Below are 68924 nucleotides of genomic sequence, written 5' to 3'. Positions count from 1 at the left end.
CGCCGTGAGATGCAGGGGAAGTCCGCCACCTGCAAGGAAGCCCCTCAGCCCATCTCACACGTGGGGGCAGCATCCTGTTCAGGGTCGTGCCTGGGAGCCACTGTGGGGGACCGGAGTGATCCCCAAGAGCCTCTGCATACACAGGCCGAGGCCCTGCAGGCAGTGTCTTCCCTCATCCGTGCTGTCAGCCCAGATGTGGTGGGCGTCGACTGTGTGACAGCCAGGAACAAGACAAAGACGCCCACCCTCCCGGGCTGGCGTTCTGGTGGGAGGTAGACCGCGCATCCAGAGACGCTGACAGGTAAGGGGTGGTGGGTATGACACTGAAACAAAGCGGGAGGGGGGTCCAGGTGAATGAGTGTGTATGTGAGACAGAGTGTTGCCGTTTCAACGCAGCGGTCAGGGAGGGCGTCTCTGGGGAGGCAATACCCGAAGGAGGTGAGGGAGCCAGAGAGACGGCTGGCTGGTGCAACAGCATCCCAGACAGAGGGAGAGTCCGCATGAAGGGGGGCAGGAGAATGCCTGGTGTGTTTGAGAAAAAACAAGGAGGAGGTAGGTGTGGCCAGAGGGGGTGGTGAGGAGGACAGGAGGAGGTGAGGTCAGGGCCGTTAGGAGGCTGATCTCTCAGGGGTTGTGGGCTTCAGAAAGAGTTAGATTTTGGCCTCAGTCTGCGTGAGTCCGGAGCCATGGAGGTTCTGAGCAGAGGGTCAGGATCAGACTTAGGTGTTCACAGGCTGCCTTTGGCTGCTAGTGGGGAATGGGGCTATGGGGTTGGGGGGTGGTGGGGGTGAGGGGAGAGCTGGAAACCCAGCGGGGATGTGACTGCAAGAGTGCTGGTGGCCCTGCTGGGGAACCACGGAGGCTCTAGAAAGAGCTGCCAGTTATGTACTTACAGGTCAAGAATAAAGATGTCAACTTACCCATGATCCATTTATCCTTTTTTTTTTTTTTTCATTTTTAGGTAAAATGCTGCATATACAGTGAAATGCATAATCTTAAGCGAACTCAGTGGTGAGTTTTGACATAAAATTTACCATCTTCACCATTTTCATCTTTATTTTTTATTTTTTTAATGTTTATTTTTGAGAGAGAGGGAGAGAGAGAGGGAGAGGGAGAGAGCATGAGCGGGAGAGGGGAAGAGAGAGAATCACAGAATCGGAAGCAGGCTCCAGGCTCCGAGCTGTCAGCACAGAGCCCGATGCAGGACTCGAACCCACGAACTTCGCGATCATGACCTGCACCGAAGTCGGACGCTTAACCGACTGAGCCACCCAGGCGCCCCCCACCTTCACCGTTTTTTAAGGGTGCAATTCAGTGCTGGCGAGTACGTTCACATTTCTGTGCACCTGTCATCACCACCATCCACTGAACTCTCTTCACCTTGTAAAATGAAAACTTCACAAACAATAACAGTGACCCCTTGTTGTCCCACCTCCAGCCCCAGCAGCCACCATTCTACTCTCTTTTCTTTCTCTTTTTTTTCTTTTCTTTTCTTCTTTCTTTCTTTCTTTCTTTCTTTCTTTCTTTCTTTGTCTTCCTTCCTTCCTTCCTTCCTTCCTCTTTTCTTTCTTTCTTTCTTTCTTTCTTTCTTTCTTTCTTTCCCTTCCTTCCTTCCTTCCTTCCTTCCTCCCTTCCTTCCTTCCTTCCTTCCTTCCTTCCTTCCTTCCTTTTTCTTTCTTTCTTTCTTTCTTTCTTTCTTTCTTTCTTTCTTTCTTTCTTTCTTTCTTGAGTTCTCTGCCCACCGTGGGGCTCGAACTCGTGACCCCCAGATCAAGAATCGCGTGTCCCAGCGCCATTCTCCTTTCAGTCTCTCCACTCTGACAAGCCTGGGTACTTCCTGTAAGTGGCATCACACAGTATTGGTCTCTTTGTGACTGGCTTGCTTCTTAGGATAACATCCTCAAGGTTCATCTCTGTTGTAGCCCGTGTCAGAATTCCCTTCTTTCTCACGGTTGAATAAGATGCATTGCGAGTATGCAGTGCATTTTTCATTCATCCCTTCATCCACTGATGGGCATTTGGGTGGCTTCCACCTTTGGGCTGTTGCAAACAGAGCTCCCAAGAACGTGGGCGTACAAATATGTCTTTGAGTCCCTGCTTTCCGTTCTTTGGGGTACGTGCCCAGATGTATCTGCTGGATCATATGGTCGTTCGACTTGTCATATTTTGAAGAAACGCCATGTTGGTTCTCATTGGGCTGCCTTGATTTTAAAATCCCAGCCCAAGCATGCCCTCTACAATGCAATTATAGAAGCAAGGGAGCTCAGCCACGTGGCAGAAACTTCTCCGGCCCATCTACCAACTGCTTCAGTTTCACTGCAGGGATTATGAGCGAACCTGGAACCAGTTTTACTGGCACGGTCTGCCATTACAGCTGACTCTGTGCCAGTTGTCAGTTGAGGTGTTCTCCCGATACCGCTTTGTGGGAAGGAATGGAAGCAGTTGTCCGGGTTAAAGATTCAACACTGAAAACAGAACAAAACAAAACTACCATTATTCCTCCAAGCCTCTGGATCGGGTTTAACTTGGGCATTTCCTGTATGTCCTGTGATTGCAGGACAAATGGCTTAACATTTTTACAGCTGGGGTAGTCAAGAAAATTCTAGAACAGACAAGGCAAGAGGATGGGCTTGTGGGTTATTAAAAGATATTATACACATGTGTTATGAATCCAGAGTCACAGATGAACCAGTAGCACAGGAGAGCAAATCCAGGAAGAAACACATAGATTTGGGGCATTTCATTGGGTGGTTTTGCAGATCAGAGGGAAAAGAGAGATAAAGAGTGGTGTTGTGCCAGCAGCGGGGAAAGGGGCTAGTTTCCCTAAAAAAAAAAATAAATTTGAGGGATACCTGGGTGGCTCAGTCGGTTAAGTGTCTGACTCTTAGGTCATGATCTCACGGCTTCATGGGTTAGAGCCCCGCATCGGGTTCTGTGCTGGCAGTGTGGAGCCTTCTTGGGAATCTCTCTCTCCCTCTCTCTGTGCCCCTCCCCGACTCACGCCATCTCCGTCTCTCTCAAAATAAAGAAAGAAACTTAAAAGAAAAAGAAACTGACACATGGAAGAATAAAATACTTAAAATGACATTACAAAAGTGGTAGAAGAAAATATAGGTGAGTTCATCCATCATTCTGGTGTGAGAAAGCCGTTTCTGAGCAGGATATAAAACCTCAGGGCCATGAAAGGAAGAAAATCAATTGTCAACATAAAAATTTTTAACCCACCTCACGGCAAACGTTACTATAAACAAAAAGACAAGTGGCTCACATGGAAAATATTTCCACTATATATCACAGCAAAGATCTACTTTTTAAACTTTATTGACAACTAATTCAAATTAATAAGCAAAAGACAGACAACCTAATAGAAAAACGGGCAAAGCGTCTGAACAGGCAATCCACTAATGACTGAGAAATTGCCTCACCGCACTCATGTTGCGATCAACACAATCAAAACAGGGTAGCATTTTGCCACCTGATGGGCAAAAGGTTTTACACTGTACGTATTCCCTGCTGCAAAAGTATCAGGGAGAAGTCTCATAGAGCATATTCGTTTGCTTAAGTTGAGGCCAAATTTCTGGAGTTTTTATTGATTTCTGACAATTACAACTAATACTTCCAAAGAACACTGGTAAACCTGTGTTGCTTTTACAAAATATCAATTTGATGGTGCTCCATCGGTTGATGGGATTATGAGTCACATATGTCTTATATTTCCTTTATATATATATATATATATATATATATATATATATATATATATATATTTCCCCATATGAAAAAAATACCACGTCACAGACATGTAAAAAGCACCCAAACGAATACATTATTTACTCCAAACGACATGAGCTAGTGTGGTCGGATTAACTCGTTCCCCCATAGATTACACAGTAATTCTATCTACCACTGCTTATCGATTTGCAGTTTTTGTGATGGAAGGGGTGCTAGGGAAGACCAGAGAGCCGTGCTGATCTGTGCTAAAGCTCACCACAGGCCATGTCGGGGCCTGTAATGTTGCCCCCCGGGAGTCCTGGCTCTACCCAGCGCATGTGTCCCGCTCAATGAAATGCCAGGTGCAGCTCTCACAGATCCGGTCCTGGCTCGTGTCCAGGCCCAGTGGCCACGTACTAGCAAGAGAATGTGGGGCACGTCTCTGCCAAGCAGCATGGTCTTAGGGATTATCTTAGTGCTTCGTGTGAGACGGGCATTTCTCCTGCGACTTTTGCAATTTCGAGGAAGATAAGGAGTCGTCGGAGGCTTAGTGCTTCCGTTATGATACCACGTTTCCTGGGATTTCCACTTTCAAGCTGCTGGCTCTGTTTAATCCCTGGGTTGACAACACGAGCTGTTGAAAGATTGTTCTCATATGAGAAGATACGGAAATTTCTGGGAAAGAATGTACTGGGGAGGAGCTACCCTATAATCCAAAAATACGTACAGAACACATAAACGTGCAAACTTATTTTACGTAGTGTAATTCATTTAGAAGTGTAGAGTCTGTGCTTTTGGTCGCTGGAAAGACAGTAGGGGAAAAGAAAAGAGATAAACCACAAACTGGGAAAAATGTTCACAGCACATGTAACAGACACAGGCTAATTTGTTTACCAAAAGCTAATCACGAAATAATTAGACAGCCTGGCAGAAAAATATGCAAAGGACATGAACAGAGAGTTTAGAGGAAAGAAATCAAGATGGCTAATAAGTGTGTGAAAACACAACGTTCAACACCATTCTTATTTAAGAATTAAAATCAAAAGCGATGAATTATATGGGGGTGCCTGGCCGGCCCAGTCAGTAGAGCATGGAACTCTTGATCTCAGGGTTGTAAGTTCGAGCTCCATGTTGGGTTTAGAGACTACTTAAAAGTAAAATCTTAAAAAAAGTGTTTTTTAAAGCAATGAATTACACAGTTGTTCACCAATCAGAAATTTAAAAGTTGGGTAAAAACCCACTGCTGGTGAAGCTGTGGAGAAATGGGCAGTCTCACCCACTCTTGGTGGGAAGGTGGATTTGTCCACGCTGGAGGTAGTCTAGATGCCTGTGATTTCAGGGCTGATGAAATCAATCATTGGGCATTCTTGGGATGAATTACCATGTGCTGAGGGGAAAAGCTTTCCAGGCCATCGTTTAAGGAGAAATTCACAAGAATGCATATTAAGACTGCGTTTGTTTAAAGGTGAAAGATTTGTATGTGAATGCTGATCTGTGGGTAATTTATTCTCCGGAAGTGATAAGTAAATAAGCAGTAATAAGAAACGGTCACTGTTACATTTTGGGGAGAGGGACCATGGGAGGAATAGCGATATGGAGAGTCTTACTTTTCACATTATGCTTTTAAATACTCTTTGAATATTACAATCACACACACACATACACAATAACTAATTAAACAATGAATGAATTAACTAATTAAAAGTAACAGAGAGGGGCGCCGGGTGGCTCAGTTGGTTAAGCATCTGACTTCGGCTCAGGTCATGGTCTCACAGCGCGTGAGTTCGAGCCCCATGTTAGGCTCAGTGCTGACAGCTCAGAGCCTGGAGCCTGTTTCAGATTCTGTGTCTCCCTCTCTCTCTGGCCCTCCCCCACCCACCTGTGTCTCTCTTTCTCTCTGTCAAAAATAAACATTAAAAAAATAAAATAGGGGCGCCTGGGTGGCTCAGTCGGTTAAGCGTCTGACTTCGACTCAGGTCATGATCTCATAGCTCATGAATTTGGGCCGCACGTCGGGCTCTGTGCTGACAGCTCAGAGCCTGGAGCTTGCTTCGGATTCTCTCTCTCTGCCCTTCCTCTGCTCATGCTCTCTCTCTCTCTCTCTCTCAAAAATAAATAAAACATTAAAATTTTTTTTAATAAAATAACAAGTAAAAATAAAATAAAAGATAAAATAAAAATAAAAACACTTTAAAAAAAAAAGTTAAATTACCCCCAAGCCACATTCACGGATATTGCTAAGTTAACCAGTTTTTTTCTACAGTTCTTAGACGTGTCTGCTGCCGTTTCTGAACAAATATTTGCACTCCTTATAAAGCGTCTTTGTCTTGGAAAGTGTATCCCTGTGGACACCGGGTTTTAGATTAGGTTTGGGGTCCGGCCATGCCGTGCCTGAAAAACTCCGGCAGCTATTTCTGCAAAACACATGCCTTGTCACGCTTAATTCAATGACAAGTAAACCGCGGGGACAGCTGCCGTGAGCGTGATTAGTCCATAAAAGCAAATGGATGTATAAGAACTGAGTGAGAGCTCATGTGCCACGGGGGCGGGGGGGGGGGGGGGGGGGGGGGGGGGGGGGGGGGGGGGGGGGCCCGGGCTAGGAGCCTCCCCCTGACTTTGACATTCAGGCTAAGCAATGCGAACGGCTGTCAGTGGTCTTGAGAACATAACCAAAACCCAAAAGGTCTCCACTACCTCTTCCAGCTCCTGGAAGCCAACGTAGGAGTGCGAGATGAAAACTTGTTGCCATATGAGAGTAACGGAGAATTTTTGGAAAGAAGTGTAATGGCGAGGGGAGGGGGGTTGGCTGGGGTGCAGAGTAAGCCCCATCGGACAGTAAGATGCATTATAAATGTATGGGATTCCTAACAGTTTGGTGCCCCCACATACGAGATTTTCGGGGTGGATGAAGGCAGTATTGCAAGTCAGCAGGCGAGATCAGAACCCAGGGGCCAAACCTTTGGGGAATAGAGAAATGAAAACCGGATTCCTGTGTTCCTTCCACGGAAACAAATTCCAAAGGGGTCAAAAACTTAAATGCAAACCATGGAGACTTCAAGGAGGCTCAAAACCAAAGCAAAACAAAACAGTGAATTGTGTTAACTATACTGGAAATAAAATAAAATAAAATAAAATAAAATAAAATAAAATAATAAAATAATAAAATAAAAGTAAAGCAAAATAAATATGAATTAATAGGCGCTCTTAGAAGTGGAGGAAATATTTTCCTAGGCAGAAAAACAAAACCCCGAAGGTATTAGAAGCAAGCTTGATACATTTATAGTCTAAAGCTTGTACATGACCAAAGAATTCTAAAGGAAGATTTATTTATTTATTTATTTATTTATTATTTATTTATTTAATTTTTTTTTTTTTTTTCATTTTTGAGAGAGAGTGCGAGTGGGGGGAGAGGCAGAGAGAGGGAGACAGAGGATCCAAAGCGGGCTCCACGCTGACAGCAGAAAGGCAGATGCGGGGCTCGCACCCACAAACCTTGAGATCATGACCCGAGCCAAACCCAAGAGTCCGGAAGCGTAACTGACTGAGCCACCCAGGCGCCCCTCATAAAGAACGTTTTAAAAACTGGGGGCGCCTGGGTGGCGCAGTCGGTTAAGCGTCCGACTTCAGCCAGGTCACGATCTCGCGGTCTGTGAGTTCGAGCCCCGCGTCAGGCTCTGGGCTGATGGCTCGGAGCCTGGAGCCTGTTTCCAATTCTGTGTGTCTCCCTCTCTCTCTGCCCCTCCCCGTTCATGCTCTGTCTCTCTCTGTCCCAAAAATAAATAAAAAACGTTGAAAAAAAAAAATTTTAAAAACTAACGAGCTGTGAATGCTGTATTTAAAATACTCCCGCTGATGTGTTTTTCCCCCTCTATTTTCAAAACTTTGTTTTTCTAATGTTTATTTATTTTTGAGAGAGAGAGAGAGGGGGACACACAATCAGAAGCAGGCTCCAGGCTCTGAGCTGTCAGCACAGAGCCCGACGCAGGGCTTGAACTCGTGAACCCCGAGATCGTGACCTGAGTCGATGTGGGACACTTAACTGACTGAGCCACCCAGGCGCTCCTCAAAACCTTTTTTTTTTTTTTTTCTAAAGAAGTATCTCTTTATTTTAACTAATTTCTGCACCCAATGTGGGGCTCGAACTCACAACCCCGAGATCAGGAGTCACTCGCTTTACTGACCCAGCCAGCCAGGCGCCCCCAAAACGTTCATTTATTGTATTTTTTTTATTGTCTTTTTCTTGAATGTTTAAACGGTTGTTAAACGAGCGGGTCCCATTTTCTTTTCAACAATGTCCTGTCTCGTGCCCCTGGTTTAAAAAAAATTTTTTTTTTAACGTTTATTTATTTTTGAGACAGAGACAGAGCATGAACCGGGAGGGTCAGAGAGAGGGAGACACAGAATCTGAAACAGGCTCCAGGCTCTGAGCTGTCAGCACAGAGCCCGACGCGGGGCTCGAACTCACGGACCGCGAGATCATGACCTGAGCCGAAGTCGGACGCTTAACTGACTGAGCCACCCAGGCGCCCCTCGTGCCCCTGGTTTTAAACAGCTGCCTCTTCTGATCTCAGTTGCACAGATCCAGAAGGATTCAAAGTGTGACAATGGGGGAATGTTTTGTTTGTTTGTTTATTTAATTTATTTAATTTCTGACCAGAATTGCAACACTCTTGTCATTTGTTATCACAGATGAAAAAGTCATGAGGGAGATACCCTGACTTTGCCAGGATGGGACCATTTAGGACCATTTGAACCTTGTGTTCAAGCTCTTTCCACAGCCACTTGTTGCTATAGAGTTCTTATGTCACCATGGCTGAATAAATCCTGGACAGATGCTCCTGTCATTTCTCGGAGCCTGAGGAATGTGAGCAGGGTGGCAGCTGCCGGCCGGGACAGTCTCACATGTGCGGACGTGTTCGGGCCGGGATATTCAGATAGGGCTCTGTGTCTTATTCGGGCAGCAGATTTGCAAGGAGGGATCACGCCTGCAGAAAAAGAAAAAAGGAACAAAAAAGAAAGAAAGAAAAAAAAAGAAAAAGAAAAGAAAGAAAGGAAGGAAGAAAGAAAGAGAAAGAAAGGAAGGAAGAGAAAAGAGAAAGAAAGAAGAAAGAAAGAAAGAAAAGAAAGAAAGAAAAAAAAGAAAAAGAAAAGAAAGAAAGGAAGAAAGAAAGAAAGAGAAAGAAAGAAAGGAAGGAAGAGAAAAGAAAAAGAGAAAGAAAGAAAGAGAAAAGAAAAAGAAAGAGAAAGAAAGTGAAAGAAAGAAAAAAAGAAACACTGTTGCTGAAGCCAGTAACGTGGTCTTGGCTTCTAGCACATTTTATTTTTAGCTTGTGGCCGTTTGGTTTTTATTTAATCCGTGTGCGTATAAAGAAGGAAACAAGAAGTGACCCGCAACCCCACTGCCAAAATAGCCCCCCGTGGACATTTGAAAACAAAATATGCACAGTGTTAGACATCCAAACTGTGCAGAATTGAAAAGAGGGGCCACTCCACCATCGCGCTCCTCTGCCGCCCCCCAAAACCAAGGCTCATAACACGTCCTCGCTTTCCCTTCCAAAGGGAAAAAATGCTTGTGTTTATACTAGCACGTCTCTGCGTCGGTGCATGCATTTGTGTGAATGTATGTGTATTTATATGTGCCTCTGTTTGTGTCTATACGTGTGTAAATGTTTGCATTTATGTGTGTGTGTGTATAAACATCTGTATATATATGTGAGTGTGTGCGCATGTATGTTTTCGTGTATATGATTGTGTGACAACAGCAAGGCGTCTCAGGACCTCGCCTTGGAACTTACAACCCCCTCACCTCTGCCCCCTGCTAGGGGTCAAAGCAGTCGCAAGACCCGCCCGGATCCAGGAGGCAGGAAGCGGACTAGCCCGGTCAATGGCAAAGGCACACAGCAAAGGGGTGTGGCCCAAGGAGGCGGGCTTCCTCCGGGGCCATTATTTTCACAATCCAGCACAGTTAATTATTGTACCGCATTTTCGGTGCTTTACCCGTTGAGTAGCGGATTCAAGAGTGTTTATCCTAAACGGAACAAACAGATGGGTGCATACATAAAGCAGAAACTAAAGAGTGCCAGCGAAAACAGAAAGGGGTTTAGGAGTAACTGAATTCTCCGCATGGAGGTCCAGAATTAAAAACAAAATTCTCTATTTCTCGTTCACACTTCATATATCCAGATCAAAGACGATTCATCATGGATGTTCCCGTGGATTTTGGAGCATCTCCTCCAACTTTTGAACAAGTTTTGTTAACGCTTATTTATTTTTTGAAAGAGACAAAGAGCGTGAGTGGGGGAAGGGCAGAGAGAGAGGGAGCCAGAGTCTGAAGTAGGCTCTAGGCTGTCAGCGCAGAGCCCTACGCGGGGCTCGAACCCACGAACTCTGAGATCACGACCTGGGCCCAAATCAGGAGTAAGACACTTAACGGCCACCCAGGTGCCCCTTAAATACAGTGGTTATTTTATCCAGTCTTTATCGTTTGTTCTTTCGTTACTTTAAAAATTAATTTCAGATTTGGTTGGCGGTCTGTCCTCGAATGTGTGCGACCCCATTCTCTAATATTTGCATTTACTACTCTTTTTAAATACGTGTAAGCCTTTCAAAGTTGGCTTTGTCACAAAATCAGCTGCTTTTATAATAATCATCTATCCTTTTAGCGTTTTACTCTTAAAAAAATTTTTTTTAATGTTTACTTATTTTTGACAGAGAGAGAGAGAGACAGAGCGTGAGTGGGGGAGGGGCAGAGCGAGAGGGAGACACAGAATCCGAAGCAGGTTCCAGGCTCCGAGCTGTCAGCCCAGAGCCCGACGAAGGGCTCGAACTCACGAACCGCGAGATCACGACCTGAGCCGAAGTCGGACCCTCAACCGACTGAGCCACCCAGGCGCCCCTAGCATTTGGCTCTTAAACCACAAATTATTCTTTTATATTTCAACTGAAAGAATGTCAACATATAAACAACATGAGGAGAGTTTTGTTCCTTGTTACACCAAGAGCTGAATTCTAAATGGGACACCGTGTGTTCAGATAACGACAGTCGATGGAAATGACGGTAGTGGCTGGGTCCCCACCACGGATGGGATTAGACGGATGGTCACCCAGGCAACCAGAGCATCGCTGATGCTGCTGGGCTCAGGGTGGGGCAGAGATGGTTGCTTGGCTCTCCAAACACTCAACCCGAAGGCTGGGGGGGAGGGCCAAAGTGTCACATCTTTCTGAAATAGGCCATGCTGATCCTGCCGTACATCTCATTGTTCCCTACCCTTTCCCATAGGTGTTTTGTCTCTGAGCTCTGTCCCTGTTGCTGTATGGAAACAACTATTAAATTCCTATTCTGGAAAGTATTGTAAATGAGAAGGAAGGGACTCTGTCTGGTCCTCTTTCTGAATGATTGGAATTCAGATGTGATGACTGGAGCTTGAGCAGCCATGTTGGGCCATGAGGTGGAAGCTACCTGACAGAGAATGGCAGAGCCACAAGTTAAAAGGAGCTTGGGTCTCTCACGATTGTGGAGCCACATAGCAGCCCTGAGCTGTCAGCCTTCAGATTTCTTCCCCTCTCTCTCTCTCACATTAAATATTCATATCTTTCACTTGAGTGGTGTACTAAATGCATTTTCTTACCGTGCTCAAGGACCATTAACATGTCCAAAGGAAACATCACAGGCATTACTAAACTGTAATTGGGAGAACTTCAGGGAAGTTGCATTGAATCTTTAGGTGAATTGAAGAGAGAGGCACCTGGGCGGCTCAGCGGGTTAAATGTCCGACTTCGGCTCAGGTCATGATCTCACAGATTGTGGATTCAAGCCCCATGTCAGGCTCTGTGCTGACAGCTCAGGGCCTGGAACCCGCTTCGGATTCTGTGTCTCCCTCTCTCTCTCTGTCCCTCCCCTGGCTTGTGCTCTCTCTCTCTCTGTGTGTGTCAAAAATAAATAAACATTAAAAAATTTTTAATAAAAAATTTAAAACCACGGCATCATACACCTTGCTTTATTATGTAAGCAATACCTCTTGAGGATTTCAGCATATCATTTCACAGAAAAGGAATCTTTCCATGTCAGCATAGAGAGACGCCCTTCCTGAGATATATATATATATATATATATATATATATATATATATATATATTTTTTTTTTTTTTTTTTTTTTTTTTTTTTTTTTTCTTAACACAGCAATTTGTTCCATACTATGGATGCTAAACTGTCCTCTATGAATGGATATTTGGTCTAACTGCAATCTTGGGCTAATGCTCTCTTTGCTTTTCAAACTCACACTCTTTGGGTTCTCCTGCCCCTCCTCTTGTACAATCCCTTTCCATGATTCCTCCTCTTCTGCCTGACATTGACCCCTAGTGGGGCCTGGGGGGTTGGGCCTCGACCATTTTCTCTCCCCTCTGAACACCCTCCGTCTAGATGATCTCATCCAGCTCCGTGGCTTAAAATTCCTCCCATGTCCCCATGGCTTCTAAATTTATACCCCACCCTATGTCTCCCCTGAACTCCTGGCTCGCGTGCCCAACTCTGCTTGGCTGTCTGCTGGGCATATCAAATTTAAGACCTCTAAAAATGGGACTCCTGATCTCCCACAGCTCGTTTCTCCCTACAGCTTCCCCATCGTGGTGAATGAACCCACCACCACGTAAGCCAAAAACGAAGTCAGTAAAAAAAATTTTTCTAACCGAGGTGAAAGTCACATACTAGAAAACGAACCCTTTGAAGTTGCACGTGAAGTGGCCTTTAGTGCATTCACAATCTTGTGCAACCGTCCCCTCCGTCTAGTTGCAAGAACTGTCGTCCCCCACAAAGAAATCTCGACACTGTGAAGCAGAGGGTCCCCCTTCTCCCCCTGCTCAGTCCCTGGCAGCCGCTGATCCACCTTCAAACTCCGGATCCATCTATGTTGGGTATCTAATCCAAGTGGAATCGTTTCGGCTCAGGTCACGATCTCGCGGTTCATGAGTTCGAGCCCCGCTTCGGGCTCTGTGCTGACAGCTCAGAGCCTGGAGCCTGTTTCCGATTCTGTGTCTCCCTCTCTCTCTCTCTGACCCTCCCCCGTTCATGCTCTGTCTCTCTCTGTCTCAAAAATAAATAAATGTTAAAAAAAAATAAAAATAAAATAAAAAATAAAAACTAATATATCTGTTGTGGTTATACGCATCCTTCAAGATCCCACCTCTACCAGGAAGCTTTCCTGGATGAGCCTAGGCAAGATTCGTGGCTCCAAGCCCCCGCGGAACTTTAAACTGTGGCAAAACATGCCCCGGTTAGCGAATTCTGTATTTTACGCCCCACACCGGGGATCAGAACACATCTTCACGATAATTACAGGGCTCCTCTGTCTGACCGTCAACAGGCTGACCCAGCCTGTCCCAACCACCAGACCAAGCTCCTAAAAGCAGAGCTTGTCTCACTCACTCAAGTATGCCCAGCACGTTGCCCAGAGCCTGGGACAGGGAAACTTCTCAGTCGATGTCGGGGGATCGAATCAATGGACCATTCTGCCTCCTGCTTCTCAATTTGGAATGTGCCTAAGCCCAGGGATGTGGTGATGGCAATGGCACCCCAAGGACTCACGAATCTACGGCAGATTTTCCTTGACATCCCTCACGACACATACTTAACGACAATTTTTTTTTCTTGTGATGAGAATTTTTCAGATCTCCTCTTAGCAACGTTCAGATATACGGTCCAGTGTTCTTAACGACAGTTACCATGCTGGACCTCGCATTCCCAGGACTCCTTTATGTTGTAAGAGGAAGGGTGTGTACCTTTTGACTACCTTAGCCAATCCCCATCCGTGGAAACCACTAGACTGTTCTCAGTTTTGGTGTTTCTTTTTTGTTTGTTTTGTGTTTTTAAGATTCCACATATAAGCGAGATCATAAGGTATTCCCTCTCTCTCTCTCTGCCTATTTCACTCAGCATAATGCCCTCCAGATCTATCCTTGCTGTGGCAAATGGCAGGATTTCCTTCTTTTTAAATTTTTTTTTTTAACATTTATTTATTTTTGAGACAGAGAGAGACAGAGCATGAAAAGGGGAGGGGCAGAGAGAGAGGGAGACACAGAATCTGAAACCGGCTCCAGGCTCTGAGCTGTCGGCACAGAGCCCAACGCGGGGCTCGAACTCACAGACCGCGAGATCATGATCCGAGCCCAAGTCGGACGCTTAACCGACTGAGCCACCCAGGCGCCCCAGGATTTCCTTCTTTTTAATGGCTGAGTTATAGTCCTATGTATAATATTCGTTTGTATATGAATATTCATTTGCATATGAATATTCATATATATTAACATACATATGAATGACTAGATGGACACTTAGGTTGTTTCCAGCCTGGCTATTGTGTATTTCACAATACACAATGAACTTGGGGGTACAGACACCTTTTCTAGTTGAGTGCTTGCATTTTCTTTGGATAAATACCCAGTAGTAGAATTGTTAGATCCTATGGTAGTTTTCCTTTCTTTCCTTTTCTCTCTTTTCTTTCTTTCTTTTCTTTCTTTCTTTCTTTTTTTTTCTTTCTTTTCTTTCTTTCTTTTCTTTCTTTCTTTTCTTTCTTTTCTTTCTTCCTTCCTTCCTTCCTTCCTTCCTTTCTCTCCCTCCCTCCCTCCCTCCTTCCTTCCTTTCCTGGAGAAGGGACAGAGGGAGAGGGAGAGAGAGAATCTTACACAAGCTGCACGTCCAGCACAGAGCCCCTTGCGGGGCTCGATCTTGCAACCAGGAGACCATGACCTGGGCGGAAATCAAGAGTCAGCAGGTTAACCAACGGAGCCACCCAGGCTCCCCACCCCCCCCCACCCCCCGCCCCGCCTTTTTTCTCCCCACGGTGGTTTGTTTTTTGAGGACCTTCCATAGCGGCTGCACCGTTTTCCATTCCCCGGGGGGGGGGGGGGGGGGGCAGATAGTTTTGGTTGCTGATTGTACTTCATACTTTGAGGGAAAACTCATCTTTGTGTTAAAATGAACCGTTGTGTTATGCAGCCAAACGTGAATTTTCGATGCCAAAATCCGAGACGCCGAAGAAAGGCCTATGGAACAGCTGGTTCCTTTCACCCCTAGATGAGTGGGCACATTTTCCTTCTTTCCTGGAAAACTTGAAAGGGCATGCATTCGTCCAAACGTGCCATTTCACAAAGGAAGAGTCCTGGTTGTTTATGATCAGTCAGTGCTCAGGCGAGGCAGGTGCACTGTGAGTGACCCAGGGTGAGGCCCTCGTTCTGGGGACCCGCGGGACTGGGGCAATCGTCCACGTGGAGGAAGCTGGGGGGAGGGCAGACCCAGAAAGGAGAGGTGGGAACATCACAAGTTACTAAATATGAGGGTGGGAGGGGGGAGCTGGGTGGTTCAGCCTGTTAAGCTTCTCACTTTGGCTTGGGTCATGATCTCAAGTTGGTGAGTTTGAGGCCCCCCCTTCCCCCCTCCCCCTTCCCTTTTCCCTCCCCCCTCTCCCTTCCCCCCTCCCCCGACAGTGCGGAGCCTGCTTGGGATTCTCTCTCACTCCCACTCTCTCTGCCCCTCCCTCACTGGCGCTTTCTCTCTCTCTCAAAATAAAGAAAAGAAACTTTTTTTAAAAAGTTACTAAATAGGGAGCTGGGGGGATGCTAAAAAAAATATCTATATGCGAGGTCTGTTCCTCTTTAGCTAGTATTGGGCTTGGGGGTTGTTGTTTTTAATGAGGTGGAAGCTTTTTTTTTTAATTTATATTTTTATTTTGAGAGACAGAGACAGCGCGAGTGGGGGAGGGGCAGAGAGAGAGAGAGAGAGAGAGAGAGAGAGGGAAAGAGAGAGAGAGAATCCCAAGCAGGCTCCGAGCCGCCGGCACCCAGAGCCTGCGCAGAGCCTGCCGGGGGGGCTCGAACTCACGGATTGTGAGATCACGACGTGCGCTGAAACCAAGAGGCAGAGGCTTAACCAACTGAGCCACCCAGGCGTCCCGGTATCGTAAGTGGGTTTTTAAGTGTCCGTGGGTCAGTCAGATGGATACAGCAGTCGCCCCTTAATTGCAGGCCCACCGTCTGCGGGTTTAGTTACCCACAATCAACCGCGATGGGGAAGCAGCCGGTCCTCCTTCGTGGTGCCCAAGCCTCACCACGCCCGTACCATTCCTCTCGCTTCAACCCCCCGCGGAAGGAAGAAAAAGGGCCAGCGCGGTATAATAATAAGACATTTTGAGAGAGAGACCACATCCACATAACTTTTATTACAGTGGATTGCTCTAATTGTCCTATGTTACTGTCCTTGTTGTAGACCTCGTCCCGTGCGAAACTGACAAGTTAAATTTTACCGTAGGCGCGTGTGGATAGGAAGACACATAGTATCCGAGGGTTCGGTCCCATCCACGGTTTCAGGCACCCACGGAGCGGATCCCCCGCCGAGAAGAGGGGACTCCGGGAGTTGGGAAACTGCAGCCCACAAGGACAACCTGGAACCCATGAGAATGAACGGAAAGCCCCACCGCCGGCTTCAATTCTCTGCATGATCTATGGGAAGAGCTGGTGCCCTGCCCCCCACGGAGCTGCGGGGGAGGGGGGCGGGGGGGGGGGGCTGGCGCCAAATTCACAGAAAGGAAAGGAAAAGCCAGCGGGAGTAGGTGGAGCTGAGGTCTGAGGGTGGCCCAGGCCAGCAAGGTGAGCCGGCAGGTCAGTGACAGCGTGCAGGAACCTCTGCGGGGCCTGGGGCTCGCGCAGACCTTCCCTCCGTAATGCCCATCTTGCCACCTAAATCCCATGCAAATCTCTCTTGCAGATAACTCTAAGCCAGAGGCACTTGGGGGAAAGGAATTCTGAGATGCGTAAACCCAGCTTGGCTAAATGAGAACAAAATCACATGGTCCAGAGAAGGAAAGCCGCCTGCCCAACATCACACAGCAACTGCCTGAAAAGAGCAGGAACGAAGCCAGGTGACACCCCCAGACCCCCTTTTCTCAGGGGACGGCGTGATGTTGTATGAGGTCGGATGTTTGGGCCCAGGAGTCAGGGCGCTGAAGAAGGAAGCCCTTGGCTTTGCCATTCATTAGCTGTGTGGCCTTAGGTAACTGAATTAACTTCTCTGGTCCCCAGTTTTCCTGACTATAAAATTGGGGACATTAATAGTATCCATGTCATCGGGCTGTTGCAAAATGAGATACATGTGCCAAGCTTAGCCTGGTGCCGGGCACATTATGAGAGTTTTGGGGGATGGGGGCGCATTCCTGTGTTACTGTTATTTCCAAGTGCCCTGCACTTCCGGGTCCATGGGTGATGGCACCTTCCCTCCCCCACCCGCCCTTGAAGTTTCCGTGTGGTCCTGTGATTTGCTTTGACCAATGAAAGGAGAGCAACAGTCACCTGTGTCCCCTCCCAGTGGAAACGTCCGGATGCTCCTTCGAGTGCGTCCCCCGTGCTCTCTCTTCCCTTGCTGTGGTGACCATGGGAACACACGTGACATGGAGATCAAAGCAGCCTGGGTCACTAAACCACGGCACGAAGGAGGTTGTCCCGAGAGGCACCTGGACCCACAGCCGACTTTGCACTTTGCCGGTGAGAAAAACATAAAGCTTTCTTATGTCAAACCACCGGGATGTGGGGGCTTAGCTGTTACTAGCCGCAGAACCTAATTTATCCTGACTGATACAGAAGTTAACCAGTGAATGTTAAAAGTACTAGAAACTGTTTTAGTAATTTAGTCATAGTATTTGTGATGGCATTTGTTTTTTTATTTTAGAGACAGAGAGAGTGCATGCGAGTAGGGAAGAGGGGCAGAGGGAGAGAGACTCTCTCTCTCTCTTTTTTTTAAAGTTTTATTTATTTACTTTGAGAGAGAGAGTGTGTGTGAGCCGGGGAGGGGCATAGAAAGGGGAGGAGAGAGAATCCCAAGCAGGCTTGTGCAGTCAGCACAGAGCCTGACACGGGGCTCGATCTCATGAACTGTGAGATCATGACCTGAGCTGAAATCAAGAGCCAGACACTTAACCGACGGAGCCACCCAGGCACCTCAAGAGAGAGAGAATCTTAAGCAGTTTCCACGGCCAGCATGGGGCCAAGCACGGCGTCTGGGGCTCCCCTGACCCCGGGATCATGACCTGAGCCGAAAGCGAGAGCCTGACGCCTAACCGACGGAGCCACCCAGGAACCCCCAGATTCTCTTATTTTGAAGGAAAGCCAGAAATCTGTCTTTTCGTCTGAATTGGGAATTGAAAAGTTAGCTATCGATTCAAATTTTTGAGAAGTAGACCGAGCCAAATTAAAACCGGCCTGAAGTCCCATTTCCCAGGCTGAGGCTTGCCGTCGGTGGCCTCGGACCTGAACGATTCCCTCCAACTAACAATGGACCTTTGCCAAGACGTTGTCCAAGGTCATCCTATCACCAGGTGCCACCCCGCGTTCTCGCTGACGTAACACTCCCATCATTCAGTGTGGACACTCACGGGTGGACGAGGGTGCCGTTGTGAGGTGCTGGGTCTAAAGTCTCACGGAGGGGCCACATTTGGAGTTCAGGTTGATTTCCAGTGAAAGGACTTTTCACATCCCGGGTCACCCCCGGGGTGCCCGCCAGTCCTGCCCTCAAGTTCACACATTCTACTTGTCCAGTCTGCTCCCAGGGTGACCAAGGGGGGGGAAATACTTTGAGAGCTGGAGAAGTGTCTTTGAAACTTAAGCGAGAGAGAGAGAAATCGCACAATACACGCCAGCCCAATATTGTGCCCACGTCATATATTACAATATAACCGTGGCCACGACAACTCCAAGGTGTGAAAAAGACAAAGCAAAAGGTTGTATGCAGTAAATACTCGTGACTCTTTCTGTGTTAATAAAGCTGCATTTTGGATGCGAGTTACAGAAGGTCCAGGTCCGGTCAGCTTCAAACAATCAAGACAATATGCAGATTACATAAAGAACTACAAATCGATAAGGAAAAGATGACAATCTAATTTAAAAAAACAAACAAACAAGGGGCGACTGGGTGGTTCAGTCCGTTGGGCGACCGACTCTTGACTTCGGCTCAGGTCATGATCTCACGGTTCATGAGTTCGAGCCCTGCACTGGGCTCTGTGCTGACAGTGTGGAGTCTCTCTCTCTCTCTCTCTCTCTCTCTCTCTCTCTCTCTCGCCCCTCTTCCACTCGCTCTCTATCTCTCTCTCAAATATCGTCAACGTCACTGGCCATCAGGAATATTCAAGTTAAAAACACAACGAGACTCCACTCCCCAGACCCAGGTTGCCCACGTGGAAAGTTCTGACAGTAGCTAGTGTTGGCGAGGACGTGAAAGAACCTGAGGGCCCCTGGCGGAGTGTATCTGGTCATAATCTCATAGTTCGTGGGTTCGAGCCCCCTCTCCTGGGCTCTATGCTCTAGGCTGACAGCTCGAAGCCTGGAACCTGCTTCAGATTCCATGTCTCCCTCTCTCTCTGCCCCTCCCCTGCTCACGCTCTGCCCCTCTCAAAAAACGGAATAAACATAAAAATAATTGTTTTAATCCTAAACTTCATTCTGATCGGACCGGGTTGAGGCATCCAGCCCCTAACCAATCTCTGTGAGCTGGGGGATGAAACACGCTGATTGGCTTAGGCCTGGGTTACCTGGGTGACCGTTTCTGAACCAATCACTGTGGCAGGGGGGTGGGATTATGATGATTAGTCCAAGCTTATTGGCCCAGTCTGGACCTGGGGGTTCGGAGGAAGTCAATCCAACTCAAACTTTATGGCTTTTATTACTGGGCTGGGGAGGGGGGCGAATGGACATTGTGAAGGTGATCGTATGTGCAAGCCATTTCTTTTTCTTTTTCTTTTTTTAAATTAATTTATTTATTTTGAGAGAGAGAGAGAGAGAGAGCAAGTGGAGGAGGGGGAGAGAGAGAGAGAGAGGGAGAGAGAAGGAATCCCAAGCAGGCTCACTGTCAGCGCAGAGCCTGATGCAGGGGCTCAAACTCAGGAACGGGGTGGGGTGGGAGGGAGATCCTGACCTGAGCCCAAGTCGGACACTTAATGGACTGAGCCACTCAGGGGCCCCTCTTGTTTTCTTTTTTAAAAATACAGTTGAGGGGCTCCTGGGTGGCTCGGTCTGTTAAGCATCCAGCTTTGGCTCAGGTCATGATCTCACGGTTGGTGGGTTCGAGCCCCGCCTCAGGCTCTGCGCTGACAGCTCGGAGCCTGGAGCCTGTTTCAAAGAATGTATATATTTTGAAACAATCACAGACTTACAGGAAAGTTGCAAGTGGGGCACAAAGCATTCTGTTTCCCTCCTGAACCATTTTGAGAGAAAATGGCCAGTGCGGTGCCCTGAATGTTGCAGTGGGTGTGTCCTTCAAAGACATTCCGAGGTAAAGAGACTTATGTTCTTTTTGGTCCCTAAGTTTAAAAAAAAAAAAAAAAAAAAATTAACGTTTATTTATTTTTGAGACAGAGAGACAGAGCATGAACGGGGGAGGGGCAGAGAGAGAGGGAGACACAGAATCCGAAACAGAATCCCCCCCTGGTCCCTAAGTTTTATATGAGCCAACGTACAGCCCACGGTCCTCCACCACACTTCCCATTTACTCACGTGTTTGTGTCTACACAGACTCCTGGATTCTGATTTTATCAGGGGGTTATGGTCTCATTTGTCACCTCGGTGCTCAAATTGTCCCAGATGGGGCCAGCGGGAGCCCTCCGAGCTGGCTCTCGGTCCTTCCACCTGTTCTCCTCATTCTTTGGCCATTTCCTGACTTTCTCGACACCCCCCCCCCAAAAGATGCTCTGGGATAACCTTGTATCTCCTCTGTCCCCTCTCCCTGGAATCAGCCATTCTCTCCAAGGAGAAGGGAGGGTGCTGTTGAAGGCAGGGGGCTGACCCCTCACCCCTGAATGACCCCCTCCGACTCCGATTTCAATGCGGCTGGCCCCGGCCAATGGCAGAGGCGATGCTCTAGCGGTTGCCATGGAGACTTCTGGGGCGCCCGAGCCGGTGACGTCACTGCGGGAACAAGTGCCGCGGCCACAGCCACATCCTTGTCTTCTCCGGGCCACGGGGCACTGAGGGCGGCCTCTGGGCCAGCCAGCCTACCTTCTGGGCCCCCCACCCACGACACCCCGGTGGCAGCAACCCCAGGGAGATCCGGCCTCCCAGATCTGCTGAGACCGCCAGGGCCGGGGAGACCTTTGGAGACCGTCCGCAAGAAAGGACAGCGCATCTCCGGGCCCTCCTCGGTGCGGCCTTGCCCAGGCGGGGGGGGGGGGGAGCCCCCAGCCGGCTGGCAGGCGGCACCTCCGTTTCACTCGGCCTCAGTCCCCGGGATCTCCCGAGAGCCCCCTCAGGGGGAGGTTTACAAGAAACCTGGACGCCGGGGCCCTGTGGGCAGGGCCAGGGGCCTCGTCGACTAGAGGGACCGACCGGGCCCCTTGCGGCCTGTCTCCGGCTCAGCCTTTGCGAGGGGATCGTGGCATCCTGGATCGCCTTCCGGATCCCCGAGGCAGCTCGGGGGTGCCCCAGCGGGCATACTGCTGCCTCCGCGAGCTGGGCAGGATGCTGTTCGGGGTGAAGGACATCGCCCTGTTGGAGCACGGGTGCAAGGCTCTGGAGGTGGACAGTTACAAGTCCCTGATGATCCTGGATATCCCGGAAGACTGCGACCACGAGGAATTCGAAGACATCATACGGGCCCCCCTGAGACCTCTGGGCAAGTTCGAAGTGGCTGGGAAGGCCTTTCTGGAAGAAGAGAGGTCCAAGGCAGCCATCATCAGGCTGGCGGAGGACCTCAATTATGCCGTCATCCCCAGGGAGATCAAGGGCAAGGGCGGCCTGTGGAGGGTGGTCTACATGCCCCGGAAGCAGGACATTGAATTCCTGACCAAGCTGAACCTCTTCCTGCAGAGCGAGGGCAGGACGGTGGAGGACGTGGCCCGGGTCCTGAGGCAGGAATTGTGCCCCGCAGTGACGGGCCCCAGAGAGCCACCTGCCAGAAAGTGCCGCGCGCCCCCCGGGGCCGGGGAGAAGCAGCCCGGGGCTGGGGCCACCGCCGGGGCGGATGCGGCGCCGCCTCTGGACTCCACGGAGAAGCCGAGCAAGCCTGGAGATGACAAGAGAGGCAAGAGGAAGCATAAGAAAAACCGGCGAAGGCACCATGCATCTGACAAGCTGTGAGGTGACATGGGGAGGGCGCGGGCCCGGGGAGGGGGGAGGGCGCGGCAGAGCGGGGGGTGGGTGTCATCTGAGGGGGTGCGGGTGCCGTTTGAGCGGATGTAGGTAATATTTGCTTGCGCAAACTCACTCACTCAACCAATGTTTTCTGGGCACCCACGGGGTCCGAGGCACAGCTTCGGGCACTGGCCATGCAGCCGGGAACAAACGGACCCACGCCTTGCCCTGGCGACACTCCCAATTCAGTATCCGAGTAGGTGCGGGGAACACCTGAGTCGCTTGACCATACGAGTGATGGGTGGGTGGCATCTGAGTATGAACGGGATGTGGGCGTAGCGGGGGGGCAACATGTAAGTGTGGGGGGAACACCTGGGGATGTGCGGGGGTATCATTTGAGGGGGCGAGGGTAACTTCTGGGTGAAGAAGGGTCTCAGAGACCCTCCAACAACGTCTGACAACCTGGAGACCCCAAGGGAGCGGCCGCGAGGTCGCAGGCCGAGCCCAGAAGCGCCTCTCTCCCTGGAGACGGAGGGCCGTCCTCCCCCTCCCCCACCTCGCGTGAGCAGGTGTTTACAGGAAACGGAAGAGGAGAAACAGGGCCCGGGAGTCCAAGGTTGTGCAAGAGGTCTCGCGCCAGAATTGAGGAAAAGCCAAGAAGGAGGAACGTGTCAGGGAGCTCCCTGCTCTGGGGAAAGGCCACTGTCCCCTTCAGCACCGCCGTCCCCTCTCTGTGGGCTGAGGTTGGGGGACAGCGAAGCATGTGTTGCCAGGAAGACACCCAGAACCTTCTGGCTTTCAGCCCTGCTGGAAATCCCACCATTGCAAAGTCTAGACCCATTTTGGTTTTTCAGCAGTTTCGTTTGGTCTTTGGTTGGTTTGCTGGGGGGGTTGTTTTTGGTTTTGTTGTTGTTGTTGTTGTTGTTGTTGTTGTTGTTTTGTCTTTTAAAAGGATGTACCTTGAATGTGCCTCTGGCAGAAAGTCGTCCAGGGTGGACCACCCCTGTTTTACACATGGCAAGCAGAAACCATGCCTGACAAAGTGAGATGCCTGCTCGCCACACCTGAGGAGCTCCGTGCTCTGGCGCTTGACTCTCAAAAGCTGTCGCTGTTCTGTACTCGCTCGGTGTCCCTTACAGGGATGGTCAGACGGGGGACTCTTCTGCTCTGATTGGCGCCTGGGCTTGGGACGTGGGTCTCCCCAGATCCACCTCCAGAAGCTCTGACTTGCGCAGAGGGGGGGCTCGGCTCTCCAGAGCAAAAGGCAAGACTCCCAGGAAAGAGTCCAAAAGGAGGTAAATAATTAAAGAGGTCACCTTCAAGGGTTATCGATTAACAACATGAACCTTGAGTCCCCCCGTGACGGTGAAGAACAACAACAAAATTAGTCAGGTGACATCCAAATGTCCATGGGGAGACAGAGCTCTCATTCGGGGACGTCTGACCTTTGAGTCTGTAAACTTCCATTGGTTCAGGGATTTGCAAGGGTTGAGCAGAATTTCTTTTTTTTTTTTTTTAAATGCAATCTACACACACACACACACACACACACACACACACACACGCAGAGGCTCAGATTCTTACCTACCGAATTGTAATAGTGGAGCCAGCCCCCCAATGTATTACTATGGTGGGCATCAGTCATGTCCTTGAATTCCAGCATCCAGCCTCTGTTCTCATTTCTATGGGGCTGCCCCCGTGGCCCCCTTAGCAGAGCCCAGAGGTGGAGATTCTCTCTCTACCCACCCCTTCACCTTGGCAGCCAAGGTGCAGGGTGCAGGACCCACCCTCAGGCGGTCAGAAATTCCTCTCAGGTCCTTGCATTCCCAGCAAGTGTCAAGACCGAAGGAGTTTCTGGAGTTCGCTTGCAGTGACAACCCAAAACCCGAAAGACTCTGATTTCTGTAAACTCCCCAAGCTGACTCTGCACCAGCAGCCTCCACATCCCTTTTTGGTGTAAAGATTTCCCTGCCCTCCCCACGTGTGTATTTGATCTTCTTGCCAAGTGCATCTAGGGTCTAGAAGTTTGTAGTTTTCTATTGATCTTTTCCGCCCTTGTAAGTTTCCAGCCTGGGCAAAGCCACTCACAGTGTATCCTTCTACTGTGTTCACCATTTCCTTTTCCTCTGAGTCCCAACTGGAACAAATGCTACACAGACCTCAGGCACCTTTGTTTGTTGCATGCTGGTCTCCCGTCAAGGCACAATCATTGCATCGTAACAAGGGACAGTGTGACATTTCTTACCGTCTTATCGCAGTGTCAGGGCTCTTCTTTGTGCTGATTGTGAGTTTCACGTGTTTCCTCTCCACCGTTCATATTTGTGATCCACGACGTTGAGTGGTCGTTCAACGTTGCCCCTGAAACCGAATCTACCGCTTCTCAAGGTTTTCTGGAAGAATTTCCGGACAGAGCGAAGCAAGCGGTTGTGCAGAACTGTTACGGTTTGAAGCCAGTTATCTGTGACTCGAGGCATGGCTGGCACACAGCAAATCCTGAGCGAAAATTCCCCAGGGGATGGGACACGCTGGCTGAGAGAAGCCTGCGGCTGGCCTCTGTAAACCCCCATTTTCGAAAGCGGGTTCAGTTAAAACGCTTCATCGTTCTTTGCGGCTCAGGCCCTATTGTACAAATATGAACGTGTAAAATAAACGTATTCGGATGCACACACAGTATGCTCTTTGATATGTGGGGGGAATCCATGGGAGATCTCATTTGGAAAAACAATCTAGCTGCCAAAACAACATTTGGGGCTTTTTTTTTTTAAAGTTTATTTATTTTGAGAGAGAGCGCGCACGTGGAGAGAGGCTGAGAGAGAGAAAACCAACCCCAAGCAGGCTGTGGGCGCAGAGCCTGATGCAGGGCTCGATCTCACCACCGAGAGATCGTGACCTGAGCTAAAATCAAGAGTCAGACGCTTAACCGACTGAGCCAGCCACATGCCCCTAAAAAAAGCATTTTGAAAACTGCGTCCATGAGTTGCCTGAAGTTTTCCAGGGCTGGATGATTTTTTGTAAGGGGCGTCATCCTATCTCATGGCCAACGGAACACAAAACACGCAACGCTCTTCTCTCCCAGTGGCTCCCAGGGGCTGAGGGAAAAGGTGAAATGGTTTATCTGGGATAAAAACAAGATCCAGGCTGTGTTCCAGGGACTGTGCCCAGTTTTCAGTACTCATTAATTCACTGTATCTTCCCAACCCCCAAGGTATGGCACTATGGATCCACAATCCCTTATCCAAAACCCTTGGGCCAGAGGTACTTCAGGATTCAGAGAGTTGCAATTCAGGAATTTCAGAAAAGTGAGACAGTGTCCACGTTTTATGCTGTGTAATTCACCCCATGGACAGGTTTGGGCACCTCCCATAATCAAGCCTATTATATTAGTGTTCTGCAGGGAAATGTAGGATTTTGACATTAACAGAAATAAATTAAGACTATAACTAGCCCCCTGTCCTCCTAGATCTTGTCTCTAAATGTTTTCCTCCTTCTTGGGGGGTGGGGGGAGGGGTGATGCAAAGCTCTCGGAATTTTTTGGACCTCAGAAGGTTAGGGATGATGAGTTGTACTACTCACACTACGGATAAGGAAAACGAAGCTCAGGTTAGGTGACCTGCCAGAACCACACAGGAAAGCTCAAGAAGGACCAAAGCCCGGGTCTTTCTGTGGACAGTCTGTGCTCCTGACGCAGGGCTGGGTCTCTCTGCGGCTCCTCCAACAGTGCTCCCTGAGGACCACGGATCCTGAAGGAGGGCTCTGAACCTTGGAGAGGCCAAGCTGTATCCGATTCCCATGGGACTGGCGCTGGTGATTCCCCATGGGTTCCCCAGATTGCCTCTCTGTGCTCCTGCACCCTGCTCTGCGCCCTGGGAGACCGACCACCCTGCACTACATTACCCAAGCTCCTTTGCCTGGACTTCCGGGCTCCTTTCATGACTTCCGGATGGGATCAGCCAATGGGAGGCAGCAGCGGAGGCAGGGGGGCCGGGAGGAGAGAGAGAGGTCGGGGTGTTTCTTCCCCGCTCTCTCGCTGCTGGGCTCCCTCTGTTTTCTGGAAATTGTCATATCCTTCTAAGGTGATACATCTGTCTGTGTGGTCACTCCTCTGCCCACACTCCTCCTTGACTTCCATCCCCCTTCAGAAAGAAGCTCGACATCTTCATAACCCGCCCACCTCAGCACACCATCTGACGACACTAGCCATCCCCAGACACGCTCCTAGCCACCTCAGAACTTTTGCCCCGTGTTATTGCCTCTGCCTGGGACACTCTTGTATGACTCCCACTGACTCTTACCCCTTAGGTCCCTTTTTCCAGGAAGCCTTCCAGGCCACCCCCAGGATGGATTGTTCCCCTTAGTGTATCTCCTTATAGCTCCCCTGTATTTTTCTGGCTTGGTATGTCTCCCGATGGTGATTAATTTATTTGTATAGATCTGTTGAATGCCAGTCTTCCTTGTAAGACTATGAGCTCCCAGAAGGCAGAGCTGGGTCTATCTCGTTGCCCACTATATCCTCTGGGCCCAGCACTGTATCTGGCACATAGTAGGTACTCAAGAAATGCATATACAGGTGTGACTGTTTTCCTATAGGTTGTATTTTCATTCAGAAACGGTAAAGCCATGAGATAAGGAGATGGCTGTCATTGAAAAGATAGTTAGGGGCACCTGGGTGGCTCAGTCGGTTGAGCGTCCAACTTCGGCTCGGGTGATGATCTCCTGGTTTGTGAGTTCGAGCCCCACGTCGGGCTCTGTGCTGACTGCTCAGAGCCCGGAACCTGCTTTGGATTCTCTGTCTCTCTTTCTCTCTGCCCCACCCCCGCTTGTACTCTGTCTCTCAAAAATGAAAAGCATTAAAAATTTTTTTTGAAAGAAAGAAAGAAAAGATAGTTTGTTACATTCCATATTCTATCAAGAGGATGGGACATGTCACACCATGGGGTGCCATATGATGAAACACCAGCATTGGTCAGGAGGCAGAGGGAAGAGCAGGGGAAACCGTGGGCAAGAGCTTTTATTGTGGTTTCTGCGGGAAGGAATGGGTGAGGCAGGGTAAGCAGTTTTATGATTGGTTAGGTTGAATAATTTCAGCAGATTCTGGGGTGTGGGGGCTGTCCCTTCTTGTCCGGGACCTGGCCCTGGGGTGAACAGAGCAGGTGGGTGGTGCCAGAGTGTGAGGGCCTGATAAAGGACATAGGTGGGGGTGTGGGCTCTGGTCTGGTCGGTTTGCATTTAAGGAACATGCTCCAAGGCCGGCACTGCTTACTTTCTCTAGAAATTTCCTAACCCCGGCGGGGCAGCCCCTCAAGAGTCAGCAAGGCCCCAGACATCAGAGCGGCAGAATACGGAAAACAGGGGCACCTCAGTGGCGCAGTCGGTTAGGCATCTGCCTCTTGATTTCAGCTCAGGTCATGGTCTCACGGTAGTGGGATCGAGCCCCACGTCGGGCTCGGCACCTACAGCGAAGAGCCTGCTTGGGGTTCTCTCTCTCTCTCTCTCTCTCTCTCTCTCTGCCCCTTCTCCATCTCTTGAAATAAATAAACATTAAAAAAGAATACGGAAAATAAAAGACAGTTGTTACGATAACACACATAGAACACAGACAAATATCTATGCACGTCAATAGTGGAACTGAATCTGAAATTCCTCGCATTGGCTCACTAGGCAACCTGCCAGTTCAGGAAGCAGATGCATCTGTCCCATGTACGGTGAAGAACAGAGTTGGACTTATGGCCTGGGTTCAAGTCCCGATTCCTCCGCTTCCCAGAGCATGGGCCTGGGCAAGTCACTGACCTCCTGTGTCTCAGGTTGCTTACTTATAAAATGGGGGTAGTGGTAACTTAGTTCCCCAAGGGTGGGGAGGAGTGTACCCATGCAGACCTGTAAACGACTTAGCACAGCGGCTAAGAGGGAGAAAGCTGTTGAGCGTTGGCCACTGGGATCCTGGGTCTGGTGACTGTTGTGTTCCGCACGGACAAAGAACGCATTAGCCTGGTTTTACATCTCAGACTCCTGAACTAAATGTGTCCCCAGCTTCCTCAGAAGACAATCTGGTCTCTGGGTAATGACAAGCGGCTGCTTTGGAAGCCGAACAGAGTAGCGAATACACCGAGGTGATACCCCTCGGGAGACAGTACCTGACTCGCGCCCCCAGCATCAACGGGACACATGACAGAGAGAGTGTCCAAGGCTTCAGAGCTGCGCAGACAGACCTGGGTTCAAATCCTGACTCTGCCACCGACTAGCTGTGTGCCTTCAGGGAGGTGACTTCACCTCTCTGGGCCTCGGTCTCCTCATTGGTAAAGTGGGGCTAATATGACCCATGCCACAGTTTCTTTGCAGCAGAGAGAATACAGACCCACAGGCTCTGGGGGCGCCTGGGTGGCTCAGTCGGTTAAGCGTCCGACTTCAGCTCAGGTCACGATCTCGCGGTCTGTGAGTTCGAGCCCCGTGTCAGGCTCTGGGCTGATGGCTCAGAGCCTGGAGCCTGCTTCGGATTCTGTGTCTCCCTCTCTCTCTCTGCCCCTCCCCCGTTCATGCTCTGTCTGTCTCTGTCTCAAAAATAAATAAATGTTTAAAAAAATTAAAAAAAAAAACAACACAGGCTCTGGGGGTGCCTGGCGGCGGGGTGGCGGGGGGGGGGGGGGGGGCTCAGTCGGTTAAATGTCCGACTTCAGCTCAGGTCACGATCTCATGGTTCGTCCGTTTGAGCCCTGTGTGGGGCTCTGTGCTGACAGCTCAGAGCCTGGAGCCTGCTTTGGATTCTGTGTCTCCCTCTCTCTCTCCTCTCTCTCTGCCCCTCCCCACCCCCTCTCTCTCTCTCTCAAAAAAAAAAAAAAAAAAAGAATAAAGTTTTTTAATTAAAAAAAAAGAAAAAGAAAAAAGAAAACTCCTGAAAAAGGAACCCTCTAGGGACGGAAATCAGATCCGTGGTTGGGAGTAGGCAGAAGGGGGATGCCACGGAAGACACTAAGGAACTTTCTGGGGGGTGATTGAGTCTTCCATATCTTTTCTTTTTTTTTTTTTTTAATGTTTCTTTATTCTTGAGAGAGTCGCAGAAGCAGGTAACACCCGTACCTGATTCTGGGGGTCAGGAGACTACAACGGTAACACCTTCACTTCGGGGATGATGGTTCTTGAAAGACAAGGTCACAGAAGAAAACGTGGATGTTTTCATTTGGAATTTGCCTCATCCGAGGCTGGGGAATTACCCGCCACACCGCCGGGGTCTAGATTTGTTCCTTGCGCCTGTGGTAACAAATTACCACAAACCGGACAGCTCAGAAGAGCAGCAGTTTATTCCCTCGTGGTCCTGGGGACCAGAAGTGCAACACCAAGGTGTCGGCGAGGCTGAGCTCCCTGTGAAGCCTCTAGGAGAGGATCCTTCCTTCCTTCTTCCAGCTTCTGGTGGCTCCTGGCGTTTTCTGGGGCGCCTGGGTGGCTCAGCTGGTTAAGCGACGGACTCTCGGTTTCGGCTCATGTCATGAGCTCACTGTTCATGAGTTCGAGCCCTGCATTGGGCTCTGTAGGGAGCGCGGAGCCTGCTGGGGATTCTCTCTCCCTCTCTCCCTCTCTCTCTGTCCCTCCCCTGCTCACATTCTCTCTCTCAAAATAAATAAACTTAAAAAAAAAAAGAAAAAGGATACTCCTGATGCCCCACCCAGATAATCTAGGGTAATCTCATCTCAAAATCCTTCATTACATCTGCAAAGATCCTTTTCCAAATAAAGTAACAATTTCAAATTCCAGGGATTTGGACTGGAAATCTGTCGGTAGCCACTATTCAAACTATTACAAGATCTCTGCAACTCCCACCCCTCTTTTAAGGGTCCCTCTATGTTGCTCAAATGGGAGAAACCCTAATGTCCAACGTGGCTCTTTGCAGGTGCTGTGTGGTATTTCCAAGTTCCTCTCCTGTTTCTGCCCAGCCCCACCAACCATCACCTCTGTCAGAGTCACTTGGAGAGATTTTTTTAAATGTTTATTCATTTATTTTTGAGAGAGAGAGAGGGAGATTGTGAGTGGGGGAGGGGCAGAGAGGGAAGGAGAGCATCCGAAGCAGGCTCCACGCTGACAGCAGAGAGCCTGATGAGGGGCTCAAACTCACGAACCCTGAGATCATGACCTGAACTGAAGTTGGACGCTTACGCGATTAAGCCAGCCAGGCGCCCCAGGGAGATTATTTTTTTTAACACAGTACCCCGCTCCCCACCCTAAGATATTCTGATCCAAAAGGGTGAGCTCGGGAAATTGAGTGATTTCTAAAACTCTCCCCAGTGATTCTAATGTGCAAACCAGATTTGCGAATCACTGCCTTAGAGAAACGTGCTGGGTGAATGGATGAATGAATGAATGAATGAATGAATGATTTTTCAAAAGTACAGCTATTCTAACTGCTGGCTTTGCTTCTACACTTGCCAAACAAGCTCCAGATTCTGGGTTGAAGAGGGGAGAGCCAGGGGTGGCCCGATATGTGGCTGGTTCTGGTGGTCAGAACGGGGATCACAAGGCTGCTTCCTGCTTTGTTTGTTGAGCACCTACTACGTCTTGTCAATTAACCCATTGATTAAAAACTGTAGGTAACTAACATCCTGTTCACCCCAGACAGGGATCTGATTTCTGGGCATTTGAGACGCAGGACAAGTCTAGTGACTGTGCCAAGGTTACAAATGTCACCTGGGGCGGCCGGGGCGGTGGGGGAGGAAGTCTTCACGGATTGCCCACCAACCTTGTTCCCCATCCCCAACCTACCACAGGCAACTGAGAAAATAAAGGAGCCGTTAAAGGTACAGGGGGTGGAACGTAAGGAACCTGAGTGTTTCAAGGCTCTGTCACTTACTAGCTGTGTGGCTTTCTTTGGCCTCATCTTTTCTCATCAGAAAAATGGGAATAAATACTTTAAGAGGGGTTCTAAGGAGGAAAAGAAAAAAAATGCATAGGGACAGAGACAACGTAGGTGTCCAAAGTGAGTAATTATCCGTATTATCATGTTCCCTGTTTTCGGGCATACCGACGAAGGGGGGAGTTGTCACAAAAAAAGAAAATCAAGATTGATCTGCATACACAGATACGGAAAGGCTTCAAGACAGGCTATGAAGTGAAAAAAGCAAAATTTAGAGTTAATAGATCTGGTGCAATCCTCTCGTTCATTCACTCAACAAACATTTTGAGCGCCTGGGGTGCCTGGGAGGCTCAGTCGGTTGAGTGTCCGACTTCGGCTCAGGTCATGATCTCATGGACCATGAGTTGGAGCCCCGCCCCCCCCCCCCCCCCCCCGTTGGGCTCTGTGCTGACGGCTCAGAGCCTGGAGCCTGCTTCGGATTCTGTGTCTCCCTCTCTCTTATTCCCTGCCCACCTCCTCGCTGTGCTCTGTCTCTCTCTCTCTCTGTCTCTCTCTGACTCAAAAATAAATAAACGTTTAAAAAAATTTTTTTAAATATTTTGAGCACCTGTCAGTACTGTCCCAGGTTCTGAGAATTTAACAGCGAACAAACTAGAAAAATAGCCCACCCCTCACGGGGCATGTATTCTAATAGTGTGAGGCAACAAATAAATAAGAAAATACTAGGAAGTGGTAAGTACTATGACAAAAATAATTCAGAATGATGTGGAAAATCCACTCTCCCCCGGGGGAAATTCTAAAATTACACATGTAAGCTTTATTTATTTATTTATTTATTTATTATATTTTATATTTTATATATTATATTTTATTATATTTTATTTATTATTATTTATTTATAATAATTATATTTTTTTTGAAAAGTACAGAGGTATTTCACTGTGGTTACTTTGGGGCAGGGGGAGGCCGGAGGCTGGCAGAGGGAGACTTGTTTTTCATTTTATACCTTTCTCTAACTTCATTTTCTCTCTTCTTCTTCTTTTTTTTTTTTTTTTTTTAGTTTGTTTTAGAGAGACAGAGAGAGGGAGAACAATCGGGGGAGGAACGAGAGAGAGGGAGAGAGAGAGAGAGAGAGAGAGAGAATCCCAAGCAGTCTCTGCACTGGGCTCGAACCCAGATCACGACCTGAGCCAAAATCAAGAGTCAGACACTCAACCGAGCCACCCAGGTGCCCCAGGGTTGGCAATTTTTGCAAGAGCCTTGACCGCTTGCGGTTTTCATTTCTAAGATAACGTTCGCCTCCCTCCTCTTCCCTCCCCCCCCACCCCCGCCCTCAAGCTTTTTACCAATTACAGAAACCAAATGTCTCATCTGCGAGAGGTCATTCCGCTCGCAAGTCTTGACTTTTCCGACTTGGATTCTTAAACCAGTATTTCTCAAACGGGGGGGCCTCGGGATTCTTAGTTTCGGGTGGCTTTTCAGGGAGGCTGATTGGGGAATCGGGCCTAGAGAAAGGAGATGAAGCCTAGAAAAGGCTCCGCCCCGCCCCCGCCGCCCCAGCCCTCCCCTCCCCCCCGTGGGCACACTCGCGCTGCGGAGCGCGTCTCCTCGTTGCCGGGGAGACCGCTCGCGAGGCTCCAAACCTCGCACCAGGGAGGGGCGGGGCGGTGGGAGGCTGGGCGGGGCCTGAGCGCGCCCGCCGGGAAGGAGCTGGTGTGAGCGAGAAAATCCGGCAAAGCCCAACGGCCTGGCTCTGCAAAGGCGAAAACAACCCGAACGAGCCAATGCTTGTGCACAGGCCTCGCGGAGATCTTCACCAACCCCCGCCCGCCGAGCATCTCCCTTCCCTTCCCTCTCTCTCTACACATCTGCCTGGTTCCTTCAAGAATTAAATAAAATCCCACGTCGTGAGTTAAATACAATCACACGTATTCATGGGGCGCTTGGGTGGCTCAGATCGGTTAGGCAGCCGACGCTTGATTTCGGCTCTGATCGTGATCTCACGGTTTGTGGGTTCCAGCCCCACATTGGGTTCTGTGCTCACAGCTCCCAGCCTTCTTCGGATCCTGTGTCTCCTGCTCTCTCCCCTTCCCCACTTGTTCCGCCCCCCTTCGCTCTCTCTCAAAAAAAAAAATGTTAAAAAAAATTTTTTTAATTACATGTGTTCATTTTTACACTTTGTATTTATGTCATTATTTCACAGGTTTTTTTTTTAACTATTGCTGAAATTTTTCATTTTAAACAGATTGTATATTTCATTATAATTGGTTTCCTTTGTAATCCAGTGAATGTAATTCCTTTTTTTTTTTTTTAATGTTTATTTATTTTGGGGAGAGAGACAGAATGCGAGCGGGGGAGGGGTAGAGAGAGAGGGAGACACAGAATCGGAAGCAGGCTCCAGGCTCTGAGCTGTCAGGACGGAGCCGGATGCGGGGCTCAGTGTCACCAACCGCAAGATCATGACCTGAGCGGAAGTGGAACCTTAACCGAGTCACCCAGGAGTCCCAGTGGACGCAATTCTATGCACTGAAAAACTTTATCTTGAAATGCGACCCGTAGCACTTAGGAAGGGTTGGGCGCCTGGGTGTCTCAGTCGGTTGAGCTACTACTGACCAGCTCAGGTCATGATCTCTCAGTCTGTGAGTTCAAGCCCTGAGTCGGGCCCTGTGCTGACAGCTCAGAGCCTGGAGCCTGCTTTGGGTTCTGTGCCTCCCTCTCTCTCTGCCCCTCTCCCGCTCATGCTGTGTCTCAGAAATAAACATTAAAAAACATTTCTTTTCAAAGAAAGGGTTAAGGATTCCTGAGATGAAGGACCTTGGAGAGGGTAGAGGCCACCCTATATTTGGCAGGTGTAGGGGAGTGTAGAATGACCTTGAGCAGAGGGAAATTGCCAAGAGAAGGTGGGCCCATAACATTCTGGGCATTGGGAGCAGCAAGTGCAAAGGCCCTGAGGCTGGTGTCTCTGATGAACAGCGAAGAGGCAGGTGTGTCTGGAGGTGATGGAGCCGGCGAGGAGGAGAGAAGGAAAGCGGAGGAGGTGTGCTAGGGCTTTGTGGACGGTGGTGAGGACTTCGATTTTACTGAGTAAACTGGAGGATTTTTGAAAGAATAGAGACGGCGCTGACTTAAGTTGTTAAAAGATCCCTCCAGCTGCCGGGTTGGGGAGGATTGCAGGCGGTGAGAGGGAAGCAAGGAGCTGTTTGCAAGGGTCCGGTGACCTTGTAGCTCTGAGAATTCATTCTGGGCCCATTCAGCAGGGTGCCTGCTTCCAAGGAAACTCTCCACGCAAGTTAAATGTTACTATTACCAATGCCACCGTGATGCGTACTCGTGCTCGGCTACCTGCCTCAGAGTTCCCTGAGTGGGGCCCCCTGTGTGGGGCACATCCTGGGCCCCACATTCCAGGGATCCCGACCTACTATGTCCGTCTGAGTCTGAGGACCTTTGGGTTAATTTAACTTAGTGAACATTTTTTTTTTTTGAACATTTCTGACAGCTAAAAATCCAAGCAATAATTCAAGCAAGAAGATAGAGTAAAAAATGCAGGTCTCTGCCACCTCTGGGGATCCCCGGTCTCCCTTCCCAGAAACAGTCACTGTTGGTAGTGTTTGTTTTTTTTTTAATGTTTATTTTTGAGAGAGAGAGAGAGAGAGAGACAGAGTGAGCAGGGGCAGGGGAGGGGCAGAGAGAGAGAGGGAGACACCGAACTGGAAGCAGGCTCCCGGCTCTGCACACTGCCAGCACAGAGCCCGACGCAGGGCTTGAACTCACCAACTGTGAGATCATGACCTGAGCCAAAGTTGGACTCCCAACCGACTGGGCCACCCAGGAGCCCCTGTCAGTGTTTGTCCCTGTGAGGAGTACATGCACACACCTAGGTCCTTCCCCCCCCCCCCCGCCCCCACACACACATCATACTGTTTCCGATTCAAAGCCAGGTCCCATCGTTTCCAGTAGTGGGACCTTGAGGCAGGGATCTTACATTCTCAGCTATAAAATCAGAGTCATCACCACTCTACCTGCATCATAGTGTTACAGCGAGGATGTCATGAGTTGATTCGTAGAAAACACCTACAACCGTACCTAGGACATAGGAAACCTGACCACCCTTCTTTCCACTAGGTACTTCTTTTTACGTGGCTGCATAGTATTTCACTGGGAGAACCAGTCAACCGGGCCAGTCCCTCCTGATGAACACTGAGGTCCATTCATTCACCCGAACATCTTTACTGAGCCCCTACTGTGTGCGGAGTCCCACGCTGGAGGCTGGCACAAGAAGGCCCTGGTACCAATTTCTGCGCCAAGACGCATGGCAGGTACCCAAAGTCCCATGGTGCAAAAGGGTAACGGACACCGCCAGTGGCCTTCAAAAGGACTGCCCCGTTAGCGCACCCACCTTCCAGGGCTTGGCTGGAACCCGCACGTTTAGAATGGCAGGTTGGGGAACTGCCGCCTTTCTGGGGAAAGGTGCTGACGTGGGCCTCGGCGGGCGATCGGCTGGGAAGCGACGGCCCCAGCGAGGCCCGCAGCGCGGCCACACCCCTGTGCGGGAGGGGAGCGAGGGCGCCCCGAAGGGAGTGGACAGCCCCCCTGTCAGTCTTCCCGAGTCGGGGAGTGTAAGATGAGAAGGGGGAAGGTGGGCCTCACCCTCGGGGAGAGAGCGAGGAGGAACTTCCTGCCCGCGCGCGCGCTCCTCGGTGCCGAGCGCACGGGCTGGGAGGCTGTAGGCGCGTCAAGGTCAGCCTGGACGGGGGTGGCTGCCTGCCTGGGGGCGGGAGACCCTCCCGGGGGGCTGGGCTGCGGCCTCCGAGCGCCTCGGCCATATTGAACAGCCACGGCTGAGTCGTCTTTGTCTGCGAAGTCCTCTCCCAAGCTGCACGCGAGTCCCCGAGGCAGGAAAAGCCACGGGGCAGCCCGTGCGCCCCAACTCGGAGCCCGGACCCCGCGTTCGCAGCTGGCCGGTGGGCTTCGAGCCTCAGGACCCATCTCACCCCCGGCCCACGTAAGCATCCCCGGGGTTGATTCCCGCCAGTCCTTGGTGGGGAGCCGGCCTTGACCAAGACTGGACTCGGTCCTGGGCAGAGAAGTTAGGAGGGGCTGGCTCCTCCTTGGCTGGAGAGGTGAGACCCTCCGGGCAGTTCGGCCGGGACCCCCCACCCCCAAGACCCAGGCCTACTTGTAGTTTGGGGTCGTTGCCCCCACCCCAGCTTTCACCCTGGAGATCTTAAAGACCCTCGAGAAAAGCCACGTGGGGGGCTGGTTCCCCTGGGGCTTCCTCCCATCCCCCGACTGCCTGATCCTGTGGAGCGTCCCAGATGTCTGCAAAGACGTGGACCTGGATGTCCTCGTGGAAGCCTTGAAACCCGTGGGGACCTTTAAGAAGATTGGCAAGGTGTTCCGCAGGGAGGAGGACTCCACGGTGGGGATGCTGCAGATCGGCGAGGACGTGGACTATTTGCTCATCCCCCGGGAGGTCAGGCTGGCCGGGGGCGTGTGGAGGGTCATCTCCAAGCCGGCCACCAAGGAGGCCGAATTTCGGGAGCGGCTGACCCAATTTCTGGAGGAAGAAGGCCGCACGCTGGAGGACGTGGCCCGCATCATCGAGAAGAGCACCCCACACCCGCCCCAGCCCCCCAAAAAGCCCAAAGAGCCCCGAGTGAGGAGGAGAGTCCCGCAAATGGTGACCCCTCCCCCGCGGCTGGTCGTGGGCACCTATGACAGCAGCAACGCCAGCGACAGCGAGTTCAGTGACTTCGAGACCTCCAGACGCAAGGGCGACAAGGGTCACAACGGCCCGGGGCGCGGCAGGAGGGTGCGCAAGATGCCTGTCAGTTACCTGGGCAGCAAATTTCTGGGGAGCGACCTGGAAAGCGGGGATGACGAGGAACTGGTGGAGGCCTTCCTGCAGCGAGGGGAGAAGAAGCCCAGCGCGCCACCTGCCCGCCGCCGCGTGAACCTGCCGGTGCCCATGTTTGAGGACAACCCCAGGCCGCAGCTGTCCAAGGCGGACAGGTGGCGAGAGTATGTCAGCCAGGTGTCCTGGGGGAAGCTGAAGCGGAGGGTGAAGGGCTGGGCACCGAGGTCCAGCCCCGAGGTGGGCGAGGCCCGGCAGGCCTCTCCCAGGGTGGAGAGGGACGGGGCATGGGCGCCAGGCAGGGCCAGCCTGGGGGATAATGTGGGCAACGCAGGAGGCGGCCAGGCGCCCGAGACTGCCCCAAGACGATGGAGGCCCAGAATCAACTGGGCCTCTTTCCGCCGTCGTAGGAGGGAGGAGGCAGCAGCATCCACAGTTCAGGTGGCAGAGGCTGCAGATGATCAGAGGGCAGAGGCTGCAGACGATCAGGGGGCAGAGGCTGCAGACGATCAGGGGGCAGAGGCTGCAGACGATCAGGGGGCAGAGGCTGCAGACGATCAGAGGGTGGAGGCTATAGCTAATCAGAGGGCAGAAGCCATACCCGTCCAGGGGGCAGAGGCTGAGGATAATCCCGGGGCAGAAGCCATAGCTGTCCAGAGGGCAGAGGTTGCAAATAATCAGAGGGAAGGGGCTGCAGATAATCAGAGGGCAGAGGCCCCAGTTGTCCAGGAAGCTGAAGCCTCAGCTGCCCGGGTGGCCACAGGGGCAACCCAGGGAGCTAGGGCCCGGAAACAGGTCAAGACAGTGAGGTTCCAGACTCCTGGACGTTTCTCATGGTTTCGCAAGCGGCGGAGAGCCTTCTGGCACACTCCTCGGTTGCCAACCCTGCCGGAGAGAGTCCCCAGGGCAGGCGAGGCCAGGAGCCTTAGGGTGTTGAGGGCAGAGGCCAGAGCAGAAGCGGAGCAGGGAGAACGAGAAGACCAGCTGTGAGGTGAGGGCAGGGGTGCCCCGGACCACACCGCCACCGGCCACGCTCTCGGCCACGCAAGGCACGGTCCTCCTCTCCCGCACTTGGATGGAGACGCTCTTCCTGCCTCCGTACTTGAAAATGGAGGTTGGGGCGCCTGGGTGGCTCAGTCGGTGGGGCATCTGACTTCGGCTCAGGTCATGATCTCGCGGTTTGTGAGTTCGAGCCCCGCGTCGGGCTCTGTGCTGACAGCTCGGAGCCTGCTTCGGATTCTGTGTCTCCCTCTCTCTCTGCCCCTCCCCTGCTTGCGCTCTGTCTCTCAATAATAAATAAACGTTAAAAAAAATTAAAAAAAAAAGAAAGAAAGAAAATGGAGGTGAAGCAAGGGCCAGGCCATGGACCTCCCCCCTCTACCCCACATCCCTCTTTCTTGCTAAAATTCGTTCATGCATTGAGCGTTTTTAAATACAGACTCTTTCTGGACACCCAAAGAATGTAAAGAAAGAGACCCATGGGGAAGAGTTGCATCACCTATGATCTGAACTTGCTCATATGCAGCTTTAGGTGCTTGGCTTGAAAAAAAAAAGGGAGGGGGGGAAAGGCTGGGGAGAAATTCCCTCCCCTCCCCCTTCCCCCTCTCCTTTCTGCCTGCGCACTTAGCATTGACGGCCTCCTTGAACTTAAAAAATGGGCGCAAGCCAACATGCAAATAAAAATGTTTACAAAGCGATCTTTTCCTGGCTTTGGACCTGGCCACTGAGGAATGCGCCAGGGTGATCTTGTCACTCCCTTGTGTCCCCTCCAGTCCCACCCTCTAAGATGGTGACCTGTGTTTATGTCGCTTTGTGGGCCATTCCCTCCCTTCCCCGCCCCCCCCCCCCCCCGCCCCCGGCTGTGCCCCCTGGGTTCGGGCCCAGGGCCTGCAATTTACACATTTCACCTGACCCTGGTTACAAGGTAGAGAAGAAGGGGACCCTGTCCACAATTCAGATTCCGGGGCCCTTCACACCAGAGCTGCGGATTCGCTGAAGGTGGCTGTGCGGCCCAGGAATCTGTTTCCATTAAGCCCCACCAACATCCCCACGGGCAGACTGGCCACAGGCCACATCGGAAACGCTTTGCAGGGCGCCTGCGTGGCTCAGTCCGTCGAGCGTCCTTGACTTCAGCTCCGGTCATGATCACTATGGTTCGCGGGTTCGAACCTCACGTCGGGCTCTGTGCTGACAGCTCGGAGCCCGGAGCCTGCTTCGGATTCTGTGTCTCCCTCGCTCTCCGCCCCTCCCCCGCTCGCGCTCTGTCTCTCAAAATGAATAAACGTTAAAAAAAAACTCTTTGCAATAGAAACAGTCCAAAAAGCAGGATTGCGGCGTAGCATGTAGTGGGCTGTGACTGGCGCTTATAATCAGGGAGAGATTGGGTTGCTAAGGCCCCGTGGGCACTGGCGGGCATCTCTCTGTGTCCCCCAACCCCAGCTCCACCAGGGAAAACCAGCAAACGGCCACACCCCAGCCTAGCTGAAGGCCGGAGGAAAGGGAGGTCGTGGAGAAGGGAGGCCTGAAGGCCAGCCCTGTCCTGTGCCTGCACTCCTGGCCTGAGCTTCTCAGTTTTGTTTTGGAACTAAAGAATGACATGCTGTCACCTGCTCCCTCCCCGGAAGTAGTCGCTGCTAAGAGGCCCTTTGCACCTGTGGGGTTTGGAAGAAAGACAGGGTGTGGACCCCACCGGGAGGGATGGACTTGGCTGCGGGCGAGGGAATAACCAGGCTGGACCCAGCCATTCCTGGAGTGCCCAGCCTTCCGGCATCCAGGTGGTGGTGGCCTGGGGTCTGTGACTGCTGCCCGTCTGGGAGAACAGCAGCCATGTGACCACGGGGGCCTAGCCGGCTCGGGTTGCCGGGAGGTGACAGAAGGTGGGAGCAGAGATTGCCAGAGACACCAGGAGAGGCTCAGGGGTCTGGGGCAGAGCCAAACACCCGCCGATTCTCGGTTTGTCGCTCGCACCCCAGCGTTACAGGCACGAGCATACATCAAGGCCCGGAAAGCAGAGGTCCCTGGGGTTACCTGAAATTCTACCAGGGTTTTTATACTATTTTTTTTAAGCTTGTTTATTTTGAGAGAGAGAGCACGCACAAAGGGGAGGGGCAGAGGGAGGGAGGCAGAGAATCCCAAGCAGGCTCCACGACATCAGGGCTAAGCCCAACACGAGGCCCAAACTCACAAACCGTGAGATCACGACCTGAGCCGGAATCAAGATTCCCACGCTTGACCCTCGGAGCCACCCAGGTGCCCCAATACTATTTATAATCCAAGGGGATTTCATTTACGGCTTGAAGGGCCCAGTCCCCAAATGCAACCCACCTGATGCCTCCAGGGCTGTGGTTTCACACGTACCAGGATTTTCCTGGAGAGAAGCCCCAGAAAACTAGAATGTCGTCTCCAGACCAGGCTTTGTCTGGATGTGCCCAGCCACCCCTAGACGTCCCCAGAGGGAAAAATAATGGAACACCTCCACCCTGCAACACGGTGGTGTGATATGACAGGAGAAACCTGTCATGGGGGGACATTCGGGGGGACAGAGTAAGGAGGGATTTGGAGCCTGGGTCACCCCTAGCACCAACCTTTACAAGCTGTGCAAACTCGGCTGGTTACTTAACCTCTTTGTGCCCCTACTTACTCATCTGAAAGGCGGATCTTTATAGATACGAAGCTTTCCTCCCAGGGCTGGTGAAGGACTGAAGGAGATATAATGTGTTGGAATTCAAATCCGCCCCCAACGGACATCATCTGTCCTATTCCCGTTTTACATCAGAGGCGGTCAGTTCCTCACGAGACATCTCAGCCCTGATTGGGGCCCCGGGGACGGTGCTTTCCCCATCCTGGCTGGTGTGGAATGACCCGGGAGCTTTCAAACACCCCCCGCCCGGCCCGCACGCTCAGAGACGCTCACCGAACTGGCGCAGGTGTGGCTGGGGCATCCAGAGCCCTAAGGCTTCCAGATGATTCCACTGTGCACCCGGGACTGCGAACGGATCCCCCCAGGGCTCCGGGAGATAATCAGACCCCACAGCAGACCCGTCTCAAGCTGGGCGTGCATCAGAATCATCTGGAAGGCCTTCTAAGACACAGACTGCAGGATCCCAACCCCAAGTCATTCCTTCCGTCTGGGGTGGGCTCAAGGATATGCATCTCCAGCTCCAGCGGAGGCTGATGCTGCTGATCTCGGGACCTCCCTTGACGGGCCGCTGCCTGACGTTCAAAGGCCACGTGGAGCTTTGGCCCTTTAAGGTCCTGGGCCAGTGGCCGCAGCCTCCGGCGCCCTCCGGGGGAGCCCGCGCCGCGCGCCTTTCACCAGCGGTCCTGGGGCGCCCCCTGGCGGGAGGCGCGGGAGCCGCAGGTCGTGCGGGCGCTCTCCCCTCTCGCGAGCGGTGGGACGTGGGCAGGGGGCGGCGCCGGCCGGCCCTGGAGCCCTCGACCTCCCCTCCGGAAGATGTGGGAGCCCACCCCGTTCCCAGCAGTGCCGGGACCCGAGCTGGCCGACGGGGCGGACGGGTCCGGCCCGAGCGTGCGGGCCGAGGTGGGGTCGGGGACGGGGTAAAGGGACACCGCGGCCACGTGGGCTGGAACGGTTCCGCGGTTCCGCGAGGGAGCCCCGGAGGAGGACGAATCCGGCTTCGAGCTCACTTGCCTCGTCTGGGAAATGGCAGTGAAAACCTGCCTTCCTCCAGTTCCCCCGCGCCTAGTCTGTGCGCAGAATCCAATAAGGACGCACACGACGGCCCGAATCTGTCCCCCACCAACTGACCCCGCGGGGACACAAACAGCGCGGGAGGCCGGCCCCGGTGGGGTCCGTGATCCCACGTGAGCGCCCCCAGGGCTCGCGCCTCCCGAGGGAGCCTCCCTCGGGCGCCCGCCCGCCCCACCCCTCACCTCTTCGGCTCTTCGCTCAAAGGTCGCCTTGTCAGCGAGGGCTGCCTGGCCCCCCGGCCCCCGAACTAGGCGCCGATCGCAAACCCTGCGCCGCGCAGGCTCGCCCCGCGGCCTCCCGGTGTCGTGCATCCGCGTGCACTTCTCCGGCAGCGTCTTTTGTCCGTCCCCGGGCCCACGACGCTCCGCAAGGGTCTGCACTTGGCGTGCGTCCTGCCGCCGCGCCAGCGCCGAGCACCGGGCCTGGCTCCGGGTCCCGCGCGGCCCGCCCCGTCCCTCCCGCCTCCTCCCGGCCGCCACCGAGAGGTGTCCTCGGTGTCCTCGGGGCCGCGGGCCCTCGGGCGCGGGGAACAGCGGGAAGGCGGGGGCAGGGGACGCTCTCCGGGAGCCGCTCGCGCTGCGGCGTGGACGGCAGGAACGCGGGCCCGGGGCTCCCGGGTCCCTCCTCGGGGAAGTCTGCTTGGTGGAACCCTTCAGCGCGGCGACCTGGGTTCCGGGCTGCGGCGGTACCTCCCCCGGGGGCCCCTGGGCCACCTGCCCTGTCCTTCTGCACTTTGGCCCGCGATGGCCGCGTCACCCATTCCCTCCACGACCCCCCCCCCCGACAGATACAGTCAGTGGGTCATCTGGAAACGCGTGGGTGTGGCAGGTGGCTGTCAGAGCTCTGAAAAAGGGGGCATGTGAGGGGAGGGTTACATTTTTCGCGGGGTGGTCGGGGAAGCCCTCCCTGGGACTGGGACAGTTGGACAAAGGCTGGAATGAAGTGAAGGATAGAGCCGTGCAAACATCCTGGGGAGAAGCACTCCAGGCCGCGGAAGGGGTGGGGGTGGGGGTGGGCAGCAGGTGCAAAGGCCCTGAGGCAGGAATAGACCCCAAATGTTAATCTGTGGGGACAAAGAAAACTCTAAAGGGTTTGGGGAAGGGAGACACCGAATCACACATCAGACTGATCTAAAAGGGCCCCTCTGTGGCCCGTAGCCATGTATGGATGAGGACTCCGAAGGGAGGCAGGACCCCCAGGGAGGAGTGGAGATAGTTCCCCTCAGTCTGGGTCCATGGCAGATCTATGGCACAAGGGCCAGGGGACAGGCCTTGAGCTGAAGCGTGGGAGTTGGGTGCTGGGCATAGACAGCAACAGGCCACAGAGCAGGGTGAAGCATCCACCCTGAGGTGGGAGGTGGAGAAGGAGGCCAGGAGTGGGGGCAGAGAAAAGTCGAAGCATGGCAGGATTTATACGGCTGCAGTCAGGCCAGGGGCCTGGGTGGGGGTACGGCCACGGAAGGACACTGGGGGCAAAGCAGTGACAGGGCAGTCCCAGGGTGGTGGCCCAACCTCAGACGCTCCCCTCCCCCATCGTCCAGAGCACATTGAGGCCAGACCAGAAGGCTCCATTCGCTTTCCTGAGGGGCCCCAGGGGACAGGGGCTCCAGGAGAGGAGCCCAGAGATGCTCCGCCCTCCTGCCCCGCCCCCAGGCGGCTGCAGAGGCCACTCAGACCAGGGCCATCGCCCCCAGGGAGGACGGGCTTCCTCCCCAGCCCCAGGGCATCCTGACTGCTGCCAGGTGATCTCAGTCCTGTCCCTTGGAGGTCCCTGCAGCCCTAAGGGAGACTCCTTCTGGCGCAACTGAAGCATTCTGGTGTCCCGAGGTGGGGGTAGGACAGTGCAGTCCGGCCGTGGGGACACCCCCAGGCCCCTGTGCCTTCCTGGAGGCATGGAGGGAGGGCCCTCCTGGCACGATGGGCCCGTCACTGCCTGGGGACGGGAACTCTGGCCCAGGCACACACGCAGCCCCAGGACGAGGGGACAAGAAACAGCAGCCAGCCCAGAACCAGGGTCCACTTCCCCACCCAGACACCGCCGGGCACCGAAGCAGCTACGCGGGGACAGCAGGTGCTGACCGGACAGCGCGGAGCCAAGAGCCTGGGGGATCAGGGCTGGGCTGCAGCTCCCTCCTGGGGACATTCCATCCTCTCAACACAAGACCCTGGGCGGCTCCTGCACTGGCTGGACTGGCCCTGCCCCCTCAGGCGCCGCCTCAGGGTCCTTCCCGTGTTTAATTCACTCAGAGAGAGAAACGGGGACCCTTCATCCTCTTAAGCCGGGGCTGCAAAGCCAGCGCCTAGGGGTCGGTCAGCCCACGGGACCCGAGGAAGGGGACAGCTGTAGGGACAACGGGGATGGGGGGTGAGGGGACCCCAGGCCTGTTGGAAGTGCGCTGCCCTCACTGCCACGGACAGAAGCCAGAAATCTGGATTTTATGTGATCTACCCAGAGGTGCAAATTTTGGCCAATAATTGAGATGTCTGGGGATCCCTGGGCGGCCTGAGTGGCAGATTCAGCCCGGGACGGTGGCAGGTGGCCGGCCTTGGCCTTGAGGAGCTGGGTCCCTTGTCTCAGCTGTGGCTGAGGGGGGCAGGGCTGGCGCTCTTTCCCTTTCTTCCTCCTCCTCCTCCCCTGCCCCCACCCTTCCCACGTCTCCTCTCTTCTCTTCTCTCATGGGACCTCTCCTCTCCCCAAGGGACTGCCCCCTCTGCCCCTCACATTCCTCTCTCTGGAATCATCTCCTCCCCCAAGCAGGGAGGATCAGCCTTCAGGCCTCGGCTACATGTGGGGAGAGTGGGTGTCAACCCTGCCCAGCTGGGTGGCGGGGGCTCCATCCCAGTTCCCAGGCCCCGTGAGACTGGCTGGAGTGGGGGGACAGTGGCCCACAGACGCTGGCCAGAAGCAGGTCTCCGGAACCATGAGGGCCTCACGGAGAGCCAGAAGGAACTGTCTGGCATGGCTGGCCTCTCCACTGCCCCATGTCCTCCCACATTCACCTCCCCCCCATGCTAACCGGGTGCCACCTGGGTGGCCCCAGACACCGGCCCATCACCTGGGGCTGCTGCCTTCCGGAGGGGCTGAATCTCTTCCCTTCTTCCCTGGGGATCGTCCCGCCACCTGCAAAGGAGGGACAGAGAGGGACCCGGGAGGCCGGCGGCGGGTGGCTCAGCAGAGCGCGGGTCCCAGGGTGAAGCCGGGAGGCCGCCTCTGTGGCAGGGTGTCGGGGGAGGGGGTTGCCGGGATGGGGGGGTGAGGCCGCGCGTCTCCGGGTTCCCCTAGCGGCACTGGGGGGCAACCTCTGGCCGCCACGACCCTTCTCACTACCGGCCGACTTGGAGGCGGGGGTGGGGGAGGGTGAGCAGCTGACCCCTGGCCTCGCCGGCCTCCGCAAGGGCCCCGGCGCCCCTTCTTTTCCCGGTTCACCGCCTTCCCCCCGCGAGCGACGCCAGCCCCACCCCACCCCCACCCTGCCGCGGCCTCCGCCTCCGCCTCCCCTGCCCCCACCCCGGCTCCTGCCCGAGCCCGACGGGGCGGCGCCCGCTTGGCCCGCGGCCTCCTGGACGCCCCGGCCTCGGGCCCCGACTCCCCGCTCCCCGCGGCCTCCGGCGCCGCCTCCGAGCCCGCGCCCCGCTCGCCTCCCGCGCGCCCGCACCTCCCGCCTTCGCAGGCGCCTTCCTTGGCGTCGCTCGTCAGCCCCGCCGGGTCCCCGCGCCCGTGGAGGGGGGCTCGGGCTCGGCCAGGCTGGAAATGCGCTCCCGGCGGCTCCCGCGGCCCGCGGCCTTCCGCAGGACCACGGCGTCCACCCGGCGGCCCGCCTCGTCCACCTTCTCGCGGGCTCCGCGAGTGTCCCGGCGCGGGACGGGCAAGACCGCGGGGAGGGCCTCTGTCTGGCCTCGCTTGTCGCTCCAGCCCAGTGACTCCATCACCCAAGCGACTTTCAGCATCTCCCCTCCCCGCCACGGGCCCACGGGGCCCACGGGTCCGCACAGGCCGCGATGGCCACAAACTCGGGACTGTCCACCCTCTCGTCTCCTGGCTCCCCGCGTCGCTGTCCCTGGGCTCCTGCTGCCACGTGTCTCTCACCGCCAGCAGGGCCACTAAAGCCGGGCCGCGCCCCCCTGGGCCCCGGGCTTCTCCCCTGTGGAGGCTGAGGGCCTCGCCCCCCCCCCCCCCGGGGCTCTGCCTCCGCCCGCTCCTGCTTGGCTTTGTCCGCCCCGTCACCAGGGCCAAGAACTCGCGGGGACCCGCTCCTCCGCCCGTGTCGCTCTGCAGGGTCCACTCCTTCTTCCTGAGCTCCTTGGCGGCCTCCTGGGGCGGGCGTGGAGTCCTGGATCACCAGCCCCAGAGAGTCGTCGGACTCCCGCCTGGCTCTCTCTCCTGGCCCTGCTGGGCCCACCTGTTGCCTCTGGCTGTGTTTCTGCGAGGCCGGCGGCCCTTCCCTGGGGGGGAGCCGGCCTGCCTGGGGGCGGGCCCTGAGCCCTGGGCCTGGGTCTCCGAAGCGAAGCGGGAGAGGGGGGGTGGCTACGTGTCACGTTCAGGGATGCCGCCAGCCCGCTGCGATGCCCTTTTTCCCTGACAGCGGCCTGAGTGACGCGGCTCCTGCTCAGGTGCCCCGGAGGGCGGCGCCGTGGCCACCTTAGCGGCGAGGGGAGGGGAGCGGGCCCGGCCGAGTCTGGGCGCTCACCTGCTCTCCAATCCAATCCGAGCAGTGGCGAGGCGACCTGACTTCTAGGTCCTACGCCTGCGCGGATGGGCGCGCCCCTCCCCCAGCTGGGCCGGGTCTCCGTGGTAACGCTGCGGGCTGGAGCGGGAGTCAGCGTGGCTGGGGTCCCAAGTGCTGCTCCAAAGGACAGGAGGAAAGGACGTGGAGACGGGCGGTCCCACCTGCACTGATGAGCCCAAAAAGGCCAAATCCCCAGGGGACAGCGAGACGTCAGGGCCGGACCTCCATGGTCCCCTTCGGGACAGTCCAGGTTTCAGCCGGATGTAATCCCGTCCCCTGTGTACAGGTGGAAGTCAGGATGTGACGCCGAAGTCTAGGAGGCCTTGGCCTCACACAGTGGTACCAGGACTCATGCTCGGGGAAGGAGCCTTGTTCAGCGTGACGGGTGTCACCCAGGCATCAGTAAGGGTCCGCGGGCTTCACATGTGAGGTGTATATATCACTGAGGGTATACAGACCTCATTCCCGGAGACCACGCTTCATTCTTGCTCGTATTCCTGGGTCAGAAATGGCACCTACAATCAGTCGTGTGTGTGTGTGTGTGTGTGTGTGTGTGTGTGTATATATGTATATATATATATATATATATATATATATATATATATATATATAATTTTGTATGTGTATATATATATATATATATAATTTTGTATGTGTATGATCTTCAGTGAGATCAGACCTGAATTCCGGTTCCCAGAGAAAGCATTTGCCCCTGGCCGGGGGCCATTCACGGGTGTGAATATCACAGGTACTCTAAACACGTTTCTTTCACGTCGTTTATCTGCCCACTCTATGTAAATCAGGCTCTGTGGTCCAGCCGTCCCATGTCTATCCTGGTTCTCCTTCTCCAGTCCCCCCGCCTCCCCCAATCCCGGGAAGGTTTCTGAACTGCCCCCAGGCCTGGGTTCCACTCCTCTGTTATACGGCAATAACCATGAACCCTACCTCCTAGGACTCTGATGGGGGTTAAAGTGGACGATCCATGAAAACCCTTTGGAACAGATGCTGACCCCGAGTGGCTGTTCCCTAGAAGGTCACCGCCGTGGAAATCATTTATTGAGAACTTAGCATTATATAAGCATCTGTTAAATAAAACGAGGCATCCAAACACCTTGGGCTTTTTTTGTTCTTTTTTCTTTCTCTTTGATGTAGGAAGAGAGTTTATAGCAATGTTACCATGGCAACGGGGGGGGGGGACCAAACTGCTTACTCACTTCCCTACCAACCCCCCTGAAGCCCTTCCTATTTTCCCTGCTTTTCCCTTCTCTTACCTTCCTGATCCCCCAGTGGATGGGACCCTGGTCTCCAGAGCAAAGTGGTCCAACAGAAATCTAATTGGAGCCCCAAATGCAAGCCACATGTGTAATGTTGAATTTGTTCTGGCCGCCTTCAGTAAATACAAGGAAGCAGGGGGGTTTCATTTCGTTCTAAGAACAGACTTCATGGGGTGCCTGGGCGGCTCAGTCGGGTAAGCAACCGACTTCAGCTCAGGTCACGACCTCACGGCTCAGTTCCTGAGTTCGAGACCCGCGTGAGCGCTGAGCCTGCTTTGGATCCTCTGTCCTCCTCTCTCTCTCTCTCTGCCCCTCCCCTGCCCGCCCTATCTTAACAATAAAATAAAATCATTTTTTTTAAAAAAGAATGGATTTCATGTATCCTGAAATGTACACAATACGACCATTTACGTATCAACAATTTGAAACAATTATTTTTTTTAATTTATTATTCTTGAGGGAGAGAGAGAGGGGGAGAGAAGGAATCCCAAGCAGGTTCCTTGCTGGGACGCCCATGAACAGCCCTGACTTGTTTCATATCTTCCATGCCCCTCAGATGTACCACCAGGCATTCACGTCTGTGCAGAATCGATTTACAAGGATCTGAGCCCAGAATCCAACTCTGCTTTATACATAAACACGATGCATCTTTTTTTTTTAATTTTTTAAAAAGTTTTTTTTTCATTTTTGAGACACAGAGAGAGAGAGAGACAGAGCGCAAGCAGGGGAGGGGCAGAGAGAGAGGGAGACACAGAATCCGAAGCAGGCTCCAGGCTTCGAGCTGTCAGCACAGAGCCCGACGCGGGGCTCGAACCCACAAACCGTGAGATCCTGAACTTGTTACGGAACCAGGCTGGAACGCTGGCGGAAAAACCAAGCGGCACTCAGAGATCTTGGTGGATCGGAGATTCATTTAACACCGGCGGGCTCAGAGGAGACCGTTTCTCCAAAGATCTGAGCCCCGAATGCAAGCGGGAAGGGTAATTTACAGTTGTAAGCCTCCATATTTCGGGGGGGGGGGAGGGTTTGCGCACGCAGCAAACAAAGGAAGAAGAATCCAGACGAGGGGTCTCTAAGCTAGAGACCAGAGTTTGTTTTAGCCCCATGGGCCACCTTTGGCGTATTTTATTCACTTGTCCAACAACATGAGCTGAAGTTGGACGCTTAACCGACTGAACCACCCAGGCGCCCCCACGACACGTCTTTCCAAACACGGTTTTCATTGCCACTGACCATGCCCACTTTTATTCTAGTGTCTGTGCCCCAGTTCCAAGTAATTCCATCTGGCCTCCCCTCCCCTTACCTCTACATCCACACTTGGTCATGAACGGCAGGTGCGATCATCTGTCCTCTTCACCCCACTTTCTGGCTGCTGTGTCCCCCCAGAAGCTGGCCCCATTCATTTCTCTCCCGGGAGGCGGGGGGGGGGGCGCGGGAAGTGGGGCAGAGTGGGTGGGGACAGGGTCCCAGAAGCCAAGTAGAGAATTAGAGAGTCTCAGAAACTTCCGGAAGAAGACTGCGGCACCCAAGAAACGGAAACATTGCAGAAGCGCCAGGGCACAGGATCGGAGTAGGCCTTGAACCCTGAGCCCTGTGAGCTAACGATCACACGGGCACCAGCCAGGCAGGGCGATAGGAAGCCCGAAGGTCCTGCCCAGCCCTGGCTGTTGCCTCCACGGTTCCCATAGAAACAGCTGGAAGAGAAGGGCATATCAAACGCTTGGCACAATTCTTCTCCCACCTCCCTGTGTCTGAGGGGAAGGAAAACAGGACAAAACAAAAAACCCGAGCCTGCTTGTGAAGTGGTAAAAGCAACCATAGGGACAGGGGTTCTCATAGTGTGCTCCAGGAACCCTTAGGGGTTCCCAGAGGCATTTCAGGGGGTCCGTGGGATCAAACCTGTGGTCACGAGAGGACTAACGCGTTATTTGCCTTTTTCACTCTCAGTCTCTCACCAGTGTTCGATGGGATTCTCCAGAGGCTACGCGGCGTGGCGATGTTGCAACTGGCTGAACGCAGAAGCGGGTAGGACGATCCAGTAACCTCTGTTGAATCAGACGCGAAGGAGAGTTGCAAGAACGTAACACAACGCCATTCTCCTCTTGAATTGGTTGATTTGGGAAAATAATAGCTATTTAATTAATTAATTAATTTAGTTTTTTTGATGTTTTCATGCATTTTTGAGAGAAAGAGAGAGACAGAGCGCGAGCAGGGGAGGGGCAGAGAGAGAGAGGGAGACACAGAATCGGAAGCAGGCTCCGGGCTCTGAGCCATCAGCACAGAGCCCGACGCGGGCCTCGAACCCACGGACCGCGAGATCGTGACCTGAGCCGAAGTCGGACGCTTCACCGGCTGAGCCAGCCGGGCGCCCCTGGATAACTTGTCTGAGAGCTGTTCCCCGCTTTGGTTACTCAAAGCGTCCTCTGCTTAGAGCCCTTGTGGGTAACGTGTCTCAGAGGGACCGTCGTTAATACGTCTCGTCTGTAATTCTGCCCGCCGGGTGGAATTGCACAACGAGAACTCAGCCCATTTTACCTCTTTATCGTCCCCTCCTCCCAGGCGAGACACCGATCACGGTTTTAAGACACGGCTGCGAGTTCCGGGTCGTCCCCAGAGGTGGGGGTCCGCATCCCCCTTCCTTGAACCTGAACCTGGGCGAGCTTTGCGGCTGCCCCTAGTGATAACGTGTGGCGGGAAGGATGTCCTGGGGCTTCCAAGGCCAGCAACGGAAGGCTTTTGTGTGCAACTCAGCTGCCGGGCTGCGAGGACGCCTGATTCACACGGATAGACCACTTGGAGGCACGCCAGTCCTCCGGTCAGGCCACCCCACACCAGGCCCTGGACACAGGAGAGACGAAGCTTCCAAGGGCTCCCAGGCCTTTGACGTTGGTGTCACCTCGACCAAGGCCCCAGACCTCGTAGGGCTGAGGGAACGGCGCCCTTTCAGCGCTGTTGACCGCAGAATCCGTGAGCGTAAGCAAAAGTTGTGGTTTTATGGCACAAAGTGGTTTTATGGCACGCTGCTAAAGACGTGACGATCCACACCCTCGCCCCATCCTCTTGGGCCGAGTGGGACAGTCCCTGGCACGCGTCCCAGATGCAGATTGCCGGGAGGTAGGGTCTGTGGACTGCTCACTCTCCCAAGTCCCCCAAGCCACCCAGTGCAAGGACTGTCCCCGTTCACGCCCCCACCGTTAGCGCTTGAGGATTCCTGGGCCCCGACCCCCTCTCCCAACGCGGGACGTTATCCAGCCTTCGAAGATTTGTCTGTCTAATGAGTGCAAGGTGATGGCTCCTTCCTTGTTCCCTTCCCGCCGTTGTAGGACCTGCCATTTGCCCAAGATGGGGGACAGAGTTGGGGGAGGGGGTCCCAGGCAGGACACCGCGGTCTCAGGTTCAAGGATCGGATCTATCTCGCCCCGGGGGGGGGGGGGGGACCCGAGCGGGCTGGTGTCAGAGGTTTGCTCCGTTCAAGTTGAGGCATTGGGCTCGCACCTGCCCATGACACGATCCCACTGACCAACACGTTTACAAAAACCCCTGCACCCCTCACACACACCCACCTCTAACACACATCACACACACCTAGAGACACACACAGAAACCCAGTGTCCGCTATCCCTCGCCCACTCTCGCCCCGCTGTGGGAGCCAAGAGGTCATTCCTGCCCTTGCAAGGACAGAGCCCGCCCCAAGTGGCCTGCCAGACTCTCCCTCAATCCCAGCAGAGCCACCCAGAACTCGCCCTAGGGTGGGGGGGGGGGCAGGGAGCTCGCACCCGTCCTCCACAAGGCGTCACAAACTTGACCCTGCCTCTCCCCTTTCTATGGCTCCAGTGCCCTCCTCGCGGCGGCCCTTGAGGCCCCTGCACACTGCAGTCCTGCCCTCCTCCCCGGGGGTCTGTCCAGCCTGGAGCACAGGGGTCGCACGTGAAGCTCCCCTCGGGAGGGATCCCTGTGTCCCCCCACCCCACCGCCCAAGGGACTGTGAACCCCAGGAGGGCAGGGCCTGGGCTGTCTCAGTCGTGGCTGGGTCTCCCGCTAGGAGGGAGCAGGCTCTGTGAGAGCGTGTGGGGAAGGAAGATAAGCAAAGAAAGCCAGGAGAAAGGAGGGGAGAGGAGGAAGAAGAGAGGGAGGAAGGATCTGTAACGCTCTGGCTTCTTTCTTTTCTGAGCCGTGTCCCCAAGCGCCCACCAGAGGGCGCGCTGAACCAGCACATCCCTCCTGCAGGGGCCTCAGGCTCCCCGACAGACAAAAATGGATCGTAACGGAGAGGATTGCCGCGGAGCCCTTCTACCCAAAGCCCTACTGCGTCCTAGGAGTGCGCTGCAGCCGCCAGGCGCCTAACCCCACGCGGCAGCTCAGAGTAACTTACGAAGGAGGAAAGCGAGGCTCAGAGGCGTTGTTTAACTGTCCCAGGGTCACCCAGCACCTAAACTGAAAAGAAGCTTCCAGCTCTGACCTTGGCGACCCAACAAAGTTGTGCTCCTTGGTCACATCCACCAGTCCCCACGGGCCTGGCCCTGGCACTCCCCCCCTTAGCCACACTCCGCCCCCCCACCAACCGTTCGATCTGGCCACTGGGGCCCTTGTAAACCAGCCACCCGGGAGGCACTTCTTCCCTTACGCTACCCCGCAGAGGGCCACCTCCTCCCTCCAGGCTCAGCTCAGTGTCACCTCCCGCGGGAGGGAGAGCAGTGACCCTCACCCAGGAGATGCGCAGCCGTTCTGGGGAGGGAGCCGCTGTTCCCTGACCCAGAACCGGCTTCAGCTCTTCCGGCCCATTTCCCCCTGAGAATCCAGGCCTTTCCCTGCTAATGCTCACGTCTCTATGTGATTGTGGGAACCCCCTCCCCCACCACGGACCAGGTGGTTCCTGTGGGGACCACTAACCCTCACACACCCAAGCCTGGCCAATCAGAGAACTCATTCCCCTTCCCAATCCCTGTGATTGCAGGCACGTGACCCAACTGGTCCAATGGGAGTCGGTCCTCAGTCTCTGGCTGAATAAAAATGAATGAAAGGGCCCTGGAACCAGCCATGCCTGAAGCCAATCAACCCGAACATTTATAGTAACACCAGCCGATGAATTCCCTTTTCTGCTTAATCCAGGATAATTTGGGTTTCTGCACTTGGGACCCAACGAGTGTTGTGTAATGTGCCCCCTAAAACATTCTGCAAGCCCTGCCCCAAGAGAAGGTGCGCAGTGGGGCTCTCCGTGCCTGGCAGATAACACCTCTGGCTCCAAGGGCTGGGACAGGGCTTGGAGGGATAAAGAAAAGGGTCTTCCCGGTTTCTCAGACCCAGCACCACCACTTGCCATACGTTCTTGGGGCTTCTCGCTTCCCTCCAGGGACCCCAGGTCTCATACCAACAGGGGACCAGTGAAGGCAGTCTCACTCACTGCCCCCGCTGGAGCAGACCATCAGCGAGCAATTTGTCAGACACGGTGTTTGCAAGACAGACCCATGCTTGGGCAGACTGGCATCTCGGCCACAGGTAGGCTGAGGAGAAAGACATCACTGAGGGCGCCTGGGTGGCTCAGTCGGGTAAGCATCTGACTTGGGCTCAGGTCATGATCTCACGGTTCGGGAGTTCGAGCCCTGCTTCGGGCAAGACCCGCTTCTCTCTCTCTCTCTCTCTTTCTCTCTCTCTGATCCTCATGGGATTCTCTCTCTCTCTCTCTGCCCTTCACTCACGTGCTCCCTCCCCCCCCCCTCAAAAAAAAGAGGGACGCCCAGTGGCTTAGTCAGATAAGTGTCCAACTTCAGCTCAGGTCATGATCTCATGGTTCGTGAGTTCGAGCCCCACGTCGGGTCTCTGATGACAGCACAGCACAGAGCCTGCTTCAGATTCTGTGTCCCCTCTCTCTCTCTCTGCCCCTCCCCCACTCAAACATTGTCTCTTTCAAAAATACATAAACCTAAAAAAGAAACAGAAAATCACTGGTTTCACATCTCATATCTTGCCCAGATAGAAGGAGGGGCGTTCCTCCTGTGGTCTGGGACTGGCTCACCACCACAGTGTGCCCAGAGAGGCGGGGTGGGCCGGGGAGAGGAGGGGCAAGGCCCGGGGCTTGAGGAGACCGTTCTGGAAGCATCGTGGGGTGCGGCAGCCCTGAAACACACTGGGGCAGCGCTTTGAGTGTCCATGGGAACAGTTATTGAGATATTATTAAAGTGAGCTCCTAGGGGTCCCTATGATATGATTATTAGTGGTGTCCCAGGGGCTCTCCCCGGAAGCCCAAAGCCCCGCCCGCTCAGCCTGGGTCTCATCCGGCCACCTCTGGGCATGCAGCCCTGCCTGAGCAAGGCTTCTCTTGCCCTGTCACACCCAGGTTTAGCTTCAATTCAGACCCTGCCCTCCGGCCCTGAACATTAAACTCACCCCAGATGCAGAGTAACCCCCCCCCCCCCCAATTAAAAGCCTGGTTCCAGGAGATTGGCCCCAGGTCAGTGAGACCCAGTTCTCTGGGTGAGATGTACGGTCCTGAATCATGAAAGGGCCCAGTGAGCTCTTTAACACAAATGCTCAGCCCCTGGCAACAGCCTAAAAGTGGTTGCCATGGAGATGGCAACAGCCACCTCAGAGAGAGACGGATGCCAGCACCAGGCTTGGCAGAGAGAAACTGCCAGAATGAAGAAGAAGGCGGTGCCTGTTTCACACTTGGCTGGAGCGGGAGACCAGGGATCCAAGCCAGGAGGGGCCAGCAGTTGGGGGGAGGGGGTGGGGGGAGGGTGCTGCTCCCAGACACCTCACCCAGGCTGGTCTCACAGCCAAGCCTGCAGGGAGCCTGGTCAAACCAGCAAAGACACGTAAGCTCCCCCCCCCCCCCCACCCCCGGATCCTCCAAGAGCCCAGGAGAGGGGGCGTCAGAAAGACCGCCGCATCAGCCAGCTAGAGGCAGAGGGAGCCCCAAAACCCCCAGCTCTCAGCCTTGCCACATTCGCTGGAACCTGCAGCCCAAGGCCTGCAGCGCTGTTCCAGGGCTGGATTTGCACAGGGCGCCCCAGCCCGAGTCCGATGCAATCTGTGCCCGTGGGCAGGAGGCACCATGGCCACCAGGCTTTGCGCCACTGGGGCAGGGGGCTGCGCGCGGACATGCACGGGGCCCTACTGGTCACCGGCATCCCGGAGGGCCTGGAGGAGGCGGCCGTCGAAGCCGTCTTGCAGCCGGCCTTCCTGCCCTCCCCCCAGCACGTGCAGGCTGTGCAACACTAGGGCCGCGAGGGACCAGAAGGCTGAGGCCGCCCGGTGGAGTTTGCCGAGGCCATAAATCACGCCTCCGTGCCCAGACAGATCCCGGGCAAGGGCGGCGTCCGGAGGGTTCTGTGTCACGACCGCGCGGAGGACACAAGGGTCCTGAGGCAGATGAAAGGCCTGTTGCTGGAGGAGGGGCCCTCGGAGGCGGGCCGCAGGCGCTGGAGGCCCCGGGGGCACGCCCCCCTCTCCCGCTTCGCTTCGGAGACCCAGGCCCAGGGCTCAGGGCCCACCCCCAGGCAGGCCGGCTCCCCCCCAGGGAAGGGCCGCCGGCCTCGCAGAAACACAGCCAGAGGCAACAGGTGGGCCCAGCAGGGCCAGGAGAGAGAGCCAGGCGGGAGTCCGACGACTCTCTGGGGCTGGTGATCCAGGACTCCACGCCCGCCCCAGGAGGCCGCCAAGGAGCTCAGGAAGAAGGAGTGGACCCTGCAGAGCGACGCGGGCGGAGGAGCGGTCCCCGCGAGTTCTTGGCCCTGGTGACGGGGCGGACAAAGCCAAGCAGGAGCGGGCGGAGGCAGAGCCCCGGGGGGGCGAGGCCCTCAGCCTCCACAGGGGAGAAGCCCGGCGCCCAGGGGGGCGCGGCCCGGCTTTAGTGGCCCTGCTGGCGGTGAGAGACACGTGGCAGCAGGAGCCCAGGGACAGCGACGCGGGGAGCCAGGAGACGAGAGGGTGGACAGTCCCGAGTTTGTGGCCATCGCGGCCTGTGCGGACCCGTGGGCCCCGTGGGCCCGTGGCGGGGAGGGGAGATGCTGAAAGTCGCTTGGGTGATGGAGTCACTGGGCTGGAGCGACAAGCGAGGCCAGACAGAGGCCCTCCCCGCGGTCTTGCCCGTCCCGCGCCGGGACACTCGCGGAGCCCGCGAGAAGGTGGACGAGGCGGGCCGCCGGGTGGACGCCGTGGTCCTGCGGAAGGCCGCGGGCCGCGGGAGCCGCCGGGAGCGCATTTCCAGCCTGGCCGAGCCCGAGCCCCCCTCCACGGGCGCGGGGACCCGGCGGGGCTGACGAGCGACGCCAAGGAAGGCGCCTGGGAAGGCGGGAGGTGCGGGCGCGCGGGAGGCGAGCGGGGCGCGGGCTCGGAGGCGGCTCCGGAGGCCGCGGGGAGCGGGGAGTCGGGGCCCGAGGCCGGGGCGTCCAGGAGGCCGCGGGCCAAGCGGGCGCCGCCCCGTCGGGCTCGGGCAGGAGCCGGGGTGGGGGCAGGGGAGGCGGAGGCGGAGGCCGCGGCAGGGTGGGGGTGGGGTGGGGCTGGCGTCGCTCGCGGGGGGAAGGCGGTGAACCGGGAAAAGAAGGGGCGCCGGGGCCCTTGCGGAGGCCGGCGAGGCCAGGGGTCAGCTGCTCACCCTCCCCCACCCCCGCCTCCAAGTCGGCCGGTAGTGAGAAGGGTCGTGGCGGCCAGAGGTTGCCCCCCAGTGCCGCTAGGGGAACCCGGAGACGCGCGGCCTCACCCCCCCCATCCCTGCAACGCCCTCCCCCGGCGCCCTGCCACAGAGGCGGCCTCCCGGCTTCACCCTGGGACCCGCGCTCTGCTGAGCCACCCGCCTCCGGCCTCCCGGGTCCCTCTCTGTCCCTCCTTTGCAGGTGGCCGGATCCCCAGGGAAGAAGGGAAGAGATTCAGCCCCTCCGGAAGGCAGCAGCCCCAGGTGATGGGCCGGTGTCTGGGGCCACCCAGGTGGCACCCGGTTAGCATGGGGGGGAGGTGAATGTGGGAGGACATGGGGCAGTGGAGAGGCCAGCCATGCCAGACAGTTCCTTCTGGCTCTCCGTGAGGCCCTCATGGTTCCGGAGACCTGCTTCTGGCCAGCGTCTGTGGGCCACTGTCCCCCCACTCCAGCCAGTCTCACGGGGCCTGGGACCTGGGATGGAGCCCCCGCCACCCAGCTGGGCAGTGGGTTGACACCCACTCTCCCCACATGTAGCCGAGGCCTGAAGGCTGATCCTCCCTGCTTGGGGGAGGAGATGATTCCGGAGAGAGGAATGTGAGGGGCAGAGGGGGCAGCCCCTAGGGGAGGGGAGAGGTCCCATGGGAGAAGAGAAGAGAGGAGAGGTGGGAAGGGTGGGGGCAGGGGAGGAGGAGGAGGAAGAAAGGGAAAGAGCACCAGCCCTGCCCCCCTCAGCCACAGCTGAGACAAGGGACCCAGCTCCTCAAGGCCAAGGCCGGCCACCTGCCACCGTCCCGGGCTGAATCTGCCACTCAGGCCGCCCAGGGATTCCCAGACATCTCAATTATTGGCCAAAATTTGCACCTCTGGGTAGATCACATAAAATCCAGATTTCTGGCTTGTGTCCGTGGCAGTGAGGGCAGCGCACTTCCAACAGGCCTGGGGTCCCCTCACCCCCCATCCCCTTTGTCCCTACAGCTGTCCCCTTCCTCGGGTCCCGTGGGCTGACCGACCCCTAGGCGCTGGCTTTGCAGCCCCGGCTTAAGAGGATGAAGGGTCCCCGTTTCTCTCTCTGAGTGAATTAAACACGGGAAGGACCCTGAGGGGGCACCTGAGGGGGCAGGGCCAGTCCAGCCAGTGCAGGAGCCGCCCAGGGTCTTGTGTTGGGAGGACGGAATGTCCCCAGGAGGGAGCTGCAGCCCAGCCCTGATCCCCCAGGCTCTTGGCTCCGCGCTGTCCGGTCAGCACCTGCTGTCCCAGCGTAGCTGCTTCGGTGCCCGGCGGTGTCTGGGTGGGGAAGTGGACCCTGGTTCTGGGCTGGCCGCTGTTTCTCGTCCCCTTGTCCTGGGGCTGCGTGTGTGCCTGGGCCAGAGTTCCCGTCCCCAGGCGGTGACGGGCCCATCGTGCCAGGAGGGCCCTCCCTCCACGTCTCCAGGAAGGCACAGGGGCCTGGGGGTGTCCCCACGGCCGGACTGCACTGTCCTACCCCCACCTCGGGACACCAGAATGCTTCAGTTGCACAGGAAGGAGTCTCCCTCAGGGCTGCAGGGACCTCCAAGGGACAGTGACTGAGATCACTTGGCAGCAGTCAGGATGCCCTGGGGCTGGGGAGGAAGCCCGTCGTCCTCCCAGGGGTCGATGGCCCTGGTCTGAGTGGCCTCTGCAGCCGCCTGGGGGCGGGGCAGGAGGGCGGAGCATCTCTGGGCTCCTCTCCTGGAGCCCCTGTCCCCTGGGGCCCCTCAGGAAAGTGAATGGAGCCTTCTGGTCTGGCCTCAATGTGCTCTGGATGAAGGGGGAGGGGAGTGTCTGAGGTTGGGCCACCACCCTGGGACTGCCCCGTCACCGATCTGCAGCCTGTTTCCCCCACACACACCCACCACTCCCCGCCCCGGGTCGCCTCACCCAGTACAAGCCTTGTCCACACCCAGGCTTCTCAGGCCCAGAGCAGGGACGCGTTTGTAATTTGGAGATAAGAGGGCCCCACGTTCAAGGCTGATAACCCACTTGGCCCCCTGGTCCTTGGTCTGCGCTCTAGCAGGGATTCTAGCCAGCGACCCTCTGGGTGCTGGCCATATGGGTTTTAAGTATTTTTGTGTCATTTCTGCCTGCAGTCGTCTTCTCTGGACGAAGGAGAGAGAGCAGAAAGACCTGGTCCCCTCCCCAACAGGGACCGGCCGAGGAAGCGGGTTGGAAATGGGCTTCCCCAGCTCCAGGCTGTACACACTGATGTCACTGAGAGCTCTGAAATCGAGTGGGTGCAGAGTGGGGAGACACGAAACCTTTTCATTTTGTGTCCGCACCTGTATGGACCACCTGCAGTCTTCCTTTCCCATCCCTCAATGGCTTCTTGGGCCCAGCCCAATCACATTTGGTGGGAGAAAAGTCCCTCCAATCCTGTTTATTTTTTAAAATGAAAAAAAAAATTTTTTGACATTCATTTAATTTTCGTGAGAGGGAGAGAGAGAGAGAGTGTGTGTGTGTGTGTGTGTGTGTGTGTGTGTGTGTGCCAGCGGGGGAGGGGCAGAGAGAGAGGGAGACACAGAATCCGAAGCAGGCTCCAGGCTCCGAGCCGTCGGCACAGAGCTCCAGGCGGGGCTCGAACTCCCGAACCGCGAGATCGTGACCTGAGCCGAAGTCGGCCGCTCGACTGACTGAGCCTCCCAGGCGCCCCCATCCAATTCTGTTTCAAACTCCATCCTCCTTCTCTCTCTTTCTCCAGCTGTGGTCCCAGGACTTGCAGTGGGGGCGGGGCACCTCCTCATCTCCTCCCCGGCCCCCTCTTCTGGGGTCTGGGCCCCCACTGTATTCACTGTGGGTGAAGGCCACGCAGGGAGTCACGTGTCTCGGATCCGTCCTATCAATGCCAAGGTTCCTCGGTGGGCTTTATGGCTTCTTCAGCCACCACCGACTCCGATTCCGAGTTCTGTGGCTGCAGCATTCATGAACCACAGGTATGGAATCTTTGGACATGATTAGGGATGAAGGGAAAATCATAAAACAAGGAGGATGACAGATTCTCTATCCCCCTAAGTGATACTGCTCCCAAGAAATTAACAGCATATTCCCCGGAACCAGGACGGGGAACCACGAAGAGTCTGTACGGGTCACCTATTGCTGGGTTGGAAATTGTCCCCAAGCCTAGCACCGTAAAACAACAATGTGGGTTCCTATCTCACATTTTCTGAGGGTCAGGAATCTGGGAGCTGCCTCTGGGTGCTTCTGGCTCGAGGTCTGTCCTGAATGTGCAATCAGGATGTCGGCTTGGGGCCGCTGTCATCCGAAGGCTCGTACGGGGCCGGAGGGCGTGCTTCCCAGGTGGCTCACTCCCGTGGCTGTTGGCTGGACAGCCAGTGCCTCTCCTCACGTAGGCCTCCCCGTGGGACTGACGCGGCAGTCGGCTTCCCCCAGAACGAGCGTTGGCAGAGGGAGAGCATACAGAGGCCTCGATGCCTTCTCATACAATGCCTCAGAAGCCACACGCAGCCACTCCTGCCATTTTCCGTTTGTTGAAAGTGAGCCTCTGTGTCCAGACCTCACTCACCGGGAGTAGACGTAAGCTCCACCTCTGGAAGTGAAGAGCATCCGAGAGTGTCCGGGCAGAGTATAAAAGCAGCACGGAGATCCTGACCATTCCTGGTTCATCTTCTGCCTAACTCATGAAAATGAAAGCCACACATGCAGCGGGGGACACGTGGCTCCCTCAGAAGTTCCTGCGAAAGCAACGGGCTAGCTGATTTTCTCCAATTCTCCATCCCAGCGCGGGCTCCTGCATTAGGATTTGGCTTGGGGGTAAGAGGTAAAAGGTCTGTAATGGCCTCACGGGCAAATTCCTTCTTTTCTGGAAAGCACCTTCTGCCTGTGCAGGAATCTGCAGTTTCTGCCCTGTCTAGATCTAGGGAACAGTGAGACAGGCAGTGAAATTACAGCAGAGAATCATTACAGGGCAAAAAAGGGAGCCCAGTGCACCATTAAGGAGATTTTCTGGGACAAGCCACAGAATCTTCAGCATATAGTGGCTCACACACAGGCAAGAAAGTCAAGCAGTGGAAGTTGCTGGGGTTTGAATTAGCAGCCCAACAATGTCAGTTTCAGAGTCTGTGATTCTCCTGGCCTCTCCTCACAAGAGGAGAGTCACAAGATAGCTGCCGCAGCTCCAGACATCACATCACACACCATGTTCAAAGACAGGACGCAGGGGACCGCAGAAAGCAGGAAATTTCTCTTTGTTAAGGGTGGGAACACCTTCTCCCAGAATTCCTCAGCAGACCTCCTTTTATATACCTTTGGCCAGTACTGAGTCGCTTGACTACCCCCTGACCAGGGTGAGGCTGATTAAGGTCAAAAAAGCTTGCTTGCTTGCTTGCTTGCTTGCTTGCTTTCTTTCTTTCTTTCTTTCCTTTCCTTTCCTTTCCTTTCCTTTCCTTTTTTCTTTTTCTTTCTTTCTTTCTTTCTTTCTTTCTTTCTTTCTTTCTTCCTCTCCTTCTTTCCTTCTTTCTTTCTTTCTCTCCTTTCCTTCTTTCTTTCCTTCTTCCCTTCTTTCTTTCTTTCCTTCTTTCTTTCACTGTTTATTTTTTAGAGAGAGAGAGAATGCGCACAAGTGGGGAGGAACAGAGAGAGAGGAAGACCGAGGATCCAAAGTGGGCTCTGTGCTGACAGTGCAGAGGCCAAAGTAGGGCTCAAACTCACAAACAGGGAGATCGTGACCTGAGCTAAAGTCAGACGCTTAACCGACTGAGCCACCCAGGCACCCCCAAAGTTCTGTCTTCTACTTGAACAAAATCTAGAGGCGCCTAGAGTCCCTGTTCGGCCCACTTCTCTCCCTCACATCAACTGCCTGGTCTCTCTATGGATATCTGAGTTTGGGAGCCCTGCTCGAGTGTGAGCACGGGTCAGCTAGGGATGTTTTGGTTACAAATCAGAGAAAACCAAACTGATAGCAGGCACAAAGATATAAAGATATTTCTTAGTTTCTCAATTACAGCTTTGGAGGAAAAAGTCTTCTGGGTTTAATTAGCAGGTCAAGTATGCTATTGAGAACCCAGAATTGTTCTATTCTTCCAAATGTTGCTCTTTGCCTTCCAGTTTATTGCCTCACGGTCACAACATGGCTGCTGAGCTCCGGACATCACCTTCTCCCACAACAGGTAAAAAAATGGATAGGTGGGGTGGTGACAGCCCTCTCTTATCCTGCTTCTCCTCTTTTATCCAGTCACAAACCTATTTCCCAAAAGCGGCCAGCGCACTCATTGGCCAGAACGGGGTCACTGCCTACCTGCCCCTACAAAGGAGTCTAGGAAAAAGGAGAGCTGGCTTTTTTCACCACTTTAGTATGAGGTGGTAAATGGGAGAGGAGTTGTTAGTGGCTGTTAGATCAGCCAATCAACACTATCGGTGACTGACGTGACCTCATGCCCACTGCAAAAATAATTTTTAAACATTGAGAGAGAAAGAGAGAGAGAGATGGAGATATTCTTTGTCTCCCGCAGTGGCAGTGGGAGAGATACTATTTTGCATCATAAAATCCATCTACAGAATCAGCTTCGGGGGCGGGGGGGGGGGAAGAATCGGCTTCAAGAAGGTGAGAATAAATCGTCGTGGGTCTTCTCCGTCACATCAGGAAAGGATCGCTTCCCTTCCACGAGCACGTTGAAATAAGAGCCCAAGGCTCGTCTAGATTTGTTGTTTCTGGACCCCAAAATAGCCACCCTTCCTCTGATCGTTCCTTCCGTCAGAAGCGAAGTTTCTACGGGACAGTGTTTCTCCCACTCATCCTGATGTGTCCAATGTCAAGGGCGTTCCTGTAGGAGGGACGGAGCTGAGGACTTGGCTGGGGTGCCCGGTGGCTGGGCTGGTGAAGCGTCTGACTTCGGCTTGGGTCGTGATCTCGCGGTCCGTGGGTTCGAGGCCCGCGTCGGGCTCTGTGCTGAAGCCTGCTTCCGATTCTGTGTCTCCCTCTCTCTGTGCCCCTACCCGCCCCCCTTCTAAAAATAAATAAACATTAAAAAAAAATTTTTTTTAAAGGCTGCTGTCATCTCGAGGCGGAAGACTGCTTCCAAACTCACTCACCTGGCCATGGGCAGGCCTCAGGGGCTCCCAGGCTGTTGGGGACAGACATGAGTCCCCGCCCGAGGGCCTGTCCATCCGGCAGCTTCCAATATGACAGCCAGGCCCCGCAAGACAGGGAGTGTGGCCAGGACAGAAGTCAGTCTTTTTGTAACCTAATCCCTGAAGGGGCATCGCGTCCCTTTCGCCATTTATTTGTTAGAAGCCTGTCACCAGGACCAGCCTACACTCACAGGGGCATAGACCCCAGGATCGTGCGAATACCAGGAGGCCATGCTAGAGGTCGCCTCTCCTAAGGAGACAGGCTAAGGTGATAATCAATGTGACCAGGGCTCCATCTGGTGGGAAGGGATGGCGAACGGCAGGGGACGTGACAAGACGGGAAGTTTTATTTCTAACAAATTTTTTTTTGAGAGAGAGAGAGAGATAGCATGCACACAGGAGCAGTGGCAGGGAGGGAGGGAGAGAGCATCCCAAGCAGGCGCCACGCTCAGCACGGAACCCGACCGGGGCTCGATCTCACCGCCGTGAGATCGTGACCCGAGCCGAAATCGGGAGCTGGGTGCTTGACTGACTGAGCCACCCAGGCGCCCCATAACAATTTTAACTTCGTAGTTGCGTTGCCAGAAAAAACACAGGATGACTAGCTAAATTTGAATTTTGAAAAACAAAAATTTCTTTTGGTATAAAGTATAAGTATATCCCATGCAACCCTTGGGATATACTTATACTAAAAATAACGCATTGAGCATCCAGGGAGGGGGCATCCAGGAGGCCTTCGGCCACCCAAGCCTAGAGCTCGGAGAGACGGCTGTGTGGTACGCAGAATCCTGACCCCCGAGAAATACCTACATCCTAATCCCTGGGACCCATGAATGTTACCCTCCATGGCAAAAAGGAATGTGTGGCTATGTTTAAATTAAGGTTGTGGGGGCGCCTGGGTGGCTCAGTGGCTTAAGCGTCCAACTCTTGATCTCAGCTCAGGTCTTGATCTCAGGATGAGATAAGATAAGATAAGATAAGATAAGATAAGATAAGATAAGATAAGAAGCGCCTGGGTGGCTCAGTGGGTTAAGCATCCGACTTTGGCTCAGGTCATGCTCTCACTGTTTGTGAGTTCGAGCTCCACATCAGACTCTGTGCTGACAGCCGAGAGTCTGGACAGCCTGCTTCAGATTCTGTGTCTCCCTCTGTCTCTGCCCCTCCCCTGCCCGCACTCTGTCTCTCTATCTCTCTCACAAAAATTAACATGAAACATTTTTAAATAAAAAGGTAAGATCGGTAAAAGTTGTGGAGACGGGGAGAATCTTCTGGGTTATCTGGGTGGGTGGTTCCACTTGCAACACAACGGGAGCCACGAGCCAGGGACCGCCAAGGCCACCCCCAGAAGCTGGAAGAGGCAAGGAAGGGCTCAGTTTTGAACCTCTAGCCTCCAGAACCATGAGACAATACCCTTCTGCTGTCTCAAGCCACCCTGTTTGGGACGCTCGGTTACAGCGGTCCTAGAAGACTAATACAAGGGAAGAGGGGTGCAAGGTGGGGGGGAAGGAGGGAAGCAGAGGTGGGACAGGAGAGGAAGATGCTTCCCTGCAGGTGGAGGGACCGCCGGCCCAGGAAGGCAGGCGAGCCTCTGGAGGCTGGAAGAGGTCGGGAGGTGCGTTCTCCCCGGGGCCTCCAGAAGGAACACGGCCAGGCCAACAGCTAAAATAAACCCCTGTGACCCGCGTCAGACTTCTGTGCCCCAGAACGGTAAGAGAATTCATACATGTTGTTTTAAGCTGCTTGGTGGGGGGTGATTCGTCACAGCAGCCCCAGGAAATGAACGCAGCGGGCTAAGGACAAAGGTGCAGGTGGGGAGGGGAGGGAGGAGAGAGAAAAGCATGGGATTAGCAGCGTCAGGGTCTGGCCTCGGCAGGGCAGCCGCGAGAGGGGCGCAGACCATGGACGAGGAGACCCCAGGGAGGCAGACAGGAAGCCATCAGAGAGAGAGCAGAGGCACTAAGGACAAAAGTCAGAGGCTGACACCTGTCACTCATGAGGCAGCATGGAGTTCCATGGCTCAGGGAAGGTCCCGATGTCCCCCTCTGTGCTGATGGCTTCCTGTGTGGCTCTCCTGCCCAGCCCCGTCACCAGAGCCCAGGTTCCATCCGGCCTTGGCTGTAATTACGTGCAACCCATAGGTTGCACGTTCCAAAGGTATAAACGGGAGACTGGCATGGAGCGACTGGGGACACAGCGTCTCCCAGTGACGTGTGATACATGTGCTGGGTCGACTGGGGAAACATAAAACCCATGAGAGCAAGAACTGGCCTGTGTCGCTCACCTCTGGGTCCCCGGGGCCTGGAACCGCGAGTCTCAACTGGGCGCTGACGCTGAGAGACATTTGGCAATGAGAATTTCCTGGGTGTCACAGCTGAGTTCAAGGGCAGGGTTACCGTCATCTAGGGGGTAGAGGCCAGGGATGATGCTTAGGGTCCACACGCACGCCAAAGAATAACCCTGCCCTATGCAGGGCAGAACAAGAGACCCCGCAGATGTCCGAGTCCTATTCCTCGGAACCTATGAATGCAAGCTGTGAACTCAAGTTCCCTAAAAATACGGAAGTTATCCTGGGTTACCCAAGTGTGGCCAGTGTAAGGACCCTTAACAGTGGAGGTGGGACAGGAAGGGAGAACCTGACGAGCGGCCGCATGGGAAAGGCCTGTCCTGCAGCTTTGAGGATCGCAGGAAGGGCCCACGGGCCAAGGAAAGCATGTGGCTTCTAGAAACTGGAAAAGACAAGGAGAGAGAGAACAGATTCTCCGCTAAAGCCCTGCCGACGTCTTGATCTTAGCTTGTGAAAGGTCCATCTTGCACTTCTGATCTTTAACACCGTAACAGGGACGCCTGGGTGGCTCTGTCGGTTGAGCGTCCGACTTCGGCTCGGGTCATGATCTCGCGGTCCGTGAGTTCGAGCCCTGCGTCGGGCTCTGTGCTGACCGCTCAGAGCCTGGAGCCTGTTTCAGATTCTGTGTCTCCGTCTCTCTGACCCTCCCCCATTCATGCTCTGTCTCTCTCTGTCTCAAAAATAAATAAACATAAAAAAAATTTTTTTTTTAAAATAAATGTCCAACTCTTGATCTTGGCTGGGGTCCCGATCTCCGCGTTGAGAGTTCAAGCCCCACGTTGGGCTCCACACACAGTGGAATAACAGGGGTGCCTGGGGGGTTCAGTCAGGTTAGGCGTCTGACTCTTGATTTTTGGCTCAAGTCATGATCTCATGGTTGGTGGGATCGAGTCCCAAGTCAGGCTCTGTGATGATAGTGGAACCTGCTTGGGGTTCTCTCTCTCCCACTCTCTCTGCCCCTCCCCTGCTCATGCGTACTCTCTCTCTCTCTCTCTCTCAAAATAAATAAACTTAAAAAAATAATAATTAATTCGCCTTGAGCACAAATGACAGAGAAGCTTCTGGAGTTACAGAAAGCACCCGCATGCTATGTCCCCTCTCGTCAGTTTATGTAAGGAAACGCAAACTTAAGTTAAAGCAATTGCAGTTTCATTGTTGAGCTTTGTCGAGCTTTATTGAGATATGACTCACATACCATAAAACCCACCCTTTGAACATCTACTTACTCAATGGTTTGGGGTATATTTACCAACTTGTGCAACCATCACAATCAATTTTAGAACATTTTCATCAGCATGTTCTTCTTTTTTTAATGTTTACTTATTTTTGAGAGAGAGAAAGAGAGAGACAGAGTCCGCGCAGGGGAGGGGCAGAGAGAGAGAGGGAGACCCAGAATCCGAAGCAGGCGCCAGGCTCTGAGCCATCAGCACAGAGCCCGACGCAGGGCTCGAACTCATGAGCCGTGAGATCGTGACCTGAGCCAAAATCGGGCACTTAACCGACTGAGCCACCCAGGCGTCCCTCTAATTTTTTTTTTTAATTTCAAAATTGGGAGATGCCCCTAAAATAGGAAGACCTGCAACCTCACAGGTGCAAGGACTGAACTGGAGTATCCATAAAGGGGACACGGTGTCACCGTTAAAGCAAAATTGTTTCCGCGGCTCCTGGCCTCTGGAACTCACGCCTCCTTTTCGGTCTCCCCACCGTCCTTGTCTCGCTCTTGCTCTGCTGGCCTCTCCAATGCTGTTGTCATAAATCCCCGGCATTCAATTCCCTCGGTTGGAAATACCTAGAGTGGCTTCTGTTACATCGCCCTCAGCTTCTATGTGAGGATCTCTGTTCTGGGCCGAGCCCGGCTGGAAAAGGAGCGAGAGGAAGGGCGGTTGTTACACCTGCCACAACCAAGGAAGGATTCTAGGAAAACAGAACGTTTTCTCGACCCTGCCCACTCAGGCTGAGCTGGGGCACGGCCTTGTTCCGGGGCATGTAAAGGATGGCGGTGGACGAGAGAGGCGTGTTACCCCAAGGGCTGCTGAGCCTCTGGGCAGAAAAGGGGACTCGGTGTATTAGTCTGTTCAGGCTTCATTAATAAAATACCACAGGCTGGGGGGAGCTTAAACAACAGGCATTTATTTTCTGGAGGCTGGGAAGTCCAAGATCAAAATGCTAGCAGATTTGATTCCTGGTGAAGCCCCGCTTCTTGGCTTGCAGACGGCTGCCTTCTTATCGTGTGCTTGTATGGCAGAGAGAGAGAGAGAGAGAGAGAGAGGAACAGAGAAAGCCCTGGGATCTCTTTCTCTTCTTATAAGGACACCAATCCCATCCTGGGGTCCCTGCCCGCATGACCTCATTGAAACCGAATTACCTCCCAAAGGCCCCACCTCCAAATACCATGATGTTGGGAGTTAGGGTTTCAACATATGAATCTGGGAGGGGTTGGCTGTGGAGGTGGGACACAGCAGGTAGAAAGTGATAATAAAGGTAATTCCTATTTTTCAGCGTATCAGATGGTTAATATATATGATCTCACCGATCATGATCCCAAAAGGTGTGTCATGTATCCCTTGCTGTGTGACAAACCCTCCCAAGACTAAGTGCTTCAAAATGGCAGCAGCCAGGGGCACCTGGGTGGCTCAGTCGTTTAAGCAACCAACTCGTGACTTTGGTTCAGGTCATGATCTCGAGGTTCATGAGTTCAGGGCCCGTGTGGGGCTCTGTGCTCTCAGTGTGAACTCCTGCTTGGGGTTCTCTCTCTCTCTCCCCCTCCCCTGCACTCTCTCTTTGTCTTAAATATAAATTAATAAAATTGGAAAGACATTTTTCATGTTTCTTTATTTTTGAGAGAGACAGAGTGTGGGTGGGGGAGGGGCAGAGAGAGAAGGGGGGACACGGAATCCGAAGCAGGCTCCGGGCTCTGAGCCGTCAGCACAGAGTCCCATGCGGGGCTCGAACCCGCAGAACCTGGAGATCATGACCCGAGCTGACGTGTGGCGCTTAACCGACCGGGCCACCCAGGGGCCCGGATTAAAAGGTCTTTTTAATTAAAAAATCATTTTTTTTTTAATGTAAACAAGGAGGTGAGGAGGTTCTCTCGTCCCTGCAGGTGCACACAGATACTCTTTTGCATAATCAAGCCCATCGAAAAAAACCTGCCCCCTAAGGTGACGGACTGTGACCATTCCCAGGAACACCCATCTCTTCTGGTGCCGTCCCCAGGCTTGCGTTCCTGGAACCGACCTGGTCTGTTCGTTTAAGACTGTCCTTGGAAGGATCGTGTGAACAAGACGGTCTTGTGAGAGTCGCCTAGAAATTGTCGCTCTCTCTTGAGAAAAATAACCTCCCGGAGAAGACTGTGATTCCGATTGGTCGTCTTCTTTGATCATTTGTTGCCATGGTGATAACATCATCTTTCTATTATTAAAAGGAGTAACTGCGCGCAGGGTTTGCCTCCTCCCTCTCTCAATCGGAAGAAGATCGTTGCACGTTTCTCCCACCAACACAAGGGGAATAAAAGCCTGTGGTTCTGCTCGATTTCTTGTTTTTGACAAAGGCGTGGAGAGTCCTGTGCCCTTCAAATAAAGACACGCAAGCCCTCAGTCCCCAGAACAGTCGGATCTGCACACAAGGGGCTGTGAGCTTAACGTCACCAGAGCGCCCACTGGTGGGCGATGAGAGAACAAGAAGAAGGTTCCTAATCGCTCAAGAGAGACTACCCAGTACCAACTGGGCTTGTCAGCAAGAGGCTGTCAACATCCAGCTGTCCACCAGTCACGGTAAATCATGACCAATAGTGAATGAGCTCTTACTCTGGCCCATGTTCTTGGCCAGGCACTTTAGGTGTATAATCTCACCAAATCCTCGGAACAAACTTAAGGAGAAATATATTTTAATTTTTTAAACGTGCATTTATTTTTGAGAGAGAGACAGAGACAAGCAGGGGAGAGGCAGAGAGAGAGAGAGAGAGAGAGAGAGAGGGAGACACAGAATCCGGAGCAGGCCCCAGGCTCTGAGCTGTCAGCACAGAGCCCGATGCGGGGCTCGAACCCCTGAACCACGAGATCATGACCTGAGCCAAAGTTGGATGCTCAACTGACTGAGCCACCCAGGCATGCCCCAGAATCCACCTCTAAATGCCAGAGAGGGCTCTAGAAGAGGATGTGGGATGTGGACATTGTTGTGAGCATCTTTGGAAAATAAAATCTACCACACTTTTAAAGATAGCCTTGGGTGGAGCGTGTGACTCTTGATCTCAGGGTTGTAGGTTCGAGCCCCACGTTCGGTGTAGAGGTTACGGAACAATAAAATGTTAGAGGTGCCTGGGTGGGTCAGTCGGTTAAACGTCTGACTCTTGATTTCGGCTCAGGTCATGATCTCATGGTTCATGGGTTCGAGCCCCGCGTCAGGTTCCGTGCTGACAGCTCAGAGCCCGGAGCCTGCTTTGGATTCTGTGTCTCCCTCTCTCTCTCTGCCCCTCCCCTGCTCATGCTCTGTCTCTGTCTCTCAAAAAAATAAATACGTGTTTAAAAAAATTCTTTTTAAATAATACGATATACGGGGCGCCTGCGTGGCTCAGTCGGTTAAGCATCAGACCTCTGCTCAGGTGACGATCTCGCAGTTTGCGAGTTCGAGCCC

General features: G+C 54.0%; 3 protein-coding genes and 2 long non-coding RNA genes across 17 annotated transcripts; 4 read left to right on the top strand and 1 right to left on the bottom strand.

The window, feature by feature from the left end:
- Positions 1-16307: 16307 nt before the first annotated feature.
- Positions 16308-17265, top strand: LOC122208188. Its single transcript, XR_006197147.1, has 3 exons — positions 16308-16359; positions 16466-16619; positions 17063-17265. It is a non-coding gene; the product is annotated as an uncharacterized LOC122208188 (long non-coding RNA).
- Positions 17266-20921: 3656 nt separating this feature from the next.
- On the top strand, positions 20922-52248 carry PNMA8C (PNMA family member 8C). Of its 6 annotated transcripts, none has more exons than XM_042918975.1 (4): positions 20922-21817; positions 22790-23105; positions 23873-24094; positions 24196-24414. In XM_042918975.1, exon 1 carries the CDS (start codon positions 21199-21201, stop codon positions 21814-21816), a length of 618 nt encoding a protein of 205 aa, XP_042774909.1. In that variant the 5' UTR covers positions 20922-21198; the 3' UTR covers position 21817; positions 22790-23105; positions 23873-24094; positions 24196-24414. The 6 variants fall into 6 exon arrangements, with proteins under 6 accessions (XP_042774909.1, XP_042774906.1, XP_042774911.1 ...); XM_042918972.1 differs by adding an exon at positions 21984-22066 and having other exon boundaries at positions 23873-24414; XM_042918977.1 differs by lacking the exons at positions 22790-23105; positions 23873-24094; positions 24196-24414 and adding exons at positions 49159-49291; positions 52166-52248.
- CCDC8 (coiled-coil domain containing 8) lies at positions 35359-37666 on the top strand. Its single transcript, XM_042918970.1, has one exon. It carries the CDS (start codon positions 36072-36074, stop codon positions 37488-37490), a length of 1419 nt encoding a protein of 472 aa, XP_042774904.1. The 5' UTR covers positions 35359-36071; the 3' UTR covers positions 37491-37666.
- On the bottom strand, positions 44904-46165 carry PNMA8B (PNMA family member 8B). Its single transcript, XM_042920350.1, is given in 5 exon segments — positions 44904-45170; positions 45173-45243; positions 45246-45541; positions 45584-45699; positions 46160-46165. Coding segments are annotated over 5 exon segments (756 nt in total).
- A 3762-nt stretch (positions 52249-56010) lies between the features above and the next one.
- On the top strand, positions 56011-67414 carry LOC122208187. 8 transcript variants are annotated; one of them, XR_006197145.1, is made up of 6 exons: positions 56011-56104; positions 58563-58794; positions 59374-59639; positions 60926-60987; positions 62075-62216; positions 63500-63639. It is a non-coding gene; the product is annotated as an uncharacterized LOC122208187 (long non-coding RNA). The 8 variants fall into 8 exon arrangements; XR_006197146.1 differs by having other exon boundaries at positions 62109-62216; positions 63500-63638; XR_006197139.1 differs by having other exon boundaries at positions 59374-59632; positions 63500-63637.
- The last annotated feature ends 1510 nt before the right edge of the window (positions 67415-68924 follow it).

The sequence above is a fragment of the Panthera leo genome, chromosome E2, assembly GCF_018350215.1.
Source record: "Panthera leo isolate Ple1 chromosome E2, P.leo_Ple1_pat1.1, whole genome shotgun sequence".
Lineage (NCBI taxonomy): Eukaryota > Metazoa > Chordata > Mammalia > Carnivora > Felidae > Panthera > Panthera leo.
This window is presented reverse-complemented; position numbering and strand designations above follow the sequence as displayed.

Bases quoted from the DNA above. Each gene is read 5' to 3' on its own strand.
- PNMA8C (XM_042918977.1), top strand. From the start codon at position 21,199: ATGCTGTTCGGGGTGAAGGACATCGCCCTGTTGGAGCACGGGTGCAAG.
- CCDC8 (XM_042918970.1), top strand. From the start codon at position 36,072: ATGCTGCAGATCGGCGAGGACGTGGACTATTTGCTCATCCCCCGGGAG.